The 72,089-nt window shown below is 38.0% G+C and overlaps 2 protein-coding genes and 1 pseudogene across 3 annotated transcripts; all 3 read right to left on the bottom strand.

Moving 5' to 3' along the window:
* Positions 1-15,471: 15,471 nt before the first annotated feature.
* LOC308414391 (carboxy-terminal domain RNA polymerase II polypeptide A small phosphatase 2-like) lies at positions 15,472-16,434 on the bottom strand (the record flags this gene model as incomplete). Its single annotated transcript, XM_080909621.1, has 1 exon — positions 15,472-16,434. The coding sequence occupies one exon, from the start codon at positions 16,432-16,434 to the stop codon at positions 15,622-15,624; it is 813 nt and encodes a 270-aa protein (XP_080765747.1). The 3' UTR covers positions 15,472-15,621.
* Positions 16,435-52,248: 35,814 nt separating this feature from the next.
* LOC308414655 (pescadillo homolog) lies at positions 52,249-53,858 on the bottom strand (annotated as a pseudogene). The gene has a single exon. The product of its transcript is annotated as a pescadillo homolog (transcript).
* Positions 53,859-61,999: 8,141 nt separating this feature from the next.
* Positions 62,000-62,914, bottom strand: RTL4 (retrotransposon Gag like 4; the record flags this gene model as incomplete). Its single annotated transcript, XM_080910670.1, has 1 exon — positions 62,000-62,914. The coding sequence occupies one exon, from the start codon at positions 62,912-62,914 to the stop codon at positions 62,000-62,002; it is 915 nt and encodes a 304-aa protein (XP_080766796.1).
* Positions 62,915-72,089: the final 9,175 nt, after the last annotated feature.

Here is a 72,089-nt window from a genome sequence, read left to right as displayed (position 1 = left end):
CGTGTATTTTTGGTTGGTAGTTTAGTACCTGGGAGCTCTGGATGTGGGGGGAAGATCCAGTTACTTATATTGTTTTTTCTATGGGTCTGCAATTGCCTTCAGCTCCTTCAGTAGTTCTTCTAACCCTTCCCTTGAGTTCCCCATGCTGGGTGTGATGGTTGGCTGTGTGTTGCTCTCATCTTAAACCTCACACATACAATCTTTACTCTTGGATTTCCACCAACACTCTGTTCACCAGAACTCACACATGAATGGCCCAATATTATTTACTTATAGCAGTTTAAAAATATTCCATAATCTGAATGTCCAATGTTTTCACCTTTGTCTTATAAGCAAGCCCCCAAAGCCTATAAACGACAAAGAAGTAAAGTCCTCTGGTATCAAAATTCATTTTCGTTTTGTTTCTAAGCACTGTTGCAATATATCAGCAATATATTAAAGATGGGAATATTTGTTTTGATTAATGAACTTGAACAGATTTTAGTCTATTATGTGAGGAACTCAAACTCGAGCAGCTTAGCTCATGGTGTAAGGATCATACAGTAGCTGATTCTTCTTATATCATTACTGATAAGAAAGCACAAATCAAAAATTAGCACCAAGACAGGTATACCATGTAAAGTCATACTTCTAGTGACCTACCTCTACCAGTCACCCCCATCTCATGATACATTTTTACCTTTATAAACAGTGCAAGAAACTCCAGAACACATGATCTACACATCGGTCTGTAGGAAACATTTCCAATCCAAACTGTAACAAGTACTATTTGCAATTTCTCTTCAGCCAATATTCTAGGCTAGACTAGGAGTTTGACTGGATAGGCCAATGAATAAGTGAAATCTCCACAATAGTGAACACATTATTTTGTTTTTACATATCTATTTTACAAAGTACCAGTTTTACTATGACAATTTTGTACATGCCTATGACATATTTTGAAAATATCGACTCTTTTCTTCTTTTCCCTTGTTCCTTTTCTTTTCTCTCATATTGCCTCTCACACATTTTAATTTTGTGTAGTTCTTTTTAATTACATAAAGATATAGGCAATAATTATGTATCTTAATTTGAATCATTTAACATAATATTTGTCCATTTTTCTGCAAACAATATTTTGTGTCAATATCATGCTGTCTTTCTTAATACTTTCCCCCAGAACGGTTTAAAATCAGGTATTAAGCTACATTCAGCATTGTTATCATCATCCAGGATTGCACTGTTTTTAAGTGCTTTTATATTTCCACATTCACTTTAGAATCGATTTTCTAGTTCTGTGAAGAATGGCATTGCTATTGTAAAGACCTGGCCCTGAACACTTTGCCATTTGTAATGCATTTTCTTACACAAATTGAAACAAGATTATGAAGGAACATAAGATATTTATTTTGATATTATTTGCTAATTCACAATAAGAAGATATAATAGAAAGGTAAAATAAGGAAAAAAAAGGAGTCTGGCCCTGCTAGACATCGTAAGAGATGTAAGCCTAGCAGCACTTGATAGTACATGTAAAAATTAGAAAAGAAACAAAAATTAGCATTCACTCTATATCCTTATAATAGTCTAAGTATATGCATAGTCAAAGGTGTATATGTAGACATTCAACAACTACCTATTGACTGTTTCAGTTGAATTTGAATGAGGCATCTATCTTCAAGCAGTAGCAAATGAAATGACATGGAAACTTCCTTTTTGTGATAAGCAACCTACATATATTTTATCATAAACTTTGTAATAACTTTATAAAATAGGTATAATTTATCTTAGACAAGTCTCTAGTGTGAGTGCCATGACTTGAATCCTGATTTTTTTCTGCTCCACCCCACGTACCTGTGTACTCATGCTATAATATGCAAGAGGATTGCAAAGTCAGGCAGTTGATGTACAGGAAAACAGGAGGAAGACAATATTCTATGATATAGTTCTCAATATTTGAGATTTTGCAAATGTTCACACCTATAAGTTAAACACACACACACACACACACACACACACACACACACACACAGCATGACTAAGGTGATAGAGAACTGCTTAGGTCTTTAAGAAAATTTCTCAAGGAACAGAACAGTCACTTATTAAGTAATTGCATTCACCATTACTTTTGGGATTAGTAACAGATCTTTCTTTTTAAAAATTTTTCATTAGATACACTCTGTATTTATATTTGAAATGTGATCCCCTTTACCCCCTCCGCTCCCATCCCCCCTCTCCCTCTACTTGTCTTTGCAAAGGTACACTAGCTCCCAATCTCCTTCTCCACCTCAGTGCATTGGCTTCTCCTACGTTGGGAAAACATGCCCTTGCTGGACCAAAGGCCTCTTTTCACATTGATGCCAGACACTGATATTCTCCCCTGCATATGCAACTGGAGCCATGGGCCTCTCAATGTGTGTGTGCTCAATGATTGGTTTTCTAATCCATGGGAGCTGTGGAGGATTGGGTTGGTAGACAATGTTGTTCTTCCTATGAAGCCACAACCCTCTTCAGTTCACTCAACCCTCCTCCCAGCACCCTCACTGGGGTCCCCTTGCTCAGTCTGATGGCTAGTTGCAAGCATGCTCAACTGCATAACTCTGGAAGAGCCCATGAAAAGGCACCCCTATCTGTTTCCTGCCAGCAAGTACCTCCCAGCATCAGCAATAGTGCTTGGGCCCAATGGCTGCACATGGGGTGGATTTCCAAGAGAGGCAGCCCCTGAAAGATTTATTCTTCAGACCCTGCTCTTCCACTTGATCCTGTACCTCCTCCCATGAGTGTTTTGTTCCCCCTTCTAAGAAGGACCGAGGCTTCCACATTTTGGTCTTCCTTCTTTTTTGAGATTCACATGGTCTGTAAAGTATTTCTTGGGTATTCAGAGCTTTCTGGGGTTAGTATCCAATTATCACCGACTGTATACCATATGTGTTCTTTTGTGACAAGGTTACAGCACTCAGGATGATATTCTCTAGTTCCATATATTTGTCTAGGAATTTCATAATGTTATTGTTTGTAATAGCTGGATAGTACTCAGTGTGTAGATGTACCATACTTTCTGTATCCATTGCTCTGTTGAAGAATGTTTGGGTTCTTTCCCGGTTCTGGCTATTATAAATGAGGCTACTATGAACATGGTGGAGCATGTGTCCTTATAATATGTTAGAGCATTATTGGGATATATGCCCAGCAGTGGAATAGCTGGGTCCTCAGGTAGTACTATGTCCAGTTTTCCGAGCAACTGCCAGACTGATTTCCAGATTTATTATGCCAGCTTACAACCCCATCTAGAGTGGAGAAGTGTTCCTCTATCTCCACATCATTGCCAGCATCTGCTGTCACCTGAGTTTTTGTTCTTAGCCATTCTTACTGGTGTGAGGTGGAATCTCAGTGCTGTTTTGATTTGCATTACTTGATGGCAAGGGATGGTGAGCATTTCTTTAAGTACTTCTCTGTCATTCAGTTAGAAACAATGACTTATGAAATTCCTCGACAAATAGATGGAAACAGAGAATATTATCCTGAGTGCTGTAACCTAGTCACAAAAGAACACATATGGTATACAGTCACTGATAATTGGATACTAACACCAGAAAGCTCTGAACACCTCAGAAACAACTCACAGAATATATGAAGTTCAAGAAAAAGAAAAAAGAAAATGAAAAATCTTTGTGCTTAATCTTTACACACCAAGAAAACTTTGACTAATGTCAGGTGACACCTTGTTTTACATGTACTTTTTGCTCATTGTAACTGTAAGATCTTAATGCACACTATCAAACCTTTAAAAAAACCAAGTACTGACAAAAATGTATTCATATACTTTTATGCAAAAATGCTTAAAATCTGTACATTTATCTTTGTTTTTTAAAAAGAAAGTTGTTCAATTAAAAAAAGAAATATGTGCATTGTATTTTTGATGCTTCAGACCATATCTTAAGGATAGTGACAACTAAGGGGTTGTAACAACTGTGCTTTAAGTTTAATCCTGTTCAGTGTTTGCATCAATGGTTCTTCACTCCTTTTGTCAGATAGATAATGTATAATGAATGATTATACAATATGCATTATATTGATTTATATGGCGTTTAAACCATATAATTCTCATGACTTAGAGTATCTTCCTAAAACCCATAGAGAAAGTGCCCACACCATTCACTACCTAAACTATCCTAACTCTTCAAACCTATTTCTTGCTAATGACACCTAAGTTTTTCTTACAATCCTGTACTTATCTTCTGTCTTTTTCTCAAATACATTAAACTCCATCTATTTTGTCTCAATAAGATTTCCCTGTATCATCTTTTGCTTTTTTTCTTGAAAATTATCTCAAGGTGTCAGGTTAATTTTAAGTTCTTCTGTATACTTCAAATTAAACCTTATTTCTTGTTTAGTTTGCCTGCCCATCTTTTGATATTGTCTACCTCAGCACACTCTCTCTTTAAGTAAAATCCAATATTAATAAAAATTATTAATCATCTTTTACATAAATATATAATAAGTGTATTTCTAAATTCTCAATTTAGACATAAATCAAATCCTTGTGAGCCCAGTGCTGCCGGTTCGTATATACAGAGACAGAAATATGTTTGCGATTTTACATAAAATACTTGTTAAGTTCATGAACTGCAAATCTCCATGACTTCATTTGTTAGGAAATGTAAAACTGTAGACAAGTTTTTCATCTAATTGTCTTGTTTTCCTCATCCCAAGCTGTGTGTAATTGTGAAATTTAGTTCATTAAAATGAGAATAAAAGAATTAATTCACATGCAAAACATTTAGCATAATGCCTATTATAATGCATAACCTATGATTGTATCTAATATCCATTATTAGCTACATCAACTAAAGAAGATTGTACTATGTGTTAGAAAATGTGAAGTGTTATTAGTTTCAGTAATTTCTAGGCCAGTTAGAATCAGGTACAAACCCCATGTTTTAGAAATACTTATAAATATATATAACTATCTCCATAGATTCAAAGAATTACTATTCCTTTTTTCTGTATACCATTCAAAGTAATTTAGTGATGTACATAATTCCTTTGGATTCATTCTATTCCATTGGCATTCATTCTATAAACATAAAAATTATCCCCATATTTGCACAGAAAAATGTGAATTCATAGACCCAAAACTGTTCTGAGAAGGAAAACAGAGGTAGCAGTGTCATAGTCACTGATTTTCAATTATTTTACAATGAAATTCTAACCAAAAGAATTGTGTTCTGCCATAGTAATGGAGGGAAAAGAAACAGATAATAGGAACACTTTGAGAAGTTCAAAAAATATATAAATAAAAATATGACTTGTGTTGGAACATAATCCAGGAATGGACTTACAAACATCTGAGGAAGTGCTCAACATCCTTAGCCATCAGGGAAATGCAAATCAAAACAACCCTGAGATTCCATCTCACACCAGTCAGATTGGCCAAGATCCAAAAATCAGATGACAGCAGATGCTGGCGAGGCTGTGGAGAAAGAGGAACACTTCTCCACTGTTGGTGGGGTTGCAAACTAATACAACCACTCTGGAAATCAGTCTGGTGATACCTCAGAAAATTGGATATAGTACTACCTGAAGACCCAGCTATTCCACTTCTGGGCATATACCCCAGAGACACTTTAATATACAACAAAGATATATGCACCACAATGTTCATAGCAGCCCTATTTATAATAGCCAGAAGCTGGAAAGAACCCAGATGTCCTTCAGAAGATGAATGGATACAAAAATTGTGGTACATTTACACAATGGAATACTACTCAGCCACCAGAAACAATGACTTAACCAAATTCTTAAGAAAATGGCTGCATCTAGAGAATATCATCCTGAGTGAGATAACTCAGTCACAAAAGAACAGACATAATATGCAGTCACTGATAGTGGGATGCTAACCCCAGAGGCTTGCACTCCCCCAGAAACAACTCACAGAATGTATGAAGTCCAAGAAATAAAGAAAACAAAAAAAAAAATTTACAAAACAAGAAGACTTTGACTATTTCCATGTTGCGTTTTGTTTTGCATGTACTTTACGCTCATTGTAACTATTAGGTTTTCAATGCATATTGTCAAGCCCTTGAAAGAATCAAGTACTGACTAAAAAATGTATTCACATAGTTTTATGTAAAAATTATTTTAATATCTGAAAAAACAGTACTGACAAAAAATGTATAATTTTAAGCAAAAAATGTTTAAAATCTGTACATTTATCTTTGTTTTGTAAAATAAAGTCATTTAAAAAAAGCAAATAAAAAAAGAAACAATTAACAAAAATATTTTTGAAGTTATACAATAGGTAAGTGGTTAGTATACAAAATTTGAAAAAAATCTACACAACTCAATAATACAAAATGAATAATTAAACTTATAAATGCACAAAGGTATCTCTCAAAAGTAGAGAAATATGGCTGGCAAGACAGTATAGTTGGGAAATCAGTTGAAGCCTGTGTTTACATACAAGAAGCCATGTAAAATGCCCAATATAGTAAGTCAAATCTGTAATCCTAGAAATCCAATAGTGAGATAGGAGAAAAACAGGAAAATTTCTTCTAAGATTGCAGTTTGGATATCTGAATACCACAATGAAACAGCAGGAACAAGAGAGATGTTACCTCAGTAAGATGGACAGAGAGAATTGACTCCTGAACAATGTTTTGTGACTGGCAGACAGTACCTGCGGCACATGTTCTTCATCCGGCACTTTGTCTCTCATCACCCACAGAAAATACTAGCAATAAATAAAAAGACACCAAATTGCTAGCCCACATATTAAAACATCCTCAGTGTAACTCATTATTAGGGAAATGCCAAACAAACACCTATGAACTATCCCATTTATCTGCGAGCAGGGATTTATCAACAAGGGAAGACATGAAACATGCACTAAGGAAATAAGAATGTACAAAAGTCGACGGAAGCAGTGTGAATTTTTTCAAAGAAATACAAAAGTACATTACCCAGGATTGCCTCTTTCATCCACATACCCCAAATAAGTGAGTTGACCCTGAAAAGACACCTAACATACTTATTGCATATTATTCACATTAACCAAGATATGAAGGCAACTTAAACATCTGTTTATGGATGGCTGGGTAGACAAATTTATATATGAGATCTACAATTCTAGAATACAACACAAAGAGTATAAATGATACAGTTATTATGTACCTGGCCTTCATGTTTTAGCTGACTATCCTACAAAATTAAAAACTAAATAACACTGGGGTTGGCGGGTCAGTGGTTAAGAGCACTTGAAGACCTAGATTGGGTTTCCAGCACCCACATGCGATCTAACAACAGTCTGTAATTGCAGTTCCAGAAGAAGAGAGTCTGATGCTCTCTTCTGGCTTTCTTGAGCACTGCATGCATGTGATGCATTATTACATACACAGAGGTAAAACATCCAAATATTCATAATAAAATTAACGAATCATTTAAAACGAAACTAAAAATAAACCAATCATTTAAAAGAGAACTAATGTAAGAAGTGAATATATTCTTTTGCTTTCAAATAATAACTATTTTACTATCTATATCTAGCTCCATATTCATATTTTATTTATTTTCCAATAGGGTCTTATATCGTAAATTGGACATGAACTCCCTTAATTCTAATAATCCAGCTTTTGCCTCCCAAGTGCTATGATTACAGTGTACATCACCATGCCAGCTTTAAGTGGTACTAGGAAGAAAAACCCAGGACTTCAGGTAAGTGAGGATAGTACTGTATCAAATAAACTATAACCCAGTCCCAATATATGTGAGTGTGTGTGTGTGTGTGTGTGTGTGTGTGTGTTTATGTGAGTTGTGTACCTGTGTGCTTAATTGCTATAACAAAATAGTTAAAAGTGAGTTACTTCACGATAGCTTATTGTTCAAGTTACAGGAGCTGAAACTCTAAGACTGGGAGTTCTCTCCTCTTTGGCCTTTCCTGAAGAAACCCTTGCCTATGTCACAATATAGCAGAGAAACACATAGGTAAGCAGTTGATTAAAGGAGTTGAATAGATAGCCAGGAATCCAGGATTGAGAAGTTCAGCTTGTCTCTGTAACAATAATTTAGTTACATGAGAAGAAAGTCACCAAGCGAAAGCAGGATTAACATCTTTAGAGGATCACACTTTACCAGTGCTGACCTAATCATTTTATTCCATGCCACTTTTCTTCTTTTCCCCCTCTTTTCCTTGTTTTCTCATTTAGTCACTTTATTTTTGATTTTCAAAAGAAATATTTGTTCCCAGTTATCTTTCTTTCCTCTAACCCTTCTTGATCTTGTTGTCTCTTGCTTCATGGCCTCATTTTCTTTAAATGTTATATATAGTTCGTTTTGTGCTGCATATACTTAGTCCATTTAGTGTCAATTATATTTATATCAGAGATGACTACTTAGAATTGGATAGCCTATGGGAGTCTGGCTTATCCCTGAGGAAAACTATTTCTCCTGCTTCTTTATTGTTTTATTAAAAAATTTATTTTAAAAAACAGATAAATGTACAGATTTTAAAATAATTTTTACATAAGACTATATGAATATATTTTTAGTCAGTACTTGATTTTTTAAAGGTTTGATAGTGTGCATTAAAATCTTACTAGTTACAATGAGCATAAAGTACTCCACATTTTAAAGAGACTCCAACACCTCTCAACAATGCCACACTGAGAGCGAACCTTCCAGTCCAAGAGAGCCTATGGGACAAACATATCGGCTCTGTTAACTATCATCTTTCTAAACTCCATTTATTTTCAGAATAAACTTGCTTCCTATAACACACTTGTACTCACATGTCGAGTCTCTTGTGTTGCATTCTTGTAACAAAATGGGTTTCATAATGTTTTCTTTTCTTCTTGAGATTATAATACAAATATATCCCATTTTATTTCACTTTCTTCCCTCCAGTATACTCCTCCCTGCTATCTTTCAAATGCATGGCTTCTTTTAAAAAAATTAAATTGCTGTTAAATAACATTCTAGCTAACACCACAGTGATAGTGAAGTAATGGCTCTTGGAGGAGAAAATTCAATTACTTTACTAGACGAGCATAATTTAACTGCATTCTAAATATGTGTCCTTATACCTACACTTGAGGAAACTTCTTTTTCCAACCAATGGGGAGCATTACAGAAAACCATAACATGTCAAATTGTGGAGCCCACTCAAAATGGATAAATACATAAAAAATCCAATACCTAAGGTTAACAGGATATTACAGAACAGGGGAAGGAAAGATTGCAAGTACCAGAGGATGAGGAAGTTTGCTGTGCAACTGTCCCTCCTAGTAACATCAAAAGCTACATCAACATGGCTGCCTAAACTTGAGCTGAAAAAAAGATGATGCCAATAGACATGCTAAAGTAGATGGGGGAAGTCCACGAGTCCTTGTTCCTATAGAAAGAATGTTAAGCAACAAATGAATGGTGAGAGTGGAAGAAACAGCACAATTGGTTATTCAATTAGCAAAGATCAGCCCTAAAAATTCATATGACGTTTTTAGATATATAAAGTCGTTTTTAGAAATATATATGTATATGTACATATTTATTATTACAATTTGCTATATTGACAATTCATACACAAATAATGTATTTATATCATTTAAATCCCACCTCTTCCTGTCCAATTCCTCCCATGTTCCACACCAATACCTTTCAAATTCATGACCATATGTGTGTGTGTGTGTGTGTGTGTGTGTGTGATGAATTGAGTCTACTTATTGATGTCTATATGGATATATTTCTTTAGGGACAATCCATATGGATATATTTCTTTAGGGCCATTATTGTATTATCTAGTAGAAGATTATTTGTGGAGAAGATGATCCATCCCTATTTGAATGGACATTAATTGCCTGCTGATCTTATTTATGGGTGGAAACTTGTGAAATTTCCCCCATCCATGTTGGGATGTCAACTAAAAGCTAATTAATCTTTTATCACAATCTGTAACCGGTGTGATTGCCTTTGGTATAACTGTTTGACTACATTGTTGCTAGGTATGACTATATAACTAACTTCATTTTAGTAACTTGGATGTAAATAAAGTAATTGTATTAATTTTCACCCATTTCCTGTAAACATCTCTGCTTTGCATCTTCCTTCTTTCCCTGTTTACTCATTTCTTCATATATTCAGACAGGAACTCCCAAGAAGTGGTGGAAGAATATTTAGTTTAGAAACCATCATAGGAGAAGTTGCACATTAAAACATTTAATTGGACTATATTGTAAAAGAAAACTTAACTTTGTACTGTATTAAATCTCTAACATGTTGAGGTTGGTTTTTTTGGAAAGCAATTAACCTTTAAAAGTGATATAATTATTTAATTTGTGTCTTCAATACTTGGTTCGCTAAAATAGAAAGGAAATCAGCTGAAATTAAAGTATGAAGTTCATTTCAAACCTAGGTTTCTCATTCCAGTTTTGTACAAATTGGCAAAACCAAATAGTTAGGATGAGGGTAGTGAAGCATCCAGGGTAACATCTTTAGCTTTATGACATACTCACTCTTATACTTGTACTTGGCTGCTCCCATGAGTGAAGTATCCACAAAGCAGAGTTCCCCACATGATTTATCAAATTCCTACATCTCAGTGCCGTGATGGCCATATCATACTCTTTTCTGCCTTATGTCCCCATAGCAAAACAATTCTAGGCAGTGTGGGGATAATGGTATGTGTCTGGATGTGTGTGTATGTGTGTGTGTGTGTGTGTGTGTGTGTGTGTGTGTATGCATGTGTGTGTGTGTGTGTGTGTTAGTATAAACAAAAATACAGTCACCAGAGGCTAACACTGAGTATATTCCTCAATTTATCTCCACTTTAGTTTTATTAATTGAGCTATTTCCTCAGGACTAGATCACTTTTAAAATCATTTTTATAGGATATTCTATGTATTCACATTTCAAAGGTTATCCAGTTTCCCGTCTCTCCCCTGCTCCTACCCCTGTTCCCTTGCTTCCATGAAGATGTTCCCAACCAACTACTCTCATCTCAGCTCCCTGGCATTCACCTACACTGGGTAAATGAGCCTTCACTGGAACAAATGCCTTGTGTCCCATTGATGCCAGAAAATTTCATTCTCTGTTCCATATGTGGCTGGAGCCATGGGTCTCTCCATGTGTACTCATTTGTTTGTGTTTTAGTCTCTGGGATCTCTGGGGGGGGGGTTGGTTGGTTAATATTTTAACTCTTCCCATGGGGTTGTAAATCTTTTCAGTTACTTGAGTGATTTCTCTAGCTCCTCCATGGGATCCTAGTGTTCAGTCAGATGGTTAGCTGCAAGCATCCTCCTCTGTATCAGTATGGCTTTGACAGACCCTCTCAAGAGACATTCATATCAGTCCCCAGTCCATAAGCACTTCTGGGCATCAACAATAGTGAATGCGTTTGTTGGATGCATATGTGATTGATCCCCATGCGAGGCAGTCTCTGGATGACCTTTTCTTCAGTCCCTGCTCCACTCTTTCTCCCTGAAATTCCTCCTGTGAGAATTTTTTCTTCCTGCTAAGAAGGACTGAAGCATCTACATTTTGGTCTTCCTTCTTTTTGAGCTTCATATGGTCTGTGAATTGTTTTTTTTTTTTTTTTTTTTTTTTTTGATATTCTGAGCTTTTGGGCTAGTATCCACTTATCAGTGAGTTCATACTATGTGTGTCCTTTTGTAACTGTTACCTTACTCAGGATATTTTCTGGTTCTATCCATTTGCCTAAGAATTTCATGAAGTCATTGTTTTTAACAGCTGAGCAGTACTCCATCCTGTAAATGTACCACATTTTGTGTATCCATTCCTCTGTTGAAGGACATCTGAGTTCTTTTCCTAGAGTGTAGTTTCCCCCCTTGTGATGAATTTTTCCATCTAGTCTCCTTTGTAGGGCTGGATTTGTGGAAATCTATTGTGTAAATTTGGTTTTATCATAGAATATTTTTGGTTTTTCCATCTATGGTAATGGAGAATTTTGCTGAATATAATAACCTGGGCTGGCATTTGTGTTCTCTTAAGATCAGAATGACATCTGTCTAGGATCTTTGGGCTTTCGTAGACTCTGCTGAGTAGTATGGTGTAATTTTGATACTTATGCCTTTATATGTTACTTGACATTTTTCCCTTACTGCTCTTAATATTCTTTGTTTTGTACATTTGATGTTTTAACTATTATGTGGCAGGAGGAATTTCTTTTCTGGTCCAATCTATTTAGAGTTCTGAAGGATTTTGTATGTTCTTGTGTATCTTTTTCTTTAGGTTAGGGGAGTTTTCTATAATTTTGTTGAAAATATTTACTGGGCTTTTAAGTTGGAAATCTTCACTTTCTTCTACACCTATTGTCCTTAGGTTTGGTCTTTTCATTATGTCCTGGATTTCCTAGATGTTTTGTAGTAGGATCTTTTTAATTTTTGCATTTTCTTTGACTATTATGTTAATATTTTCTATGGTATCTTCTGCCCCTGGGATTCTCTTTTGTTTCTTGTATTCTGTTAGTGACTATGACTCCTGATTTCTTTCTTAGGTGTTCTATCTCAAGGGTTGTGCTTCTTTCTGATTTCTTTTTTTTTTCAGGTTTTAAACCAGCCTTTATTAACAACTGTAATACAAATATTCCAAAAATATAAACAGACTCTTAATGGCATCCTACAGTTCAAGTTTTTGAGTAAAACAAATGTATCAAATCATGAAGCAAGGTGGTCTCGGATCCCATAGCCCAGTCACAGTGGGAAGCAGACCCCTCCCCTCAAAATGGCATCTTGGAAATGGGCAGATCTGGGTAATTACAGGTAAGGAGAATCACCTGCTTATAAAGCAGAAATCTGGGAGCTGACCCTGCACTAAAGGATGGGGCAGCTGGCCAGACCTGTGACCTCTCCTCCCCTGAAGAGTATTTAATGTTTTCTAGAAAGAGGGGCTGGGAGTGTGCGCTGGGTGTTGCTCCCAGCACATCATAAACCAACAAGGTGATCACACACACCTGTAATCCCAGCACTCAGGTGGAGGCAGGAGATCAATTCAAGATAATTGGCTAAATGTGAGTTCAAGCCCCTGCTTAGAAATCATGAAACCCCATCTAGGGGTGGGAAGAGGGAGAGCTAAGCTACTTTAAAAAGGGAACTTAAGAGTAGCCATGGTTAAGTAGTTCAAAATGGCAACAGCTTACAGTTCTCATACTTAGCCAGGCTGATACACTGGATGGAGACTGCACAAATGGGCCGCACTGCCAAGAGGCCTCTGAACAGGGCAGGGCATGGACTTGCCCGAGACCCATTTCCCCGGGAATGGCTGCTGTGAGGGTCCCATGCTTTAGTACAAAGCTTTTCCAAGCCACTGTTAACAGAGGGGGTTAAACAACTACACAAAATCTTTGGGAGGTAGGAGGGAGTGAGACAGATTCCTGGTTAAATGAAGGCAAATTCATTCAACTTCTTTAATTAGGGACCCATAGGCCTACAGTGCCTCCTCTACAATGTGCAGAGTGGACACTGTCACCTGGCCCTTTATCAAACTGGTCCTGTGTCCAAAGCTCCCCCTATAAGAGGGACAAGAACACCAGACTTTCGATCTGAAGCCCAATCAAACACACATTGTGTCCCTGAAGAGGCAGGCACCTTGAAGAACTGAACCTGGCAGGGCAGATTCCTGGCATGGCTTTGCATGAATTTGGACACCTGGCCTGTGATCTGACTTCTGAAGACTAGTCTGCACTGGGGTGGCTGGTGGCAGTGTAGTGGCAGACTGGAGGAGGAGCTGGCTCCTCTCAACCTTGAGCTGCTCTCCTCCCTAGCTTCACTTGCTCCTACACCACAGAACCAGCACAGGGTCCATGGTGGACGTTTAGGTTTGGGAAGAGGAGCTGGTGTGGCATCTCTTTAGCAGACTGACGCAGGTGACAAGAGGGATTCTGGTGGCAGACAGGCCTAGAGAGCTGGGTTTTCATGGAGAGACCGCAGGGGCTCCCATGAAGCCTCACTGGGCTTTGGTCACAGGTAAAGCATGGAGAACCAAGAAGCCAGAAAGGGACCTTTAATCCCCTCTGGGGCTCTTACTGCTTAGTCAGGACTAGCTCACCTCCTGCAGTAAGACTGGGGCCTGGAACTGAAGCTCCCATGTTCCTGGCTAGCACCTGGAGCCCTCACCTCGCCTTGGGAGGACCCCACAGACACCTGTAAATGATGCTGGGGAAATGACAGTCTTTGTCACAGAAGTGAAAGACAAGGCTCCACAGCCTCGGGCCAAGGAAGAAGTCTTCATAATGTGGGAAGAGAAGGATGGTAGGCCACACTCAGAACAAGCTCCACCACCAGGCTTTTGCACTGAGGCAGGACCTAGGGTGTGGAAACTAGAGAATATTGTGACTCCTGAGTAGAGGCGACCACACCTGAAATCAACTCACATGTGCTGACCCACCTCCAAGAGAAGCAGAGATGGGGTAGAAACTCTCCCCAACCTCAGAGGGAGGGACAATCCTACCTAACTCTGGGCAGGACTCAGTTAAGGCAGTGATGCTCTAAAGAAACTTCCACTGTGACTCACTTTTAAAGCATTTAAACTGAGAGCTTGGAGGCCCAGAGTGCAGGGCTGTGAGAACGAACAGTCCCATCACCAGAAGCAGGAGGCATTTGGCAAATCAAGTAACAGCGACACCTACAACCTGGTAAAGTTGTTCTCCCAAGGCCCCGGAGAGAAAGAAAAACAGCCAGGAAGGCTAAAGGCCAGAACAGGCAAGAGTTAGCCAGGTCAGGACACTGGGGAAGACACAAAGGAAGAGCCCAGCCATCCCCAGCCTTTGGAGCCAATGTCCTTGCATCAACTAGCACAGAATCCCTGAAGAGCACTTTTGGGATCTACAAGCAAGGAGACAGACATCTTGCATTGAACATTTGAATGTTTCCTGCACCCAGCACTTCCCACACGCATCTCAGGCCCAGGACCACAGCTTGACCAGATACAAACCACTCCATGTTTAGAAAGAGAATTTTAAGAGTTAAAAAGAAATCAGTGATCTGTTCTCTTTCAGGACGGAGAGACGACCTTCTTTCCCATGGGAGTAAGGCTATGGCTTGGGAGTGAGAAGGCTGGCCTGGTGCTGGGGCCTGGGGCCCAGGGCCCGGAAGTGCCCATGGCAGGCAGACAGGCAGGCAGACAGGCAGGCAGGCAGGCAGCTCTGCTGAGTCAGGCACAGCCCACAGAACACAGGACCTGGTGGGTCTGCAAATGTGCTCTCATCTCCAAACATGTCTGCAGCTGCTGGCTAGGTTTGTTTTCTGAAAGGCGTGTGCCTGGGCATCTGAAGGCAGCCTCTGGCCTCTCCTTCCTCCTTGGCACAGGCTGTGTGATGCTGAGGAAAGGCCATGGTTGGCAAGGAGCCTACAATAGTTCTCATGGCTGCAGAGCTCAGGACAGCAGGAAAGGAGACAAAGGACCTGGGCTGGGGCACCAGATGGGCACATGCACACACACACACACACACACATCTGGGAACCACAGGGTCAGAGAGCTCTGGGTCTTGGTCTGATTTCCTGCTCTGTATGTGACCTGCCCTACAGCTTTTGTCTAGCATGCCCTGGCTACTTGCAGACCCGTCAGTCAGGTTGATCACAAAGGCACAGTGTAGCAAATCCCCTGTTGGGATGGCCATTTCTTGGAGCAGGAAGGCTAAGGGGCCCGTAGCTGCCCAAGGCTGGTGTAGACATCATCTGCTCCACTCAGCTCCTCAAAGACTGGGATCAGGTTCAGCAACTCTGTATCTGCCATGTCATCAAACCAGGACTGTACAGGCACTGCATTTTCTGGGTGGAAGATGTAAGATGCAGGGGAGTTGTCCAGAATGACAGTTTTCTTCAGGTCCCTTCCCAAGCGGGTGAGGTCCTTGACATAGCAGCCCTGGTGGAACACACAAGACTCCCGGAACAGGCAGGCCCGGAACATCACACAGCGGTCCAGGAGATCTGTCACAGGGTCAGCATACTTGGCCAAGCTGGCAGTGAAGAGAACACATTCAAAGAGCTCCCCCATTCGTCTCAGGAACTCATCAACGTAAGGCCTCTTGAGCACATATACCTGGTGCGTGGTCCCCTCCATCTCTACAGGCACTATGAAGTCAGCATTGTTGATCGGCTTAAAGGAACTATGTACAAGGGTCTCGTCCAGGTCAATGACCACGCAGATCCTTCCTTGGTCTTGCTCTGTCACCTCTGGGAGCAGGCAGGTCCCAGGGATCTGATAAAACTGGTACTGGAGACACTGGAGCAGATCCGACTTGGCAATGGTGCTGGCCTCCTCCTTGTGTGTGCGTTCAGTGGAAGAGCTTGACTGTCCAACATGCTGTGTATGAAAACAGCACAGGAGGGCCTTGAAGTTACTGCGGTCACAGGGCTTCTTAGGCGAGGACTTGGAGTCTAGGCCTTGCTTGGTGAGCACCAGGGCGTCTTCCCTCCGCGCCTGGGTGATGATGGAGCTGTCTTCCATCCAACAATCCCACAGGCCCGTGAGAGGACTCAAGGGCGGGCTCGCAGGCAGGCTGGGGGGCCTGGGCGGGCCCGTTGGGCTCCAGCTCCGGAGACTCTGACTCCCGCAGTGTTTCACATCCCCCCTCGCGTTTCCTCCCCAGGCCCGGAAGGAAGGAGGCCTGCACAGAGGGCGGGCGGCCCAGGCGGTGGATCCCCCCCCCAGTCCCTCCAGCCCCGATCCCCAGGTGGCAGCTCCGGGCTCCTCAGTTTGGGTCCAACATGGAGAATCCGGAGCGAAAACAAGACTCTGATTTCTTTATTGTTTCTAATTCCATTTTTAGATCCTGGATTGATTTGTTCAATTCCTTCGCCTGTTTGTGTTTTCCTGTAACTCTTTAAGGGATTTTTGTTTTTCCTCTTCAAGGGCTTCTACTTGTTTACTTGTGTTCTAGTGCATTTTTAAGGGGGTTATACATGTACTTCTTAAATTCCTCTAATCATCATCAAGAGATGTAATTTTTAATCCAAATCTTGCTCTGCAGTGTGTTGAGATATCTAGTACTTCCTGTGGTGGGAGATCTGGGATCTGATGATGCCCAGTTGTCTTGGTTTCTGTTGCTTATGTTCCTATGCTTGCCTCTTGCCATCTTGTTATTTGTGATGTTAGTTGGTCTTACCATCTCTGACTGGAACTTGTCCCTCCTGTGGGCATGTGAGCATGTGGGCTTAAGAATGAGAGTGCTCCTGGGAGACCAGCTCTCTGTGAGTAGGTTTTGTGTCCAGATGACAGTGAGATGGCTCCAACTCTGGGCACATATGGGGACTAGAAGGATCCAGTCTCAGGCAGCTCCATAATTTTTGTGCCTTCCTCACTCCTGATGAGTCTCTTTTTGCAATGTCAGTTGGTAGAAAGTGGGGCCCTACCCATGGTCTTAGGAGTGAGAGCACTCCTAGGAGATCAACTCTCTGTGGGCAGGTTTTGGTTCCCGATGTCAGTGGGGATGGTCCTAGCTCTGGGCACAGATGGAGACGGGTTCAGTCCTAGCTAGCCCAGAAATTCCTGTGTCCTGTGTGCTTTTGGCAGGTCTCTTTGGCCAGTCAGTGGTGTGTGGAGTGGGATCTTACCTTTGTGCTCAGGAGTGAGGGTGCTTCTGGGAGGTTAGCTCTCTTTGGGCAGGTTTTATGTCCAGATGACAGTGGTCTAGCCTCAGCTCTGGGTTCAGATGGAGACCAAGAATCTAGACCACTTTTTGTTAGTTTGTTCAGCTAACACTTTTATGCTGCCTAAACCAAGTTAGATGATATCATTGAGCATCAGTTTCCTTTTCTGAAGAAGTGAGTATCTGTTTCTAAACCCTTTGAGAATGGTTGTTCTCTATTTTTCCAACATAACATTTTTATTATTTGGGAATGTTTCACAATACATCTCAATGACACTCACTTCCCATTCTTCCTAGGTACAATCTCACACACTTGTGCTCTCTCCCCCCACACAAAAAATATAACAAGTAGAATATCTCTTTCCTATTTACTTATTAGAACATGGTAAAACTCCCAATGGCCAGCCCCTTAAAGATAACTGAGTTTTTTCTTACCTTATTCCCAACCTTCCCTACCAGAAGCCATCAATGGTGAAGAGCTTCAGTATGTTTATCACAATTTTATGGATTTCCTTGAATGGATTTCTATCTTAACTCTTTCTTTCTTGGGTGGGGGGTGTTGCAGAAGCCTTCAGTGTCTCTCATTCTCTACTATAAACCTAATGTTATCAATATCACCACAAACAGAAGCATCTCTGCCCATCCATTTATTCTCAATGTTGCTGAGGTGAATGAGTTTTATACTTATTCATGCCTTCCACATTCCTTGAGCATATATCATACTTTCTTCTGCATTTTGGCTATCTATAGTCATCTATGTAAGAGATATATGCCTATGGATTTTAAAACTTAAGCTGGTTTAACAAACTTGCTCTGCAGAGAAAAGGAGGTCACCTGTATTCTGGCTCTGCCAATTTCTTCCATCTGGCTAAGTTGAATGACCTCATCTAAACCTTCCATGAAATAATTGTTTTCTGCCATGATTTCTTAGTTGGAATTAACTTACCCCCTTTGCTTTGTCTCACTAGATGTCTCTATCTCAGGGATATATGTTCAATGGTCATGTTTGAGAAAGAACGGGCTTAAGAGACATAATTTTGGGATCTGGTGCTAGGACAAGCATAGGAAACTCAAAAAACCTAGCATTTTTGTATATAGGATGTATCCCTTACACACAGAATACATACATGCTCATTGTACCCCTTGCAAATATATACTCCCTAGGCCTTCAGTAGAGGTAAATTATAGGCTGATTGTTATAAATATCCCTATACTATAGAGTTAGATTCTGTTATAGGAAGACAAAAGCACCTTTACATACACATGAAAAAAAGAAACAATACTAAAGGTATACCAAAGAAAACTTTAGACTTTTGTGTTGTGAACAGTAAGTAGGAAGATGGCAACATAGGAGTCAAGACTGTGTTTGTAGAAGGCTCAAACAATTTAGGCAAAATAGCAGACATGAAAGCAGAATGACCAAACTTAATGATACAGATGTTGCGGTGAGGAACAAAAATTGTTTTCCCAGTCTAAGGCAGAAAGATACTTACTTCCTCTTAGTTACTGCAGAGCTATTCTCTGTTTCTGGTGTGCTGCCAGATAATATAAAGGCCTGTTGATAAGCTTACTGCAGATCTGATCCCTTTATTTTTGTTACGGTGTGAAATAAAATGAAGAAATAAGAAATATAACAGTTTACTTCTAATGTGACCTGTTTTTACATATAGGATATTTGAATCCAAGTCTCATATAATCCACTGAAAAACCCTACTTGAAGGTTCATTTGTAATTTCAGTTTCACAGTGTCTCCAAAAATATTCTCGTTTATTTCCCCTGTAGTCTGATTTTTTAAAAAATTCTATGTTACTAACATTTATATACTTTACTAAATTACTAGTTTCATTATATATAATATATTTTGATCATTAGTCTTCATTATAGCCTAACTCCCACTGTCCTCTTTCCTCTACCTTCAAGCCCTCCCTTTACTTTCATGTCTTATATCTATTGTTCTCTTAATTTCTACACTCCTCCTAGGCCCATAGCTCTTCAGCTGGAGATGGAACCCTATGAGGCCTTTCTCCCGTTTATGTTGGAATTTGTGCCAGCTTAATCTGTGGTGGTCTTTTCTGTGTAGCCACAGCCATTTGGATTCAAATGGCTGTGCACCCAGAAAACAATGTTTTATAGCAGGCGCCTAGCTGGGAAACTATTGATGTCTGCTTGGGGTGGGGGTTAGTAGGAGAGTTTGTTTTTTTTTTTTTTTTTTTTTTTTCATATACAGTCCCTAATACACTATCCATATTCTTTAGCACACCAGAACATAGCAGCAACTTAAACTTAAAATAGTACATATAGTTGGGAGGGAAACTGGGTAGAAATGTATAGGAGGAGTTCGAATGGAAAGAGCTTAGGGAAGATTTGACCAAAACATTATATTTGTGTGTGAAATTCTCAACAAAAATTGAGAAAAATAACAATAAAAATGTAGCTGTGACTAACTGCAGCTTCCTTAAGGGTTTTTCTTAGTTCTACTGTCAGAATTATAGGAAAACAATGAAAAGAAATAGGGATCAAATTAGCAGGTAGGGTATGGAGCCTGTGTTATTTTGTCACGATCCATCACAGTGTGTCGGTTTTTGACCCAAGGAATCAGATAATACTAATCATTTATGGCAAAGTAACATGCTGAAAGCCAGTAATTGGATATCTTGTGGTATCATGCTGTTATCCATATTTCCTGGACCAGGTCTAGATGATGCTAGTGGGAAATAGGAAATATATGTAAATTATACCAGTCTTCCCACTGTTGTTCCTCTTCTTGTTTCCATGGTTACAAGATGCCTAGTTAATGCCAGTTCTTCAAAGCACAAGGACCCCCTCAAGAACACAAAGCCTGGATGAGTCCCCATACTGTTGTTTTGTTGATTGTATTAGACAAGTAAGCTTGATATGCTCAAGTTACTGGGGATTAAGATGGATAGACAGTGCTGGAAGTTAAATATCTGCCTCTAATCTTAGTCAATTCTCTAAGTTGTTTTCTATACCTCCAGTCTTTTTTCCTGTCTTTTTTGTTCCTTCTATTTTCATGTATACTTCTATAAACAGTTGGATTATTTACATCTCCATGGTATACTATCATGATTGACTCACATTATACATATATATACACATATAACTGTTAAATCTACCCATATTCTTCTTACCCTCTTTCCTGTTATCAGAAGTAACATATGTCTAGTATTATACATTTATTGTTCTTATGATTTTCTAATTAACCCCTCTATCAATCTATCAATCAATCAATCTATCTATCTATCTATCTATCTATCCATCTACCTACCTACCTACCTATCCATTCATCCATCCATCCATCCACCCACCATATACAATCTATAGCTCTGTCTGTCTGTCTGTCTATCTATCTATCTATCTATCTATCTGTGGGTGTGTGTTATGTATGGTAGTATACTTTGGCCTTTTACCAAAGCAATTCTTTAAATATCTCTATACCTTACCTATGTCTTCTCTCTCAAAAACAAACAAACAAACAAAACAAAACACAGTGATACTTATCTCAGAGCATTTTTGTGGAGATCATGTGATTTGCTGTATATATAGCATCCGAAGAAACACATAGAATATGAATAAGATTACTAGTGGTAATGAGGCTGGTTGTGGTAGTGAGGGTGCTGATGGTAGTGAGGGTGCTGGTGGTAGCAGGGTGAAGGGTGTAGTGGTAGTGGTGGTGGGATGGGATTTGGGTGGTAATAATGGGGGTGATTGTAGTGGTGGGGTGGGGGTGGAGTAGGGTATGGAGGGGGTAGAAGTGATGGTAGTAATTCTCAGGTCAACCCTTAGCTGTGTTTTCCTTTCTACATGAAATCATAAACATGGAAAGATCTCCCATGCTCATGGATTGGAAAAATCAACCTTGTAAAACTGATCATCTTGCATAAGACAACTTACAAATTCAATGCAATGTCCATCAAAATTCCAACTCAATTCTTCATAGAGTTAGAAAGTTAATTTGCAAATTCATTTAGAATAATAAAAAGCTCAGGATAGCAAAAAACCATTCTCAAGAATTTAAAAAAAAAAAAAAAAAAAAAAAAAAACCTTCTGGGGGAAGCACCATCCCCAACCTCAAGCTATATTACAGATCATTTGTGATAAAATCTGCCTGGTATTGGCACAGAGACAGACAGGTAGACCAATGGATTAAAATCGAAGACCCAGAAATGAACCCACACACCTATGGTCACTTGATCTTTGACAAAGGAGATAAAAACATTCAATGGGCAAAGAGCAGCCTCTTCAACAAACGGAGCTGGTTCAACTGGCAGACAGCATACAGAAAGAAGAATGAAAATAGACCCTTTCTTATTTCCTTGCACAACGCTCAAGTGCAAGTGGATCAAAAACCTCCACATAAAACCAGGCACACTGAAACTAATAGAACAGAAAATGGGGAAGAGCTTAGAACACATAGGGACAGGGCAGAATTTCCTGAACAGAACACCGATGGTTTATTCTCTATGATCAAGAAAAGACAAATGGGACCTCATAAAATTGTAAAGCTTCTGTAAGGCCAAGTACACTGTCAACAGGACAAAATGGCAACTACAGATTGGGAAAAGATATTTACCAATCCTGCATCTCATAAAGGGCTACTATCCAATATATACAAGGAGCTCAAGAAGTTATACCCTAGAGAATCAAAGAATTCTATTAAAAATGGGTACAGAGCTACACAGAAACTTCTCTATGGAGGAATACTGAATGGCAGAGAAGCATCTAAGAAAATGCTCAACATCCCTAGTCATCAGGGAAATGCAAATCAAAACAACCCTGAGATTTCAGTCAGAATGGCTAAGATCAAAAACTCAGGTGGCAGCAGATGTTGGTGAGGATGTAAAGAAAGAGAAACACCCCTCTGCTGTTGGTGGGATTGTAAACTGGTAAAACAATTCTTGAAATAAATCGGGTGGTTCCTCAAAAAAATTGGACATAGTGTTACCTGAGGACCCAGGTATATCACTCCTGGGCATATACCCAAAAGTAGCTCCAATATCTAATAAGGATACCAGCTGAATGATGTTCATAGCAGTCTTATTCATTATAGCCAGAAGATGGAAAGAACCCAGATGTCCCTCAACAAAGTAATGGATTCAGAAATTGTGATCCATATACACAATGGAGTACTGCTCAGCTATTAAAAACAACAAATTGATGAAATTCCTGGGCAAATGGATGGAACTTGAAGCTTTAATCCCAAGTGAGGTAACCCAGTCACAAAAAAACCACTCATGGTATGCACTCACTTATAAGAGGATGCTAACCCCCTCCCCCAATGTGCTCAGAATACCCAAGAAACCATCCACAGAACTTCTGAAGCTCAAAAAGAAGGAAGACCAGAATGTGGATGCCTCAGTCCTTCTTAGAAGGGAGAACAAAACAGGGGAGGAAATACAAGGCCATATAGAGGAGCAGGGATTAAAGAAAAGATCTCCAGAGACTGCCTCACCTGGGGAACCACCCCATATATAGCCCCCAAACCCAAGCACTATTGCTGATGCCAAGAAGTGTTTACTGGAAGGAACCAGACATGGATGTCTCCTCAGAGGCTCTCCCAGAGTCATACAGATACAGAGGAGGATGCTTGCAGCTTAAACATCAGGCTGAACATAGGGACCCCAATGAAAGAGCTAGAGAAAGGACTGAAAGTGTGGAAGGGTTTGTACCCTCATGGGAATAACAACATCAGCAGCAGCCAAGGTACAGAGATGGAGAGGGTGACTGGGAGAGGGAGCACCTTTATGGAAACAAGTTGAGGGGAAGGAAGGAGGGGAGTGGGGGAGAAGGGTATAACATTTGAAATGTAAATACAGAGAATATCCAATAAAATTTTTAAAAAGAAAAAAAAAAAGAAATGAACATCTCCTCTCGGACATGATATTTTCTGTAGGCTTTCCTCCTTTTTAGTTTTCCCTACATTCTCATTACACCTATTCATGCCTCATTCTTACTTGTTTTCATTCTAAAAACAAGTCTGTTTGCTTTTAAAGAAGTGGTTCTCAGTATTAGTGGTCCTTACTATTTTGAGCACACTAAAAACTCCTGGGAACCTTAAAATTTCCAATCTGAGCTCTATGCTATACCAATGGAATCTCAAAGGGTAAGATAGGCATCAGCACTTTTAATGGTCTTGTGATGATTTTTATGCACAGCCCTGCCTAGGCCTTTGTGCAGAAGTTGTGACATTCTGATTGAAAAGTCAAATACAACTGTTTGGTTTTATAAACAAAGTGATACTGGTCAAATTGACTTTATTTATATATGGTTATTTATGTACTATAATATCATATAGTGAGGAACATCAGAGAGACTTCCTCTGGCAGCTACAGGAGCAGATGCAGAGACCCACAGCCACACATTAGGCAGAGAGAGCCCAAATTAGAGACCTCCATCAGGTTTCTCCCCTTAGATCTCAGGGAACTCTGTAGAAGAGGGAGATAAATTATAGGAGCCAGAGAGTTCGAGGAGAACATGGCCCATAGAGTAAACTAAGCTGGGTTCACAGGGTCTCATAGAGACTAAAGCAGTAAACACAGAACATGCATGGGTCTGTGCTAGTCCTTTGCATATATGGTATGGTTGTTTAGTTTGTGGTTTTCAGGGAAATCCTAATAATGAGAATGGGGATATATTTGACTCCTTTGTCTGCTCTTTGGACCCTTTTCCTTCTATTGAGTTTCTTCATCTAGCCTTGATGAAGGTTTATGCCTGTTCTTTATTATATCTTGTGTTCATCAAATGTCCCTGGAAGGCCTGTTTTATTCTTGGGGGAAAGGGGAAATGTATAGGAGTGGATCGACTGAAGAGGGGTAATGAGGGAGACTGGGAGGAGTTGAGGGAGGAGATACTAAATATAGTGTATGAGAGAATAATTTTAAAAATCCAGTGACAGATATTGTATATCAGGCAAAGTGAAATTAGTTGCCTTGGTAATTCCACACACAGAGCAATTTTATCATTGAACCTCAATATCATTTGTTATGTGAAAAACTGTAGGAAACATCATGTGTTAACCCTGATTTTAAAAACTAACCAAGTACAGGATCATGTTGTATACTCATCTTCATTTTTTACCCTTGCCATGTGCTGTGCTTTGCTTACTGTTGTTAAGAAGTTGCCCAAAGAATAGATAGAAATAAAAATTAAAGTGTTTGAAGTTTATTTCTTTGTTTTGGGTTTTTTGGTTTTTTTTTTTTTTTTTTTTTTTTTTTTTTGGTCTTGTTTTTTGTAACTCTGACATTCAGTGGTTTTGGAAGAATTCTAGTCCCCTAACTTGGGAAACAAAGAATAAAGAACACTGGAAATATAAGGTCTGGGATGCTGGGTAACTTTCTTCCCTGTTTTGACTGTGCCAGCTTTCTCACCATGGCCATCTGGAATACTGCTGTTTTAGTATCTTTAATTGGCTTTCCTCATGAACTGTTTAATTTGAAAAATGAACTGAGTGACTTTTGGAGATCTCTCACACATTTTACATTCATATGGGAACCTGCCTCTTCTTCCTTAGTAGTTTTATGTTCCAGTTGTTTCTGTCAGTACCAGAAATGTCCAAGAGAAATATTTGAGTTGGAAGGAAGATTGATTTCAGCTCAAGATTTCAGTGGGATCAGTTCATCAGCATTGTTTTGGAGATGTGGTGAGACAGAAGATTTTTAGCAAGGTATAGTCAAGCAAAGGTGCCCAGGTTATGATAGCTCTGGAAAGGACAAGGAGAAGGGGGGGGGGGATACAGAAGGTATGGAGAAAGACAGAGACATAGAAAATGATAGGGAAAATGAGAAAACATTATTCTTATTTTCACTACTTTTAAATAATACTATCAAATTATCAATGTACAAATGCATTAATTCAGTGATGATTCAGTCAGTTCATAAGAAGCCCACATCTGAACACAACTGCATTGGGAGCAAGTGAGCTTTTTGCAGGATGCTTCATAAGAAAAATATTACTTTTCAAAAGTTGAAAATATTTTATACAATGTATTCTGATTATAGTTTCTCATGCTTATCTCCTTTCAGATATTCCCTATATCCTCACCTATCCAACTCCATGCCTTCCTTCTTCTACACTGTAGAAAACAGGCCAAAAAACCTAGAATAGAATTAAAAACCGAGCAAAATAGAAACAGACACACACAAACACAGAAACATACCCCATAAAAACACCAATCCAGAAGCCATAATATACAAGCAAAATACCATTAAAATAAATATGGGACAAAATATTGGCCTTCTACTGCTAGGAAATCTGAATATGAATTCTGGCATTGTAGTCATAACATTTACCCTCTGTTTCTACAGTTTCAAAATGGTCACATTAGTATATAATAAAGAAAGAAGATTTTAGACAGCACAAAAGAGATAATTCCAGCAAAGTACTAAGCACAGTGCTGTAGTTATCTGTAGATAAAATTACTCAAAGAGAATCTTGAAGAGAATCAGGAATGTTAATCTCTCAGGGGTGTCTCCTCCATGGACGAGATAAGGTCAAATAGGTGATTCCTATCCAGAAAGCTGGAAGTGGATTTTATTAATGACCTGATGAACTTTTATGGTATTTGTAAAGACAGACCACACCCAAATTGTCTAGAATTGTTATCTTAGTCTCTTACCATGCTAAGACCCATTATTAGGAAAAATGTCACATGTTCTTTATAGCCTGTTGACCTCTATGCTATCTTGGTTAGAGACCACACTAGATTTAATCTTTCTAGCTATATGACCCTTTATGCTCACATGAACTTTTTAAAAGAGTTTCTATGTAACTACACCTTAAGCTTTATTGTGTGCACCTACAATGAAATGACTGTTACCTGGGAACCTTTTTTTTTTTAAATTTCACTGTGTTTTAAATATGTTGACAATGAACAGAACTCCCTGAAGTCTGATCCAGGATGACACAGTCAATCTGCAGTGCATTTTCATTCTTACCTCTTCACAGATCACTGCCTGCATTTGACACCTGCAGAGATTCTACTAACCGACCACTTATGTAAGCAGTCCTTTCCTGTGTCATACAAAGCAACTTACAAGATACAGTAATTCTTTGAAACGCATCATCTTAAATAAAGTAGAAGATATTGATGTCAAGCTCCACCTTGCCTTGCACCCTCCACTGCCTGTATCAAAGTTTCTGAATGTTAATTAAGGTCAAATATCAACAAGAGACATTGATGTATAACATGTGTACCAGCTTTGGGGGTATGAAAAATTAATCATGTACACTGTCCAATTCATAAATAACTATTAAAATCTCAACTTGTACAGTTATATAATGTGTATATTTTTATGGAGAAAGGAATTCTTACTAGGGTGGAACTTAAAAGGTGTCTTAACAGTTCTACATTTCTAAAAATTGTAATCAAACTTACATTCTGAGAAAAGAACAAAAAAGGCATTCTACAGCTAGAAACCGTTTTTTTTTTTTGTTTGTTTTTTTTTTTTTTTTTTTTTTTTTCTGATTCATTGTTGGATTGGGCTGACAAACTGCTATGTAGCCTGGGAATAATGAAGTATGTTTTGGAAATGTAATTGTTTATATTTATAAAACACCACTGCAAGGGACTTTCAACATGTCTGGACAAGGCCACTTTCACTGATTTATTTAACACTCTCCTCAAGAGGATAAATGAAATAGGCACTTCTACCAGTGAGATACAGCTGTGGGGCAAGATAAAACCCAGTTCAACAGCAATCAGCACAAAATCTGAGATCCTGATTAAAGGTTAGGTTTCTGAGTACACAAGGCAGATAGCAAAACTTGAAAATTTGCTTTCCTTAAATTCTACTTGCTCTTTGCATAGCTACTTTTGCCTGGCCACTACCCAATTCAACAATAGGGAATGCATTTCTTTTTGAGCATGTTGTTATATTAAATTGATATTTGATTAACAATTATATACTATAAAAATGAATGCCTTAGAAATCTTATTGGGATGGGGTCTTAGCATATAGGTAGAGTGCTTGCCTAGCATGCACATGATCCTGAGTTTAACATTCAGCACTACATAACAACAACAACATAAAACCAAAGCCTAGATTTACTGAGATATACCTCACATTCAAATCTCATTGTTTAGCAATGCAATTTCTGCATATGCATACACCTTTTGAAAAGATTGTCACAGTTGTTGTAATAAACACACACATCATTCAAGTACCTGTATATGTGACATAGTCCCTCTTAGAAAATTTTGTCATGCACATAATAGTCATATGGGCTTAATTAGTGACAATTCATAATATGGACCATTACCTAAAAGCGCTCATTAAACTCCAACTATTTTGAGAATTGGGGCTGGGGCAACAAGACAAGTAATCTGTGAAGAGAGTCTTCTTTGATTGCTGTGCTATTTTCTCTTGTTACAGAATGTCATGAGATTCTGTGAGTATCAGTGCTTTTAAGGCAAACCAATTAAATAAAACTAAGAACTTTCAGGAGATTCAAAGAAAGCACTTGCCATATGCTGATATTTCAGGGGCTCCTACTCCAATTTATAACACTGGGGAGTAAAAGTGAGTATGGATAAAAGTGTCCTTATACAATTTTTGTGAAGGAAAAGAAATCCTGGATGTGGATGAGAAGACTTTTGCTAGCAGTTGAATGCAGACACCCACTGGATATGTGACAAGTAAGGCTGTTTTTGTCACATACAACCAATTATTTTTCTGTTCCCTGGTGCTCTATTTTACCTGGACTCTCCTCCATACCTTTATTTATTGACTATTATGTCTGTTAATCTTATTGGGAAATTATTGGCAAAGGCACAAGGAGACTCAAGAACACATGTTTTTCTTAGAGAAAAGCTTGTCAATCTGAGATGGACTCTTCATGCAATTATTGACAGGTGATTTGGTGGAGGTTAGCCTATAATTTTCCTCAGTGAGGAACCTAACTCTATTCACTGTAGAAAAATTCCACTGTTTGTAAGTGTTACCCTTCACAGTGGATCAAGATGGCAGCCCTCTGGAGAGAGATTGATTATGTTTGTCCTTAGATGGGGCATATTAGTATAAGGGATATCTCTCAGGGATGGATTCCTAAGAACTGGTGAAAGTTTACACTCACATGATGTTTAGGGATACATAGCCTTAAATAGCAAAGAAAAATATAAACCTGGGAAAGGACTTCAGTATAAGGTAAAGGCAGAGTATAAGCAGTTTCTCTATTCCCCCTCCAAAACAGCTAATTAGAGTGAAGCAGGTAGACTAACTGGAGATTTTCAGTTTCTCTCCTCTCTCCCAAATACAATCTACCAGTCTCATCCCAGCAATATAGAAGAACACCTAATATTGTCAAACCTCCCTCTCTCCCAGCCTCCATCTCCAGTGAATCATAATGATCTTCTCCTATAACCTTCTTTCCCAGTGCAGCCCACTGTCATAGCCCTGAATGGAAGCAGGCATCCCCTGGTAACCAACCCACGTACAAAGCCTGCCTGACATGCAAGAAAGCCAGCAAAGCAGGTAGTACAGTTTTAGATCTTTACCACTCTGTCCTCTTCTTTAAATTCAATTCTGGAGTATCATCTTCAGCAATTTAGCAGACTACTTGTAGGAGAAGAATGGCCTCTGCTCACTCTCTATCTCATTCTGAGTAAACTAATCATATCCTGGTGGACTCAGACTCTGTAGAGAGATTTTAATCCAGCAACATGGCTACACTGGCAAGGGATCAAATCTAAAGTCTTTCTAGGTGTGTAAGATCTGCCTGGAATGACAGAATCCTTTGGCTAGAATACAAACATGTCCTTAGAACACACCTTTAATCCCAAACAATGAAGGTAAAGTTAGTTTGTAGAAGGAAGCTGCCATATTTGAAACTGATGTCTAATTGAGGGACAAAATGAAAACCAGAGAAAGATTTGACAGAATGAGTCAGAGATGGGATACACTCCACTCCTAAGAGACACACAGGAGAGGCTACTTAAGAGCACCACATAGAGAAGGTCAGGTCAGTTCAGGTCAGGTCAGGTCAGGGCAGTTCAGTGAAATTGTGTTGAGTTGAACTGAGTTGTGTTCAGTCAGTTGAGGCAGTTGAATTGAATTCAGTGAGTGGGTTTGTGCAGTTCAGTGCAGGTCTTCAGAAGCAGTTGAAGCCAATGAATAAGGAGGAGTCAGAAGACTAGAACAAATTGCCAGAGTATTTTGAGGCCAAGCAGAACAATTTACTGGGAAGCCAGTTTGAATCAGTCAGCTTGGTGAGGAGTTTGAGCCAGAACAGTCGAGTTGAACCAGCCATCCAGAGTTCAGAAAGAATGAGAAAGGGTGAGTTTATTCATCAGTAAGCCTCTAAGAAGACAATTATGGCTGGTGAATAAAAGTTATTTACATCCCTTCTTCTAGCTTATAGCTTATTTCCATTTCTAAGATTCTGTTTCCAATACCTAGAAAAACACCCTACTTGATGCTCCAAGTGAACAAACATGGTAGTATCCCAGAAGAACATTCTACCAGGCTACCTACAGCTAATATACTCTCCTTAAGAACCGAGAGGGTAATAGAAACCAATAACAAAGCATCTACCCAACAAAGATAAGACCAGATATTAGAACATAAAATATTTTTCTTAAAGCTACATACCTAGATGCAATTAGAAAAATAAAATCAGTAACAGCCAAGACAATGCACCTCCACTAGGGCTTAACAACCTTACCAAGTATGTTCTGAGTAGTAGACAAAAATCATGTTATCACCTTAACAGACATAGAATGGGCCTTTGTCAAAATCCATGATCAAAGTCTTGAAGCAACTAGGGACAGAAGAAAGATATCTGAGTAGGTTGAAGGTTATGTATGACAAAGTGATATTCAGTATTACGCTAAATGGAGAAAATGTAGAAACATTTCCATTAAGATAAGGAAGAGGTGTAGAACAGGGCTCAGACCATCCGCCACCTGGACCAGCGGAGCCCCAGAGATAAAGGCCTGGTGAGAAGGTGATCCGAGTAGCCAGGGGGCGAAGAGATCTCTGCTGAGCAAACACAGAAAGCACGCCCCTGCACTGCGTGACCCAGGGACAAGGAACCCAGCATTGTGACCTCTGTTCCCACACACCAGCTTTGGGACACAGAACAGGCCTAGGACCATCCGCCACCTGGACCAGAGGAGATCCAGGGACACAGGCCAAATAGAAGGGAAAGGCAATAACCTATCACTGACAACAAGATGGCAAGAGGAAAGCGAAAGAGAATATCCCAGGGAAACCAAGGCAACCTGGCAAAACTAGAACCCAGCTCTCCCATCACAGCAAACAGCAGAATGCAAAACACTCCAGAAAAAGAATACTCAGACATGAAATCCTGCCTCAAGATGATAATGGAGATGCTTAAATAAGTACAGCATGAAAAGAATAAAGAATTAGAAGCTTTTAAAGAAGAAACAAGAAAAACACTCAAAGAACTAGAAGAAAACAGAAGCAAATAGATGAAGGTATGGAAGAAAGAATTTAAAACAATAATGGAAGCAATAAAGAAAACACTAATAAACACAATCCAAGAAGTAGAAATCCTAAAAAAGAAATCAGGAGTCACAGATGCAAGCATTTCTAACAGACTACAAGGGATAGAGGAGAGTAGCTCCGGAGCCAAAGAAAACATTGAAAACATAGACAAAACCAAAACAGTCAGAGAAGATGCAAAAACCAAAAAGCTCCTAACCCAAAATGTCCAGGAGATCCAGGACACAATGAGAAGACCAAACCTAAGTATAATAGGAATAGAAGAGGGAGAAGAATATCAACTAAGAGGCACAGTAAATATCTTCAACAAAATTGTAGAAGAAAACTTACTTACCCTTAAGAATGAGATGACCACGAGCATAAAAGAAGCCTTCAGAACTCCAAATAGGTTGGACCAGAAAAGAAATTCTTCCCGACACATAAGAGTCAAAACACCAAGTGCCCGAAGCAAAGAAAGAATACGAAAAGCAGTAAGGGGAAAAGGTAATGTAACATATAAAGGCAGACCAATCAGAATCACTCTGATTTCTTAACAGAGACTATGAAAGCTAGAAGAGCCTGGACGGACATGATGCAGACCCTAAGAGAGCTCAAGTGCCAGCCCAAGCTGCTATACCCAGCAAAACTATCAATCACCATAGATGGAGAGATGAAGATAATTAAGACAAATCTAAATTTACACAATATCTGACCACAAAAACAGCACTACAACAAATTAGAGGTGGAAAAACCAATACAATGAGGGGAACTACATCCTAGTAAAAACAAGAAATCCCCTAAGCAAGAAAACCAAAAGAAGAAAGAGACACAGACACAATTCAACCTACAAAAGCAATAATAGCAGGAAACAGCAACCGCTATTCCTTGATATCTATTAAAATAAATAAACTCAACTCCCCAATAAAAAGACATAGGCTATCAAACTGGATACATAAACAAAATCCAGCATTTTGCTGCATACAGGAAACTCATCTCAGAGACAAAGACAGACACTATCTCAGAATAAAGGTTGGGAAAAAAAAACTTCCAAGCAAAGAGCTCCAAGAAGCAAGCTGGAGTGGCTATTCTAATATCTAATAAAGTAAATTTCCAACCAAAAGTTATCAAAAAAGATAAGGAGGGACACTTTTTACTCATTACAGGGGAAATCTGTCAGGAGGAACTCTCAATCCTTAACATATATGCTTCAAATACAAAAACACCCATATTCATAAAAGAAAGCCTACAAAAGCTCAAAAAATACATTTTACACCACACAATAATAGTGGGGGACTTCAATACCCCACGGTAACAAAAGGACAGATCATGGAAACAGAAACTGAACAAGGACACTGTAAAACTAACAGAGACTATGAACCAACTGGAATTACAAGATATCTATAGAATATATCATTCTAAAACTAAAAAATACACCTTCTTTTCAGCACCCCAAGGCACCGTCTCAAAAATTGACAACAAAATTGGACACAGAACAAGCCTCAATTCATATGAGAAGATTGAAATACTCCCATGAATCCTCTAAGATCACCATGGTCTAAGACTAGTCTTTAAAAACAACAAAGACAACAAAAAGCCAACATACACATGGAAACTAAACAATGCTCTTTTAAATGATAGAAGGGTCAAAGAAGAAATAAAGAAAGAAATTAAGGATTTTCTAGAATTCAATGAAAACAAAAACACAACATACCAAAACCTATGGGATGCAATGAAAGCAGTAATGAGAGGAAATCCCATAGCTCTGAGCACTTCTAAAAAGAAACTGGAGAGCTTACATCAGCAACTTGACAGCACAGCTGAAAGCCCTAGGACAGAAGGAAGCAGATACACCCAAAAGATGTAGATAGCAAGAAATAATCAAACTTAGGGCAGAAATAGAACAAATAGAAACAAAGACAACCATGGAAAGAATCAACAAAACCAAGAGCTGGTTCGTTGAGAAAATCAACAAGATTGATAAACCCCTAGCCAGACTAAATAGAGGGCAAAGAGAGAGTATCCAAATTAACAAAATCAGAAAGGAAAGTGGAGACATAACAACTGAAACTGAGGAAATTCAAGAAATCATCAGATCCTACCACAAAAGCCTATACTTCACAAAGTTGGAGAATTTGGAGGAAATTGATGAATTCCTATACACATACAAGATCCTAAAGTAAAACCTGGACCAGGTACATCTAAAGAATCCCATAACACCTAAAGTAATAGAAGAAATCATCAAAAGCCTCCTAACCAAAAAAAGGCCAGGTACAGACAGGTTCAGTGCAGAATTTTATCAGACATTTATTGGGGATATAACACCAATATTCGCCAAACTATTCCAAAGATAGAATCAGATGGAATATTACACAACTCATTTTTTGAGGCTACAATAACCCTTGTTCCTAAACCACACAAAGACCCTGCAAGGAAAGAGAACTTCAGACCAATCTCACTTATGAACATTGATGCAAAAATACTCAACAAAATCCTTGCAAACAGAATCCAAAACACATCAAAACAATCATTCACCATGACCAAGTAGGCTTCATCCCTGGAATGCAGGGATGGTTTAATATAAGGATAGCCATCAATGTAATCCACCATATAAACAAACTCAAAAACAAAATCACATGGTCTTCTCACTAGATGCTGAGATAGCATTTGACAAAATTCAACACCACTTCATGTTAAAAGTCTTGGAAAGAACAGGAATCCAAGGTCCATACCTAAGCATAATAAAAGCAATATACAGCAAACCAATAGCCAACATCAAACTTAACAGTGGAAAACTTGAAGCAATCCCACTAAAATCTCAGGGACTCGACAAGGCTGCCCACTCTCCCCCTATCTATTCAACATAGTACTGGAAGTCCTGGCTGGAGCAATTAGACAGCAATAGGAAATCAAAGGAATAAAATTAGAAGGGAAGATGTAAAAACATCACTTTTTGCTGATAACATGATAGTGTACTTAAGTGACCCCAAAAATTCCATCAGAGAATACCTACATCTGATAATCAAATTCAGCAATGTGGCTGGATATAAAATTAACTCAAACAAATCAGTAACCTTCCTATATTCCAAGGACAAACATGTGGAGAAAGAAATTAGGGAAAAGATAGCATTCACAATAGTCACAAAAACTATGAAATACCTTGTTGTGACTCTAACTAAGCACATGAAGGACCTGTAGGACAAGAACTTCAAACTTGTAAAGAAGGAAATCGAGGAAGATCTCAGAAAATGGAAAGATCTCCCATGTTCATGGATTGGAAGGATCAATATTTTAAAAATGGCCATCTTACCAAAAGTAATCTACAGATTCAATGCAATCCCCATCAAAATTCCAACCCAGGTCTTCATTGAGTTGGAAAGAGCAATGTGCAATTTCATCTGGAATAACAAAAGACCTAGAATAGCGAAATCCATCCTCAAAAACAGGAAAACATCTGTGGGAATCAATATCCCTGACCTCAAGCTATATTAAAAGGCAATTGTGCTGAAAACTGCATGGTACTGGTACAGAAATAGGCATGTGGATCAATGGAATAGAATAGAAGATCCAGAAATCAGCCCTCATGTATATGGTCACCTGATTTTTTGACAAAGGACCTGAAAACATCCAATGGAAAAAGGACAGCCTATTCAACAAATGGTGCTGGTCCAACTGGCACTCAGCATACAAAAGAATGAAAATAGACCCTTTCTTATCTCCTTGTACAAAGCTCAAGTGTAAGTGGATCAAAGATCTCCACATTAGATCAGATACACTGAAACTATTAAATGAGAAAGTAGGGAAAACCTTAGAACACATAGGCACAGTAGAAAATTTTCTGAACAAATCATCAATGTCTCAAGCTCTAAGGTCAAAGATTAACAAATGGAACTTAATGAGATTGCAAAGTTTCTGTAAGGCTAAGGACATTGTCAAGAAAACAAAACGGCAGCCAACAGAATGGGAAAAGATTTTTACCAACACCACATCAGATAGAGGCCTAATATCCAAGGTATACAAAGAACTCAAAAAGCTAGACACCAGAGAATCAAACAACCCTATTAAAAAATGGGTACAGAGCTAAACAAAACCTTCTCAATTGATGAATATGGAATGGCTGAGAAACATCTAAGGAAGTGCTCAACATTCTTAGCCATCAGGGAAATGCAAATCAAAACAACCCTGAGATTCCATCTCACACCAGTCAGATTGGCCAAGATCCAGAACTCAGATGCCCGCAGATGCTGGCAATGTTGTGGAGAAAGAGGAACACTTCTCCACTGCTGGTGGGGTTGTAAACTGATACAACCACTCTTGGAAATCAGTCTGGTGATTCCTCAGAAAATTAGACATAGTACTACCTGAAGATCCAGCTATTCTACTTCTGGGCATATACCCCAGAGACACTCCAATATACAACAAAGATACATGCACCACAATGTTCATTGCAGCTCTATTTATAATAGCCAGAAGCTGGAAAGAACCCAGATGTCCTTCAGTAGATGAATGGATACAAAAATTGTGGTACATTTACACAATGGAGTACTACTCAGCTATCAGAAACAATGACTTAACCAAATTTTCAAGAAAATGGTTTCACATAGAGAATATCATCCTGAGTGAGATAACCCAGTCACAAAAGAACAGACATAATATGCAGTCACTGATAGAGGGATGCTAACCCCAGAGGCTTGGATTTCCCCAGAAACAACTCACAAACTGTGTGAAATTCAAGTAAAATAAACATTAGGCTCAGTCCTTATACACTAAGAAAACGTTGACTAATTCCGTGTTACATCTTGATTTGCATGTACTTTTTGCTCATTGTTACTAGTAAGATCTTAATGCAGAGTATCAAACCTTTAAAAAATGCTTAAAAATTTGTACATTTATCTTTGTTTTTTTTAAAAATAAAGTTCTTCATTAAAAAAGAATGTAAATAATAGAAATTAAGAAACTTATGACTTGTTTTTATTACAAATTAAAACAAAGATAAGGAAGAATACATTTCTCTTTACTTGCTCTATGTTTACTCAATATAGTGCTTAGCATTTTAGGTGAAGCATTAACACCAAAGAAAAACTTAAATATTATACAAAGAGGCAAGGAATAGTTGAAAATATCTTCATTTTTAAAGACATGAAAGCAGTGGTTCTCAACTTGTTGGTGGCAACTTTTTGGAGGTCACATATCAGCTATTCTGAATATTAGCTATTTACATTATGATTCCTAACAGTAGCAAATTTCCAGTTATGAAGTAGTAACTAATAATTTTATCGTTCTACCACATGAAAAACTGTATTGAAAGGTTCCAACATTAGGAAGATTAAGAACTGCTGCTAAACAATCACTCCTAAGGAAAACACTTAGAACTGATAAACACATTCAGCAAAGTAGTAGAATACAAAACTAACTTACAGGCTGGAAAGATTACTTATTATTTAAGATCACTGGCTGCTCTTCAAGAGGACCTATGGTTTAGTCCCTGTATCTACATACACATCACAACCATGTGTAATTCCAGTCGAAATTGGTCTTTTGTGCTCTTTTGGCCTCTATGAACACTGCATACAACATAACGCATAGATATGCAAACAGACAAAACATCCATACACATAAAATTAAGGCAATTATTTAAAATGAAACAAAATTAACATGCAACATATTGTGACCTTTCTAGGTACCAATGACAGTCATACTGAGAAAGAAATCAGAGAAACAAGCTTATCCACAACTGTCTCAAAACTTCTTTGGATAAATTTAATGAAAGAAGCAAAAGGCCCCTAGATTGAAATCTTTAAACACTAAAGAAACAATTTGAGGAGGACAATAGACATCAATTGATAAAGATTATGGGTTAGAAGAATTATTATTTTGAAAATGTCCACATAATCAAATGCAATATACAGATTTAATCCAATTTTAGTAATAATTTAAAAAATTAAACCTCAATACTGTTCTTCAGAAAAATAGAAAAGCATGCTAAAATTATTATGGAAACACGAAGGACCTGGTATAGCAATAGAAATTCTATGCAGAAACAATAAAGTTGGAGGTATTACTGCACCTAACAAAAAGTTACACTACAAACAAATGGTAGCAAATGCAGTGTGTATTACTAGTAGGAAAACATAAACATAATTCAGTGGAACTGGAACAAAAACTCAGAAACTCATGCAGCTTCAGAAAACAAAAATGCACACCGGAAAAAGTCAGCTCCTTTTAAGAAATGGGGTTAGCAACATGGGATATCTGTCTGTAAGAGAATGAAATCAGATGCCAATCTCATTCTGTATAAAAATAATAATTCTAAATGAACCACAGATCTCAATGAAGGACTCCAGTTGCTTAGAATATAAAGCTAATATTTCACAAATGTATGTTCATGAAACCAAAAAGACAACAACCAATGGAGTGAGAAATCAGCCTTCAAAATGTAAGCAAACCATTGCCAGGATACATCCAACAGATGATTAATACCTAAAATAGAAAAAGAAAATTTAAAATCAAAACATAATGAGGTTAAAAACCAACTCAACAAATAAGATCATAAAATAAAGTAACAGTTTTCAGAAGAAGAAACACAATGCTATAGTCTTGGTTAGGGCTATTATTACTATGATGAAACACCCTGACTGTAAGTACCTTGAGGTAAAAAAGAGACCACGTCACACTCACAGTTTTATATAACAGTTCAACATCAAAAGAAATAAGGGCAGAAATTGAAGCAGGACAGGAAACTGGAGAACTGCTGTTTCCTGGATTGCTCAGCCCCCCTTTTTATAGAATACAGCACCACCAAATCAGGGATAGCACCACCCACCATGGACTGCCCCAACTCCCATTAATCACTAATTTAAAAGATGTTCTACAGGCTTGCTTACAGCCCAATCTTATGGAGATATTTTCTCAGTTGAGGTTTCTACCTGTCAGATGACTCTGGCCTGTGTTAAGTTAACTTAAGAATAGAGAGTACTATTTACTCCTTGTCAACTTGACACATAACACCTTTTAAGACATAACATTTTCTTAATGTGCTGAGTCCTCAAGATCTCAGATTAATAAGCACCAGAAACATAGAAGATATTATAATGTCAAAGTCCCACAGTCTTTACCAGTTAAAGCCATTTTATAGTTTGGTCTTTGTAAAAAAAAAAAAGAAAAAGAAAAAAGAAAAAAGAAAAAAAGAAAGAAAGAAAGAAAGAAAAAACTCCTGAATTTCATTTAAAATCCCAAATATCTTTTAATAATTCAAATTCTTTCAACTGTGGGCTCCTATAATAAGTCAAATATTGTATTACTTCAAGGAGGAGGAACCAAGACAGTCATGATCTAAACAAATCAAAATCATACTCCAACACTATTAATAATTCAATGTCTAATGCATGGCATTTACAATTTACAATATTTTTTGTCTCCTCTAGGTGCGTTGGGTCACTTCTCCAGCTCTCTCCTGTGCAGCACACACAGCTTGTCTTCTAAACTTTGGAAGGTTCCACTATACAGGTGCTGCTGTTCTTAGGACTCATTCCATGGTACTGGCATTTCTAAAATTTTGGGTCTTGTACTGCAACTGGGCTGTGCTTCCACCAATATCCTCCCATGGGCTTTTTTATGTTGCAAACTCTCAACTTTTCTCCATGACCTCTTAAATTCATGAGTATTCTCAATGCACCTTCACCAATGGCCTCTGCTGGCTTCTCCTAATGATCAGTCACAGTTGTTCTGCACAACACCTTCATCCCTTCAGAACCAGCTCCACATCGGTACCATATTTGGCTGACAGCTTGAGGTAAAGCATTGGCTACCTAGGAATATAGATTGCATGTTCTGTCTTTGAGGAAATACTTCCCAGAAGTGTTCACCTCTGAAGAAGTTGCTGGCCTCTTACTTTTCAATCACAGCTAAATTTGAAGCTACAGCTACCCAGCATCAATTGTCCCAACAAAGCAAAGATTTTACTTTAGTGATTCTGGTTTTCTAATGATCATTGCTGATTCTTCAGGTCCATAACTGAAGTATACCATATGCATTCACTATAGGTTCTTCACACAAATATACTAATAATATTTGCTTCACCTTGAAACTTCAATCACCAGGCCTTCTTATCTGCATTGTTTCCAATACTCTTAACTTCCAAGCTCCCACAGAACAACTCTTTAAGCTCTCAAAACTCAATGGCTTTTCTAACCAAAGTTCCAAAGTTCTTCTGCAACCCTTCCCAAAACATGATCAAATATTTCACCACGATATCTCATGAACCTGGTAGCAATTTGTTTTTGTTAGGGTTGAAATTGCTACAATCGAATATGATCAAAAGCAACTCAGCAGAAATGGGTTTACTTCACTCACAGTTCCATTTAACAGACCATTATCAAAGGCAGTAAAGGTCTGAACTTAAGCAGGGCAGGAATCTGAAGGAACTAGTAAGTTTGCTCCCTGTGGCTTGCTCAGCCTGCTTTCTTATAAGAAGAACCCAGAACTACCAGACCAGGGATGGCTCCACCTAACATGGGCTGGCCACTCTCCCATCAGTCACTACTTCATAAAATGCTTTATAGGCTTGCTTACAGCCCAATTTTGTGGAGGCATTTTCTCAACTGGAGAACCTCTTCTCAAATGACTATAGACAGTGTTGAGTTAACATAAATTTAATGAGCACAGTCATTAAACACACAAAAATGTCTAATTTCACTGTTTTTCACAGAAATTGAAAGCAAGACATTGAGATTCCCTTCCTTTGCTATCAGGAAGTCAGTTGTTACAAAGAATCCTAAAGGCAAGCCAAAATGGGGTGGGGGTATATATTAGAAACTACTAATTAAATAAACCTATGGAAGCTGCTTTAATATATCAGATAATGTGTGTCTAAGGCTATTTATTGAATAAAAAACAGAGGAATCAATTAATAAAGAATACATGTTAATACCAAACTAAATTTAACCAAGTGAGACATTTTCCAAGAAATTGAATATGTTTGAGGAAAAGAGGTGTTTTTCCCAAAGGACAAAGTAGTTGAGAACATCCCTTTCCATGGTTGACAACAGGACAAAGTGAGAAGAAACCTATTTGGATAGTACTATTAAGAGAAATGTTACGGTATTATGACACACAGTACATAAAGGATAATTAAAATTTATAAACAGAATGTTTAAAAACTAACCACATACTGGATCTTAAATCAAATATTTCCATTGTCAACGAGTTGATCTACTGCTTATTAATAATATCTGTACCATAAAGAGTTGCTATTGTTTTTAACATCCATGTTATGGTAAAATAAACTTTTGTCAGATTTAAAAATCAATCAATCAATTTTCCCTCCAAAAATACAGATAACAGCAAATGATAGCAAGGATATCCATGGAATGGTAGCTTTTATTCCAATAGTGGAAAAGTAGACATACTGTGGAGGTCATGATGGAAATTTTTTTCCAAATGACAGAGAGATCTTCATATGATACAACCATAAGATTCTTATTTATCTTAAGGCTCTAAGTGAACAGATAATGGAGACAGGGTGCAGAATCTAAATTATAGAACCAATGTAGATGTCCACAAGAAGTGAACGGATAATAATAATGTGGCAATCTACAGAAAAGTGCAGTTTTTAGCCTTGAAGTACATAGTGTGTTCTCTTTTGTTCTCCGATCAGGGAACTACCCTTGTGTAGAAAAGATTTTTGGGAAAAGGCATTTCTTCTATAGTATAGAACAAAAACCTACCTCTCATATTTATATGCATAGCTTTTGAAATAATGAGGGGGATACATAATATATCCCCATTCGTGAAAGAAGAAACTATTAGGTTTGATCTTAGTATTGTGTCCAATCAGTATTTCTTCTACAGCAGTCTTAATGAGCAATATAAAAGGTCACAAAAGTGGGAATTTGACAAATCAACCTATGTTGTATTTCAATTAAAAATTTTTTAATATCCAATTATTAAATTCTTTATATATGGGATAAATAAAACTAAATATTGGAGAATAAATATATACTGCATATATTATTAAAATATATAACATTTATATATAAACTATAAGGTATTTTATATTATAAATTTATGTTTATATATAATATAAATATATTAGAAATATAGTGTAGGGGAATGCCAAAGCATTGAGGTTGGAATGGGTGTGTAGAAGTAGGAGCATCTTCATAGCATAGAAGCAGGATAGTAGGGATAAAAAGGGAGGGAAGAGATAACATTTGAAATGTAAATACATAAAATATCTAATAAAAAGAAATATAACTATAAATTGTTATTTTTATTATGTGTTACAAAGGATAAGACCATCAGTGGTGTATCAATCATCCTCTGTATATAAGAATAAAAGTTATTTTTAGTACCTTCTCTGCCATTTACAAATACTTCTAAGTATTTAGTTATTGTATGTATGGGACAATTTTAAAAGGTGTTGATCACTTTATTTAGTCTTTACAACAATGGCTATACATTATGGAAAACCAAGGCATGGATTGTGTAAGAAACTGTGACAGAGGATAATGGAGGTTATATAGTCAGCTTTTAAATCCAAGTGAATCCAACTCCAACATTTCCTACCTTTAGTTCTTATTGTCTAATATTTCACCATGTACTTGGAAAAAAAGCAGTCACTGAGGGTTTTTGAAAAAAGATTCTGATGGTCTTGGGTGTTGGATTAGTAATTAAAAGTTATTGTTGCTCTTCAAATAAACCCTGATTTGTTTCCCAGCACCCAAATGGAGGCTCATATGCATCTGTAATTCCACTTTCAGAAGAACCAAAAGCCATCTTATGACCTCTGTGGGCACTGTACACACACGGTGCACAGTCATGTACATAGGCAAAATACTAAACACAGAAAATAAAAATAAGTATTTTTTAAAAATAAGTTGAACCACAGTCTTTCCTTGAAATCCAAGATGACATTTGTCTTTCAGGTAAGGTCAGGGTCTGTACCATAAACCTGTAATCCTGTTTTGCTAGGTGATTAGGCTATACAGGATCAGCCTGTAATAGCTCATTGTCAAACAAAACCTCAGGGATTCACAAAAATATATGGTTTCCTTGCTGGAAAGACAGACATGTCTTTAGCAGAGTTAAGTGTGGGAGAAGATGCTTATGACTGATATTGCTTTCTCAATACCATCACTAGAACGTGCAGACGTTCTTACTGTTACCAAGCAACTAAAAACTATTTGCTGTCGCTTCCTGTTGAAAAAGAAAAAAAAAGTGGATGGTCTAAATATAGTGCAGTTTCAATTGAGAAAAATCATTGTATCAGGAGCTTTTGAGTTGCAAAAAAAGAGAACTGAACAATCTGCCTTCCTAAAAGAATCATAGTAGCTCATATGGTTAATGATGTACAGGCAGGTCCTGATTCAGTGATTCATTATGACAGCACCAGGATTTGTTTTCTTGTTTGGTAGGTTGTTTTTTATTCCAACCTACCTGATCCTTTTAGGTCTGCTTTTCTGATTCTGCAGTATGTTTTAAGCAATAAATTTTCTTCCTTTCATCAAAAGGTCACTGATTGCTGCAGACAGGTACAACCTTCTACATCCTATGATATGGATTGGGGAGGAGAGTATCTTTAAAGCATCCTCAGGGATATTTGTAAAATATACATATGCATAAATTTTGGATATAAGCTTGACTCCTGGGAAAGGCACAGAGATTCTTCTCAAGATGGCTGATAATATATTAAAATCTGGTTTCCAGGGCTAGGGTGGAATGCTACCCAAGAAAGTAGACTGAAGAAAGAAAGAAAGAAGGATGATTGCCACATAACATTAACCTCTATTGCCAGAAGAGAATGATTGCCAGGAAGGCAACAACAAATGCCTGATAGAGTTTATCTTTCTGGTCTCTTACTTTGATAACAAAAATATGTATGCCAATATGGAGGGGTAAATTTAACAAACCCCATCCTAGATGAAAAGCTACAGGCAACTCATCACTTCAAAGAGGGAAAATCAGTCTTTTCTGGGGATGAGCCTCCTGATGAATTATTCAACTCAAAGTGTTCAGTCCTAAACACATATACATATGAAACATTAAGTACACACACACACACACACACACACACACACACACACACACACACACACACATGGGAGCTGGTAGAAGGAGAGAAGAAGGAATAAAATGGACATAGAGTACTTAAATATGAAATTCTCAAAGGAATTTTAATTTACAAAAAAGTATTTTACACAGAAACAAAATACAGAGATTTGTTTTCTGTAGAAAAGTGTTACAGGATAAAGAAATAATGCTTGAATAAAAAAAAACCAGAGAAATTAAATTAATGTTTAAACTACCAAAATATTTGAGATAGGCTGCTATACAGACAATAACCAATTACATAATTTCAGCATATATGTTGAACTAATAGAGAAGCAGATAACAAAGAAGTGTAGAAATTGAACCATGTATAATGAGAAGACTAAACAATGGGTAGTGTCTATAATTTGCCTTCATTGTTTTGACTCAGAGGGAGGGGGTGTACCTAGCACTGCCTGTAGAGACCTGATATGCCAGGGTGGAGGGATACCCAGGGGTGCCTCCAACCTCCCAGAACAGAAGGGGAGGTGATGTAGGGTGAAAAAGACGGAGGGAAATGATCAGGATCTTAAGTGAATTTAAAAAGTGTAAACTATGAAGTCAGACTCTGGAAGTTTTGGCACAATGCCTTCAAAAATGAAAGAATAAAAAAATAATAAGGTAAATAATTGTAGATATATATGATGACTATGAATAATACAATGTTTTGTTTTTGATTTTTTTCTCACAAAATAGTTATTTAATGTGTTCTTGCCATATGTAAAAGACAACTATCTGGAACAGAGCTCAGCCCATCTGCCACATGGACCAGCGGGTCCCAAAGGTTTAAAGGCTGGTAAGAAGGGGATCTGAGTAGCCAGGGAGCAGAGAGATCTCTGCTGAGGGCGCACAGAAAGCATGCCCCTGCCCTGCCTGATCCAGGGACCAGGAACCCAGTATTGGGATTTCTGTTCCCATCTGGCAGGTTTGGGGCCCAAAACAGGGCTCAGACCATCTGCCACCTGGACCAGGGGAGATCCAGGGACATGGACCAGGTACAAGGAAAAGGCAAGAACATATTACTGACAACAAGATGGCAAGAGGAAAGCGAAAGAGCATATCCCAAGGAAACCAAGACAACCTGGCAACACCAGAATGCAGCTCTCCCATCACAGCAAACAGCAGAATGCAAAACACTCCAGAAAAAGAATATGCAAACATAAAATCATACCTCAAGACTCTGATAGAGATACTTAAACAAGAACTGGAGGAAAAGCAAAAAGAATCAAGCTTTTAAAGAGAATACAAGAAAAACACTCAAGGAACTCAAAGAGCTAGAAGAAAACAGAGCCAAAGAGATGAAGGAATGGAAGAAGGAATTTAAAACGGAAATTGACACAACAAAGAAAACACTAAAAGAGATAACCCTAGAGGTAGAATACTTAAAAAAGAAATCAGGAGTCACAGATGCAAGCATTTCCAATAGACTACAAGAGATGGAAGAGAGAATCTCGGGAGCTGAAGACAACATTGTAAACATAGACAAAACAGCCAGAGAAGATGCAAAAACCCAAAAAGCTCATAACCCAAAATGTCCAGGAGATCCAGGACACAATGAGAAGACCAAACCTAAGTATAATAGGAATAGAAGAGGGAGAAGAGTATCAACTAAGAGGCACAGTAAACATCTTCAACAAAACTGTAGAAGAAAACTTCCCTACCCTTAAGAATGAGATGAGCAGGAGCATAAAAGAAGCCTTCAGAACTCCAAATAGGTTGGATCAGAAAAGAAATTCTGCCCAATACATAATAGTTAAAAAAACATCAAGTGTCCAAAGCAAAGAAAGAATACTAAAAGCAGTAAGGGAAAAAGTTAATGTAACATATAAAGGCAGACCAATCAGAAACACAACCGATTTCTCAACAGAGACTATGAAAGCTAGAAGAGCCTGGACAGACATCATGCAGACCCTAATTGAGAACAAGTGCCAGGCCAAGCTGCTATACCCAGCAAAACTATCAATCACCATAGATGGAGAGATGAAGATATTTCAAGACAAATTTAAATTTACACAATATCTGACCACAAACCCAGCACTACAACGAATTTTAGGTGGAAAACCCAATATAATGAGGGGACCCATTTCATAGTAAAAACAAGAAAACTTCTAAGCAAGAAAACCAAAACAAGAAAGACAAACAGGCACAATTCAACCTACAAAAGTAACAATAGCAGGAAACAGCAACCACTATTGCTTGATATCTATTAACATAAATGGACTCAACTCCCCAACAAAGAGACATAGGCTATCAGACTGGATACATAAACAAAATCCAGCATTTTGCTGCATACAGGAAACTCGTCTCAGAGACAAAGACAGACAGTATCTCAGAGTAAAAGATTGGGAAAAAAACTTCCAAGCAAACAGCCCCAAGAAGCAAGTTGGAGTGGATATTCTAATATCAAATAAAGTAAATTTCCAACCAAAAGTTATCAAAAAAGATAAGGAAAGACACTTTTTACTCATTACTGGGGAAATCTGTCAGGAGAATCTCTCAATCCTTAACATATATGCTCCAAATACAAAAGCGCCCACATTCATAAAAGAAGCCCTACTAAAGCTCAAAAAATACATTTCACCCCACACAATAATAGTGGGAGACTTTAATACCCCACTCTCACCAATGGACAGATCATGGAAACAGAAACTGAACAAGGACACTGTAAAACTAACAGAGACCATGAACCAACTGGAATTTATAGATATCTATAGAACATATCATCCTAAATAAAAGAATACAACTTCTTCTCAGCACCCCATGGCACCTTCTCGAAAATTGAACACATAATTGGACACAGAACGAGGCTCAATCTATATAAGAAGATTGAAATACTCCCATGCATCCTCTCTGATCACCATGGTCTAAGGCTGGTCTTTAATAACAACAATGACAACAAAAAGCCCACATACACATGGAAACTAAACAATGCTCTGTTAAAAGATAGCAGGGTCAAAGAAGAAATAAAGAAAGAAATTAAGGATTTTCTAGAATTCAATGAAAACAAAAACACAACATACCCAAACCTATGGGATGCAATGAAAGCAGTACTGAGAGGAAAACTCATATCACTGAGTGCTTCCAAAAAGAAACTGGAGAGTGCATACACTAGAAACTTAACAGCACAGCTAAACGTTCTAGAACAAAAGGAAGCAGATACACCCAAGAGGAGTAGACAGCAAGAAATACTAAAACTTAGGGCAGAAATAGACCAAATAGAAACAAAAAGAACAATGGAAAAATCAACAAAACCAAGAGCTGGTTCTTTGAGAAAATGAACAAAATTGATAAACCCCTAGCTAGACTAACTAGAGGACAAAGAGAGAGTATACAAATTAACAAAATCAGAAAGGAAAGTGTAGACATAACAACTGAAACTGAGGAAATTCAAGAAATCATCAGATCCTACTACAAAAGTCTATACTCCACAAAGTTTGAAAATCTGGAAGAAATGGATGAATTTCTAGAGAGATACAAGATTCTAAAGTTAAACCAGGACCAGGTAAACCATCTAAATAATTCCATAACACCTAAAGAAATAGAAGTTATTAAAAGCCTCCCAACCAAAAAAATCCCAGATCCAGGGGTGTTCAGTGCAGAATTTTATCAGACATTTATTGCGGACACAACACCAATACTCTCCAACCTATTCCACAAGATATAATCAGATGGAATACTACCTAACTCATTTTTTGAGGCTACAATAACCCTTGTTCCTAAACCACACAAAGACCTTCCAAGGAAAGAGAATGTCAGACCAATGTCACTTATGAACATTGATGCAAAATACTCAACAAAACCTTTGCAAACCCAATTCAAGAACAAATCAAAAGGATCATTCATCATGATCAAGTAGGCTTCATCCTTGGACAGCAAAAAGAGATCAAGGGGATAGAAATTGGAAAGGAAGAAGTAAAACATCACTCTTTGCAGATGACATGATAGTGTAGTTAAGTGACCCCACAAATTCCACCAGAGAAATCCTACAGCTGATAAACAAGTTCAGCAAATAGAAGATCCAGAAATGAGCCCTCACATATATGTTCACCTGAAATCAAAACGGCAGCCAACAGAATGGGAAAAGATCTTTACCAACTCCATATCAGATAGAGGCCTAATATCCAAGGTATACAAAGAATTCAAAAAGCTAGACACCAGAGAATCAAACAACCCTATTAAAAATGGGGTACAGAGCTAAACAAAACGTTCTCAATTGAGGAATATTGAATGGCTGAGAAACATCTAAAGAAGTGCTCGACATCCTTATACATCAGGGAAATGCAAATAAAAACAACCCTCTGAGATTCCACCTCACACCAGTTAGAGTGGCCAAAATCCAAAACTCAGATGCCAGCAGATGTTGGTGAGGTTGCAGAGAAAGAACACTTCTCCACTGTTGGTAGGGTTGTAAACTGATACAACCACTCTGGAAATCAGTCTGGTTATTCCTCAGAAAATTGGACATAGTACTACCTGAAGTTCCAGCTATTCTACTTCTGGGCATATACCCCAGAGACACTTTAATACACAACAAAGATACATTCACTACAATGTTTATAGCAGTTCTATTTATAATAGCCAGAAGCTGGAAAGAACCCAGATATCCTTCAGTAGATGAATGGATACAAAAATTGTGGTACATTTACACAATGGAGTACTACTCAGCTATCAGAAACAATGACTTAACCAAATTTTTAAGAAAATGGTTGCATCTAGAGATTATCATCCTGAGTGAGATAACCCAGTCACAAAAGAACAGACATAATATGCAGGCACTGATAGTGGGATGCTAACCCCAGAGTCCCGGACTGCCCCAGAAACAACTCACAGACTGTGTGAAGTTCAAGAACTATCTGAATTGATAGTTATGTAAACTAATGTGGCTTAGACATTTTGCAATGTGTACCTTTTTATTATCATCATGTTATACTTCATAGCAGTTTTTACCATGGGCAGTGGAAATGCTCTTCAGTAAAGATGCTATAGATAAGCTGTCCATCTTTCTATAAATATGCCCTCATTTATGCTCCTAAAAGCAACTTTATATAAACTCCCTGATTCATAACAACAAATAATATGAAAAACAGCAAAAGAATTTCTTTTTCACTACTGATCATCAGTCTTTTTTAAGTTGCTTATGTAATCTTGATGTAACTTTGGCATGTGGTATGTATTGAAAAAATTATCCATTTCTATAGATTGTCCTGAAGCTGTTCGTATTTGAATGTTAATTCCACTTCCCCAAGAAGGGCTGGCTAGCCACATGACTCCAACTGAACCTTCCCATTTTAATTAGTGAAATAAGGAAAGCCAGTGACTGGGCAGAGCAAGGGAAGTAGAGAGGGCAGTCAGGGCGGAAGAGGTCAGAGGATGGGGTTAGAAGTTGTGGCAACATGAAGCTTCCCAAGGACCAGTTGTAGCCAGATGGGAGTTAATGGAGTAAAAAAGCTATGAGCATTAAAAATTTTACCAGTCTAATATCTCATATAGAAAGTCAGTTTGTATCTTTGTCTATTTGATGCATTCTTGTTATGCAGAGGGTTTGTGGAATGAGAATTGAATATATAAACATGTATGAAAAGCAAAAAGAAAAAAAATTTGAAAAACAGCAAAAGAACTACTTGAGGAAAAAAGAAGGCAGTCAGTAGTGGGGATGGGTAATAAGGATGAATATGACTGAAATAAATCATGTATATATATATGCAGCCGACATAATGATATCCACTATCATATATGACAAGCATGATAAGATAGGATTCATTAACAGGAAGCAATTGCAGGTTAGGGTGTGATTGAATATATACCTGATAGACTCAGGCACTTGTACATTTGTTCCTCAGTTGATGATGCTGGTTTAAGGATATTATGAAGTTTCAGCCTTTCTGCAGTAAATATGCCAATGTGGGTAGCCATTGAGTGTCCAAAGCACAAGTTCACTGCCAATTAATTCTCAGCTTTGTCATTGCAGCTCAAAAGCTGTACCTCAGCTTCTTGCTCTGGGTACTTAGTGCCATGCTGTCTCCAAAACTGTAGACTCTACCTCTCTGAAACTGTAAGCCAAAATAAACCCATTCTTATATAAATTGTCTTAGTTGTGTTTTGGGTGTGTGTGCTTTATTTTATTTATTTTTTATCACAGGAACAGAAAGGTAACTAAGGCAGAAAAAGCTAGGCTGCTGCTGTGAAAAATCTGAACATATGGGATTTTGAGGATCATGGAAGATCTTTGGATTTGGGACCTTCTGGGACTTTATATTAGAAAAGTGGTTGATAATGGGATGGGGGTTTGCAGAAGGCAAACCAGAAAGGGGGATAACATTTGAAATGTAAATAACTAAAACATCCAGTTTAAAAACAACAAAAAATGAAAAGTGGTTGATAGCTAACTTCATGGGGAAACATAGCAGGAATTTGAAAGACAGCAATGGTCAGAGATAAGTGGACTGTGGTTTAAGATGTTTAAGAGGCAAACACTATAAGCAACTGGATGAGAGGCCAATCCTGTGATATTTTGTCAAAGTATCTAGCTGCCTTTCATATTGGTCCTAAGAACTTGCCTGAGGAAAAGTTGAAAAGCATCAGACTATTCTCTTTGGAAAGAGGAAATGTCAAGACAGCAGAAAACTGAATCTGTTGTTGTTATTATTAATAATGCTTATGTGGGTGTACAATGAAAAAGAGCAAGTGGAGCAGAAAGAAATACTAAATATACAGTTTGGAGAAAGAAAAGTACTAGGAAGCTTAATGTTGTAGCCAAGGCAACTAAAAGAGGGGTGATAATTATTAAGGAGACTAGCACAGGTGAGGCGGGAGCTCCTGTTCTTCACTAGAATAGGAAAGATGCCTCTCAGGCAGGACCCCATGCATCTTGTGTAAAGCAAAATGCCTAAAGAGATATTGGTTGTAGAAAAAAATCATAAAACACCTTCTGCTTATTTTCTTTTTTAGGGGTGGGGACGGGAAGCTCATCCTAAGCTGGCAACCAAACTTGTTTGTTGTCCAAATAATAGTAATTTAAAGGTTGAAAAATCCAAGGGTAGGTTTATGAATTCTTCCTCTGTGATTTCAGATAGCTTCTGAGCCCAATCAATGTGTGGTAGGGAATTTTGTATGAAACTGTGAAAGTGAAGCCAGGGTTGTGGTAGAGAACTGAAGAGGTTGTGGATTCCAGCATTGTAAAACATCTACCAAGCTACAAACAAGGAGTAGATCCAGCCCAAGAACGAGTTATATAGAAATATATTTTAGGGAGTAGAACTGGGGACTGAGCCATTCAATCCTTAAAATGAAGTCCTAGGGATTGGATATGGAGCTACAGAATTTGGATTTTAATCCATTGAGATTTTTGTCTTACTTTGGCACAGTATTTTCTTACTGTGCCTGTTGCCTCCCTTTAGGATGTAACATTCTGTGTCATTTTATGTTAGAACTCTGCGATTTGTTTTTTGAGTTTAGGAAGAGCTACCATTAAGAGATTGTTTCAAATTTTAGAAGAGACATTGGACTTTTAAGTAGAGTATTGGGGCTATAAAAGTTATGAGGACTTTTAAAGTTAGACAAAATTCATTATGTATTATGATGATAGCCACAAATTTATGGGAGCCATGGAGTGGAATATGTTAGTTTGAAAGAGAAATGTACCTCACAGTCTAAGGCACTTGAACACTTGGTGGTACTGGTTTGGGAAAAATGTGGAGATTTTCAGCTTTGATAAAGGCAGTATGCCACTGTAGGCAGGTTTTGACAGTTCAAAGCCTCCTCTGAGATCTAATTCATTCTCTCTTGGTTGTTCCTGGTTGAAGGCATGGTCTCTCAGCTTTCTGTTCTGTCTGCCTGCTGCTACTCTGCCCTCAATATGATGTACTCTATTCCTATGGAGCTGCAAGTCCGAATAAACTTATTTCTACATGTTTCATTCCTCAGTGTATTTGATCACAGTGACAGAAACTCACCTAATGCAAGGAGTCAGGAGACATTTTATAAAAATGGGTAAAATAATAAATAATTTGTTTTATTGGGCTGTGCCTATAACAGCATGAAAGCAGTCATAGATAATATACAAAAGATTGAGCATGATTGGATTACAGGAAATTTTATTTTATAATCCCAACTGTTGGCTGAATTTACCTTGTTGGTTATGTTGTAGATGGAAACCAATATGAAATGTACAAGTATAAAAATGTAATTACATTGAGACCTGCTAATATTACCAGTAGCCTTGATGCCTACTGAGCATCTCCTTTTATTTTTATTAGATACTATCTGTATTTAAACTTCAAATGTTAACCTCCTCCCCTCTCATCTCCCCTCCTCTTCCAATTGTCTCTATCAAGATGCACTGTCTCCCAATCACCCTCTCCATCTCGGTGCCTTGGCATTCCCCTAACATGGGAAAACTCACCCTCACTGGACTAAAGGCCTCTCCTCCCATTAATGCCAGACACTGCTATCTTCTGCTACATGTCCAACTGGAGCCATGGGTCTCTCCATGTGTCCAAACATCTCCTTAACTAGTATAAACCTTAGTGTTTGCATCTGCATAATAAGGACAATAGTTACATATATCTAGAGGGCTATTGTAAGAATTAAGAGAAAATGTGGCATAAATAAAAGGGCACATATAGAAAATTGTCAGTAAAACTTGGGTGCAGTTATAATAATTATTAAGCAAAGTAGTGAGAATTCTGTTGGAAAATAGTGATTGTTAAGGTTAAAGAATATAGAATCACCTGGAAGACAAACCTCAAGGCATGTCTCAGACGTTAGCCTCTAGACATGAAAGATTGCCAAGATTAGGTTATTTGGGGTTATAATATCTATTTTTTTTCCAATTGGCTGCAAAGATCCAACCATTTAATAACCAAAGCTCCCCACCCTTACTCCACCACAGCATCCTGAGCACAGGATGGGTGCAGCTATGTAGGGAGTTGTGGAAAGCCGAGGAAAATAATGTCAGATGGACTCTTGGATCAAGAACTGGGTTGGGTAGAGGCCTCTTTGCCCAGACACTGGTATGAACCACACAGGTGGCTGGGGCTGGCCTCACAACGCCAAAAGGCCTAGAGTGCTGGCTGGTGTGTGTTTCACTGCTGCTTCCGCCAAGTCCAAATCTCAGTGAGGGACGACTGGAACTCACACAGGCCTTGTCCTCTTGGCTTTCTTCTCAGACCTCACAGCGTCATCATGGGCTTTCCTCTTCTCTGCGAGCTTGTTGGCCTCTCAGATTTTGCACCGTTTGCCAAACATGATCTTTTGGTAAAGGTACTTCTCTCGCTTCTTCATCATCATGATAGCCAGGCGCTTGGCCTCCCTCTCTTCCTCCTGGGCCAGCCGCTGCTTGTCTTTCAGCTTCAGAGTTCCGTCAACGTCCTCATCCTCCTCTTCCTCTTCCAAGTTTCCTGGATCTTCTCCCCGCTGCAGAGCCAGGAGCTTCAGCTTCTCAGGTGGAATGTAATCTCCTTCCTTCTCAGATACGAAGGGTGAAAGATGTGGGGGTAGCTGCACCCCAGGGAAGTTCTCTGCCACAGGGAGGAGGAGCCGGGCATTCGCACAGTCAAACACCCACTGGGGCTGTACCTGCCAATGATGGGGGTTTGCTGCCCCGGCCGGTCAACAATCTGGTGGGTGATGCAAGAGTCTGTGATGTCATAGGTGGCTCTGATGCACAAAGACTTGTCCCAGGATACATCCTCACCAAAACTCCTGATGATGAAAGCCAATGCTTCACGGGGCACCTCTCGGTTCAGAAAGAACTTCAGGCCTTCAAAGAGTTTCTTGTGCTTTTCCTGTGCTTCCAGCTCTTTCCTTCGACCTTCCTCCTGTGCTGTCACCTCCCTGTCGCTAGGAAACTCATCAAGCTCAGCTTCCTCTATAGCAGGCACCACCACTCGGGCCGGCCAGGCACTGAGGGCAGCCAGTTTCTCCACAGAGCTCTCAGAGTCCAATGCATATGTGTCCTCGCTGACCTTAGTCTCTGCTTGGGCTTGACCTTCAAGCTTGGGTGGGTAGTGAAGGTTGAGTGACTGGTAGAGTTGAAAGTTGACGAAGCCCAGGAGAGTGGTATAGAACTCAGTGAAGGTGGCCATGACCCTGTAGTCCACATCTGTTGAATGATCGTGGGAGAAAGCACAGGGTGCAATCCATACGATGGGCTGACCCAGCACCTCAGCCTGATAGTAAATGCCTTTAATGGACAGGAAGACCTTGCGCAGGCCTCGGGCAGCGATGACGTAGTGCAGGAACTTCGCAGTGAGCCGGCGGCACAGCTGAATGGTCTGCACGTGGCACTTGCCCGTCCGAGGGAAGGTAGAGAAGAGGAAGCATATTGACAGGGCATCATCGGGGTCCCGCAACGCATCGATAAATGTGGGGTACCGCTCCTTGACAATGTGGTCAAGTTTGTAGAAGGGCTTATTGTCCTCCAGGCGCTCCACAGCATGCCATTCGCTCTTCCCAGAGGCTTTGCGGAGCTTCCGGACAAACACCTTGTACTCTCGGAACTTGTTGACAATGGGTTCATGGAGAAGGAAGTTAATATCTTTGGTAAGGTAAAATGTTCAGGCTGCTGCAGAAGCCTTGTTAACTTTCTTCTTATGCTTGGGTTCATGAGGATAAATACCTTTCAGGATGCACAGCCGCCTGAAATCAGGCAGGCTCAGCTGCAGCTTCTTCCGGGCTTTGTTTCGGGTGATATAATTGGTGGCAGAGCCTCGTTCGTACTTCTTCTTCTCCAGACCTCCCATAGCTCCATGTTAAGAAAATCCTGAAGGCAGTGCGGAAAGGCCTATAATATCTATATTAGATGTATTCAGCAACATCTAAATGAGTGAGACACTGGATTGAATAAAAACAAGGAAACAGGTTAGCACCAGCATTTATTTGCCTTTGCTTACTAATTGGAAATGCAGCTTCGGCTGCCCTGCATTTTCATCATGATAGACTGTGACTTTGACTTATGAGCCCAAATGAAGCCTTTTCTTCCTTGCATTGCTATGTTATGTTTTTGTCGTGCCAATGTGTAAAGTAACTAACATGGAAAATATGTATCATGAAATGGTGCTCTTGTTGAGATAAACCTGTCTGTGCTACTAGGCTTTAAGTACTAGTTTATTAAAGTAATATGGAAATATTTGGCACTTGGAACTAAAAAGGTCCTTGAATACTGTAAGCACAGATAAATTGGGCAGTTTTGATGAGATCTTGGAAGAGCAGGATACAGAAAGATACATGGAAAATAGAGGTCTGGCTAGTGAGGTTTTAAGGGGGAACAGATACTCTATCAGGAATTAGATGCCTATGCTTTAAAGGGCATTATTTAAAGCAGCCTCAATCATCATCAACACGGCTCATATTTTGAAATTATTGAATTGGGAGAGTATTACCTCTATATTATATAGAAGTTGAACTTAAAGCAAGTAAAGGGGAGTATGATTTAAATGACAGGAATGTAAGTCTATGATCTGCCTTATATCTTTAGACATCTGTTCCAAATTGAAAGCAAGTGAATCTAATAATGAATTAATGGATGTAAGAATAAAAGAGAATCCACTGTTGGAGTTGTAAGCTGGCACAACCACTCTGAAAATCAATTTGGTGGTTCCTCAGAAAATTGAACATAGTACTACCTGAAAACCAGCTATTTTACTCCTGGGTATATATCCCAAAGATGCTCCAACATATAACAAGGACACATGCTCCACCATGTTTCTATTTATAATAGCCAGAAGCTGGAAAGAACCCAGATGTCCATCAACAGATGAATGGATACTGAAAGTGTGGTGCATTTACACAATGGAGTACTACTCAGCTATTAGAAGCAATGATTTTATGAAATTCACAGGCAAATGGATGGAAGTAGAGACTATCATCCTGAGTGAGGTAACCCAGTCACAAAAGAAAACACATGGTATGCACTTACTGATAAGTGGATACTAGCCCCCAAAAGCTCTGAATACCGAATACTCAAGAAACTATTCACAGACATTATGAAGCTCAAAAAGAAGAAAGGCCAAAATAGGGATGTCTCAATCCTTCTTAGAAAAGAAAACAAAACTCCCATGGGAGGAAATGCAAGGTCAAATAGAGGAACAGGGGTTGAAGAAAAGATCACTCAGAAGCTGCCTCATCTGGGGCTCCACCATATATGCAGTCACCAAATTCAAGCACTATAGCTGATCCCAGAAAGTACTTACTGGCAGGAACCAGACAGAGATGCCTCCTCAGGGACTAGGCTAGAGTCATATAGATACAGCTGATCATGCTTGCACATAACCATCGGTCTGAACACAGGGATCCCAACGAGTTTGCTAAAGAAAGGACCTAAGGTTTAATGTCTGAAAAAACAGTACTGACAAAAATGTATAATTTTAAGCAAAAAATGTTTAAAATCTGTACATTTATCTTTGTTTTGTAAAATAAAGTCATTAAAAAAAAAAAAAAGAAAGGACCTAAGGAGTTGAAAGGAGTTGCAACCTAACGAGAAGACAACAACATTATCAACCAACCAAACCCTCCAAAACTCCCATGGAGTAAAAAACCAACCTTTGTGTGCTCTTTAAGAGACCTATTGATCCAGTTGCATATGTAGCTGAAGATAGCAGTGTCTGGCATCAATGTGAGAATAGGCTTTTGTTTCAGAGAGGGCACATTTTCTCAATGTAGGGGAATGACAAGGCAATGGGGTGGAGAGGGAGATCAGAAGGGAGTGTACCTTTGTGAAGGCAACTGGAGGGGAAGGGGGATGGGAGCAGGGTTGGGTAAAGGGATAACATCTCAAATGTAAATAGAATATCTAATAAAAAAAGAGAAAAAAAAAGAATAAAAGAGAAACATAGTACTTGATACTTGCTGTGAAACATGGGGTTAATATACAAAAGAACAAGTTTGTCTTACCACAAATTCCCCTATGAGTCAATTTGTTGGATTGGATATTCCCTGAGGCTGATACATTAAAGCACTTCTCAAGTGTAAATAGCTAACTGACATCTGAATTAATCAAAACAGATTTTAACCTTGAGTTTTATCTGATGAGGGTATATAATCACCATCAGAAGACAATAAACTTGTCCTCATCTCCTGGTGCAATTAAATAACTACAAACAACAATGTTCACAAAGACTCAATAGCTTTAAGTAAAGAGCTAGAGAAGTATGAAGGCCTTTTGTTAGTTAGAAACTCTTGTTAAAATCCTGAATCAACAAACAAGCACCTACCCAGTCAGATAATGTAGATGCAGTGTATTTTTAGATATGTCAAGTAATTTTTCCCCAACTCATTAGAAACACAAATGAAATTTCAAAGTCCTAGAAGGAGCTGATTTGTGCTGTGTTTCCTTTATAGACTGCTGTCTAGAAAATGAGTTTCAACCAGTTCCTATGTGAGAACGAGTTATTGGAGGCTGCTGTGTATGGAGCCGGTGGGAGGTGTAATTAAGTCAGCTAGGCTAATCAGGAGGGGTGTGACTAAAGCATATTTCCCTTCTGTCTCAAATAGCACAAAGCTGTAGCAACAGATAGATGTGCTTTGGGGATCATGATGTGGCTCAGTGGTAGAGTGCTTCTTTTGCATGTGTGAGACCCTTGGATAAATCTCAGCAGTAGAGCAAAAACAAATGTAAAGAGAAAGGAAAAGATAAGCTATTTTTTACATTTATCTCAGTAATAAACTGCATCACTGGTGCAGATGAGTTAGCGGCTCTAAATCTTTACATGAATTTATAACACCCACTTCCTCAATATACAATGAGCATGAAATGTTTTGAATAGATATTCCATCTTTAATAATATGAGCCTTAACTGTGGAACATTAATAAATCATAGTTCTAGTTACAGTGTCTTGTATAAAGGTGTTAGCCAACAACTAATTTCCCATTTTTGAAATAGCCACAGAGACAGATTTTATAGCCAAGTGGATGAAAGAGTACATGGTAAATGAAAAACATCATTATGTGAATCAAAGGCTGTATAGTCCTCTATTGTGTTACTATGAAATAAATGGGATAAGTGACTATAGTCGTAACTGGCTTCTCACTGAGATGCCTAGATAGAATACACAGAGCCATTTAATCTATGTGCTAAAAATCAATAACTAGAGAAAGTAGTTCAAGCAAGCCCAATAATAAAAGTCATTTATTAGGAAGCAACACTAATAAGTTAGTTTTTGGGTCTATGAACTGTAGTTGTAATCAAAGACTAGACAGCATGAGACAGGTACTAAAAGTCATTTGCCAAAATTGTTCTATTGACTCCACTAATTAGTCAAACTCATTTATGGAATGTTTACGTTTAAACGTTGACACTGATTTTTAGAGCATGAGGCTACTGAAGATCCATAAATCAAGATTTCATGGGAAGCATTTTTTTTCTGACCAAGTAGTAACTGAACCTTCATAAAAAGCTGTTGAAACAGGACACTGCAGAGGGCTCTTCATATGTAACACAAGTTCCCACACTCACCCTAAGTTTGTGGTGGTTGATTTTACCAACCTTCTGGTAGAAATTCTCCATATTGTTAAAGCTCAGTGTTTCTTCAGAGAATATTACTGTCTTAATAAAATAGAGGTTCTGAATGATGACACCCCAGTCTTCTAGAAAGGGTGGTTTATTACATCATCATGAATAAAAACAAAAGGAGTGTCACTGCTCTAGTATTTTGTAATTTGAACTAAATGGAGGTGGTGATGAGGGGAAGGTCAATCATATACTTCTCCCTCCCTATACTGTTGTTCAGTGGCTAATGGCTAGTTATGTCTTCATCCATAGGAGTATGCTCAGATAGACAGAACTAGAATTCAAGAGTACCGAAGAAAAAAGCAATTACTTATTTCATGTACCATGCTTTTGGTTATGCTTGGGGGCAGATTAGCTTTTTCAGTGTACTGAGAGGTGATGAGGATAGAAAGGGTTAATGCTAGTAATCCCCTCAGAAAACTTCAGTGTAAGCTAAGCAGTAATGTATTCATTGCCACTAAGAAGTAGCCATCAAGTAGGCTAAAAGATGTTACCAGCAAAAAAAAAAAAAAAAAAAAAAAAAAAAAAAAAAAAAAAAAATCTGAAACGAAATTTCAATAGAAAATCAGTACAACCAGCTTACATAATGACCACAAATGAAGAAAGTGGTTAATATCACAACATCTTATAATACAAATTTTATTTCAGGAACAGATCTATCAAATGATATGGAGGCCAGAATTCTCCTGCAGAGATTAAGGATATCAATGCTCTATGTTTATTTCATTCTCTTTCTAGACTTTTTTACAAACCATTCTGTTGTTAATTTCTTCCTCTGACTTATGAGAACCTACCTTGCTGGATAGCATCAATGATATAACAAATTTATCTCCCTGATACATTTTTGGTTAGACCAAGGAATGTCTAAAGCCTTTTATAGTACCTTTGAGTATGTTATGTATTATTTTCGTTGTCTATGGATTCTAATTATTTCCCCTAAGTCCAATTTTAATTTCTGAGGAAATCTTTTATGACTTTCTTATACTTCATCTGTCAGTAAGAAGTACAGAATTATTAAAAATCTCAATTCTTTGCTCTGTAATGCTACTTAGTTGACTGACATAATGTAAAAGAGGTCATTTATTGAGGATAATTTATCAAGAGACTTCCAGAAGTGAAAACTGAACTGAACAGTTTGACCCTGAATTGAATACCTTCTCTTAGACACTGCGAAGTCCAAAGATATTTTATTCCTGCAGGATTTTTTTTTGAAATGGAAATAAAATTACAAATATTGAAAAGAGGGACCTCAGTGATAAATAGCTGTACTTATATTAAAGAAGGTATGGCAATAAAATTATGTACTGAATGTTATTATTGACATTCAAAACCATGTTTTATGGTCATGAAAAAATTGACTAAATGGCCATGTGAGTTGAAAACAGTGGTTCAGCCTTTTGGTTTTAGTTTCCATAAAGCCTAATTGATATTAAATACTTTAAAAATGTGCTGTTCATTTACCACTTCATGTACCACTTTGCTGACAGGAAATTGGGATGTCTTGTTATTATTAAGTGTTAAAACATCTTTATATTCTGGATGAAAGTTTATTATCCAACTCTCTCCCTCCCTTCCTTCAGTTCTTTATTTGATTCTACCTCAATGTGTCCTAGACTAGCGTCCCCCAAACTATCTGTCTACCGGTCTTATCCTCACAAGTACTTAAATTACAGTGTGTGCCAATAGCTTTCATTTTCATAATGTTTATGAAAACATTCTCCAGTTTTATAAAGCATAATTTATCTTTTTTTCTTTTATGGCTTGTGCTTTGGTATCACATATAGATGTATTCTATGTGACCAAAGGTCATAAAATGTTTTCCATCTTAGCTTTCATTAGATATCAGTGATCCATTCTGAGGTGAGGTTTTTCAACAGTTATTAGTGCAATTATTTGTTTGAAAGATTTTTTTCCTGATTGAGAAGTTGGGCAGTTTTATTAAAACTCAATTGATATCAAACACAAGGTTAATTTGTATGAATAAATCTGCTCCACTACTCCTAATGCCTAGACTAGTGAAACTTTCGCATTATTTTGATATAGTGCATTTCTATTTAGATTTTATGAATAACTTGTCAAGTTCAAAAAAAAGTCTTTGCTTCTTCTAATCTGTGAGCATGAATTGCCCCTTTGTTCATGGAAATGTTCTTTTATTACTTCCATCAATGTATTGTGTTTTTCATTTTACAAGTCTTAAATTCTTTATATTAAATTATGGTCACAATACTGAATCTGCTTTACTTTATAAATGGATTTTGTTACGTTTAAATTTCGGAATGTTTGTTGCTAGTTTACCCAAATATATTTAAGCTTTCTATATTGATTTTTCAACCTGTGACTTTACAAGTTTTTTAGTAATTTTGCCTTTGGGTATTATTTTCATGTTCTTTAAGAATCTCTACACTGAAGACGATGTCACGTAAGATGTGTTTATTTCTTCCTTCTTCTACCACTCCCAAGAAAATAAAAGAAGAAAAATAACATGACTATGGGTCATTTGGATTAGTCCTTTATTATAGAATTAGAAGAGATAGATCAGGATAATTTATGAAAATCCTAGACTCACTCAATACTCAAATAACTCTACTTGATAAATTTTCTCATACAATCCCAGTAATGAAGTGGATATTTCTTAGCACAGTTGGAATATGTGCATTTACATCTTCTTATTATGGCCATTTATGAAGTACTGTGAATATATAGCAAGCTACCTACAAAGGAACAAACTGCTTGTGAATGTAAGTAGGGACTGGCACAGTGGTTAGTGAGGCACTGATGGATGAAGAGATATTTCTTGGTGCTACAAGATGAGAGCAGTAAGGCCCCATCTGGGATTAAGTATTGAAAAAAAAGCACAATTCTCCAGGAACAAGACCAAAGCGCAACAGCACTTTATGTTCTGAGTGGCTATTAAGAAATATGCAATGATTGATTTCAGCAAATTCATTATGAGGAAATACACCAGCACCAAGAAGCAATGAACAAAGAACTGGTAACTGCCAACAAATACCGAGCAACAGTAGATGTTAACATTTCTAAGAAGTTGTGCCTTTCTAGCACATCATTCCATATTGTTTTCTTGCAGAAGCATCACCTACATCATCTATTTATACATCGAGCAGATGTGTGCCAAGAGTACAAGACAAGCAAAAGAACACTCCAGTTCTTGAGTTTTGTGCACAGATGGTATTAATATATGTGTACCAGATGAGTTGGTTCCAAAAGTCCTATGTCATCTCATTTCTCTCCAAGGTCCTCAATTAGATAATAGTAGCCAAAGGTGATCCATAGGAGTATAGCTTGGTGGCATTTGGCAGTGATTTTAAATGGTGAGGCCTAGGAAGTCACAAACTACTGCAGGCTGGAAAGTCAGTCCTTAGTCGAGATTGGTCACTGTTCAGGCATCAAGAACCTGTGGCTGTTACAGTATTTATGATGGGATACCTTAAACAGATGTCTTTAAATACCTTACTTGGTCATTATCCTAAACCAGTAGACTTAGCCATAAATATGTTTGAACCTAAAATAGGAGCATTAGTGTAGATATGACTAAGCTTGGATTGGCAGGATCAAAGGATGTTAACTGCCAGATAGACTATGCCTCAAAGTAAGACATCAACAATTAATCAGTACTCAGTTCCAATGACCATATAATTTGGTTTGACAATAGGTGAGACATTCAGTATGTTCTGTAAGATGGAGTCTTCAGATGGCAACAAAATATACAGCTGTATAAAAGCATAGCAGAGATTTACTTCCAGGATGATTGGCATGTGTTGGCACTAGAATCTTACTAATAGGTAAACCGGAATACAGATTCTGGTCTCTCAATGACAAGGATATTGTTAGATACGGTGATGCCACTATGATTACAAACAAAAGACCTAAACAAACAAGTCACTAAGAAACAGATCAATAAAGATGAGGAAAAAAGCTTTGGGCTCAGTCATAGGCACATCAGCTATAGGATTTGGTCCAACTTCATCCTTTGGTAGGGATATGAATCTCAGTACACTGTACAAAGTTTTTTCTTTGTTTGTTTGTTCTTGTTTTGGTTTTTGGCTCAGACTCTAGAGTGTCTTGTCTGCAAACATTTAGAACTCTTGAAGTGATTGGTCCCAACTAATAAAGTTTCTGTTAATTATCTTCATCATTGTTGTTAGAACAAGTTTTGAGAGGGGCTATCTTTCAGTCAAAACGTTCTGGTTGTCCAAATTCTTAGGGATGTAAATATTCTTGGCTGCTTTTTAATGTGATGCCACAGCAACTTATTTGTATTTTGAAGTTTGTGAAAGTTTATAAATCACTAAGGCCAATGGTGAATGGGTATGAGTTTACAAAGTGATTTTTCTATCCTCCTCTTACCAGTAAGCTAGCTACATTTTTTTTCTTGCTGGAGTTCTAGAACGTTTAGCAAGGCAATCTCTTGTGAAGTGACCAGCCTGGTTGCAGTAGAGACATAACTGAGTTTCTTGCTGGCGGGCTCTTTTGGCAGGAGTGACAGGTAGGTGGGCTCCTTGTGATTGTTTTGGGCCATCCTTTGGTAGTGGATGGATGGGTCTGAGGAAGGACTTGTAATGGTTTGTGGAAACAAACTTTGGATCATGACTTTCTGACTGTAAGAGCTCTGGCCTGTCTTTGTTTTTTTTGTCTAGCTGAATGCACTGAGTGATTAAATCTGGTAGGTTGTCTATTATATCTGTGATTTCTTCATTATGAGTGGTGTCAGCTTGTCCTTTTTGGAACTGGTCGCTCTGATTGGTCTCACTAGAACTCAAATTTGGAGCATGAACTTGGAAAGTAGTTGCATCCTGTGGAGAGATGTCACTTTTGTCAACAATAACATTCATTGGAGGAGTTGATTCTTGTGTCATTGGTTCACCAAATGACTGCTGGAACTCCAGAACAAAGTTCTCATATTGTTTCCATAGATTACTCTGTGTGGACTCAGATATGACATCAGAATTTTGCATCTGCTGTGACAGGTAGTCAAAAAAGTGCTTGACTCTGGCATCATCTGCAGGATTCGAAATCCCCAGAGCCGTCAAATAGGTTGTCACCTGAGCAAAAAACGCTGTGACACTGGCTGGGTTACCATGAAACTGAGGGAGATGGTCACCTGAGTAAGGCCCAGATATTGCTGGGGTGTTCAGGGCAGGTACAATTTGCCCAGTTAAAGGAGGTTTCTCATCAGTTGCATGTTGTACTTGTGGCTGCAGAATCAGATTACCTCCTCTCAAAAAGGAAGTATCTGCATTTAAGTTTGGTGGAGATTCCGTGCACTTCTCCATTGTGTCTCTTGAAATTCTACTGAATAGAATTTCAGTGCCAATACCCAAGTCCAAGGGACAGGGAGTGGTTGGTTTGGGATCTAAAAGGACAGTGTTGTGTACAAGCAGAAAACAGCTATTCACCATCAATAGAGAATGCTAAGAGTTGAGCTGAAGAGTTGCCACAAAAAAGCATTATCTTCTATACATCACTGCATCTTCTTCGTGGCGACTATCAGTGTTTTGCACATTCTGAAGACAAGCATCACCTTAGGATACATGGAGGAGAGGATTTGAATTAAGAAAATACATATAATAGACACAGTAATTTTCTTGTCCTCTTTCTTTATACACACTAACCCATTATTCTAAAATGTTTTTATAGTCACTGTCAAAGAATTTTAGATTAAAGTCCAAAATAATCTTGGTGATCATCCAAACTAACAAGATTTACAATTTCACAGATTAAAAACAGAGACTTGGAGAACCAAAAATGTTTGTCCAAGGTCACCTAGCTCATTAATATCAGATTTAGGTTGCTCATCATGGAAACAATCCAAACAGCGCTTTCTCTAGCTATTCATATTCTCCTTGAGTATGATGATATTTTATGATCGTGGCAACTCAAAACCTGATCTGGGAGCAAGAACACTGATTTTACCAGAGACATTTTAAAGAATACAGAAAACCAAGTTCCAGCAAGGGCCCACTGAATAACTTCTTTTCCTCCTTTTTCTTATTGGATAGTTCATGTATTTACATTTCAAATGTTTCTTGTTTCCTCTCTCTCCCATGCTACCTCCCCATGCTTCTATGAGGATGCTTAGAATGTGTATTGTCGCTTGAGAATTACCTAGTCTGAAATGGAATAATCACTTACCATAGTCCACACTCAGTACTTTAAGTTTCTATTGCTACCTGATATCATAATGATATGTTGTTAGTTAATCTATTTTTTTCTACCATTTCCTTGTCTAGGGTCACATTTTTGTTGCCAGGGAAATAATTAGGACATCACAGGAAGATGAATACATAAGATTGAGGACTTTACAAATAAGAATTGAATGTTCTTAAAAGCATAAAGATCAAATTGTTTAACAGTCCTCCAAGCATTGATAAGAAGAAGAAGTAACCAATAAAAATTTAAAATAATCCACAAACATGTGACATATCAATTTGTTTGAAATATTCTTATTTCGGTTCTTTTGACTATCCTTCCTTACGAAAGACACAATTTCATTGGGCTTCAGTGGGTTACTAGTGTTAAAAAACATTATCAAAGATTCTTTCAAAACATAAGTCTCTCACTAGATAGGCCATGGAACTAGGTATAAACAAAAATCTATTGTTCTGCTATAGAGATATAAAAATAAAATATTTATTATTAACATAATTAGTGTGACATTTTGTTATATTCATGGATTTGTGTCTTTTTCAGCCATCATCAGAGAACCTTCTTCTTCCTAAAGTGGATAGAAACTAGTACATATATAAAACTGGACAATGTGCAGAGAGTGAGAGACCTTGGAACATCATTCTTAAATGGGATCTCTTTATCAAACTCCTCTCAAGGAATTGGGGAGCTATGGTAGAAGAGGAGGCAAAACAATTATAAGAGCCAGGGAGAAAACCAAGGAAACAAAGGAAACTTTGACTTTCAGATACAGCAGAACTGTGGCTGCATTGCACAGGGTCTGCATGAGTTCAAGTCAAATAGAGTCCTAGTGTTGGGAGAGCAAAATGGACAACAGCTCGTATCCTAACTAGAAAGCAATCTCTAACTAAAATCTACTTACAAAGGAAAAAAATTTCATTTTTACCAATATAGTCTCACTGTGTATATTGACCACACTTAAGGGTTGGCACATGCCCAGCAGTTATTGGTAAATACAGAATGGACTCAGTGGCATAATTTCCTATGTTGTTTTGTCACAGTTTGCTTTGGAGATTGTTGTCTTACTGACTTTTTACATGTATGTGATTTCTTATTTTGGTGTGTGTGTGTGTGTGTGTGTGTGTGTGTGTGTTTCTTTTGGAGATGTATATGCATCAGTCCTCTAGAAACAAAATGACCTGGGCCAAATTCTGGATCAGACAAAAGCTATAAGACTGAACAATTTTTAAAATCTCTCTAAGATTTTAAAATCTTAGAAATCTTTAGTAAAGTATTACTCATAGCCTATAAGCAGAGCATTTCTCTCTGTGCATATATATGTTAATATATACATGTACAGATGTGTTTATGTATATGCATACATTCATATATGTGAATGAATCACAGCACTTTTCCTAAGGCACTGTTCATGTTCTATGCATTCCAGGCAGTATTGTATAGCTTCTGCCCTAAGTCAAGAATGAGTTTTAAATTATAGTATGTCTCTCGCCTTAACAGTTCTGAATTCTGCTACCAGAGTATAATGTTTCTCATATGCACCAAGATTGTTTTCACAGTAAAATAAACAAATATATTCATAAAAAGAAATGCTTATAAAACATACCTCATAGATTTTGATGGTTAGCTGAAATAAAAGGAGACTGGCACAGCTTCCTGTCGGTGGCAAAGGCCCCACAATTGCTAGCAGTCATTTCTCTGGGTCCATAGTTGTAGCATCTGTGTTTTATAATTCAAATTTCACCTTTTTAGATTCTTGCAAGGTAACACAGCGCATTAAGGTTTATTATATAACATTTCCTGCAGTATCTGGCGAAACATCCCATAATTAAGCCATTAAAATTTCAGCACGAAAACAATGTCTGAATATTCATACTCAATTGGTTATAGATGAAATTCGTGTCAAATAAGGTCAAGTTTTGCTGCCAACTGGGTTTTAGCAACAAATTAATGAAAAAGTGACTTATATCTCATAGACCTCTTTGGTTTCAGAACTGAGGTAAGAACAAACTGTGGACCTCTAGTAAACTTTTTTTAATTGGAAGGGTATGATTAGAACTTTTACTTTATGTCTCTGCCTTTTGCCCTTTCCTTTTCCCCTCAGCAATTTCATATCTTTGGGAGAGCACCTAATTCTATCCAGAATTATGTATTCAAGGTGACTTAGCATTTCATTTTCTTAATTATGTAGCAAAGGTGAAACACTTGCTAAAATTAACAGCCTTAGTCTACATACAAATCATACAATGCTATTGTTGTCGATGGCGAATACACAATTCTTCAGAGAAAATCTACCTGATTATTTCATTTGAGAAATTACTTTTTCCTGAGGTCAGTGACTTTCCATTTGATTGTCCATAAAAGACGCTGTTGAAAAGACTGCCAGTCTGAAAGAGCTAGCCTTAAAGAGACAAAGCAGAAAGTTCAAACACATAGGATTTGGATTATCAAACCCATCCCATGTGTCTGGACTAGATCATCTAGGGACTTCATATATACAAGCTTTTGCTTAATATGTGCATGTTTCAGCAGTAAAGACAGTAACAACAAATGCTTCTTTGTGAATTTTCTAAATGAGACATTTGGTTCATTGTCACTTAGCCCAAAAACCATACGTAATAGTTCCTCTGAACACAAAACTCTTTGAGATGACATTTGAAGAACTCTCATTGTATGGATTATTAGATCTGGGAAGTTCACAAAAAGAACATGCCTTATGATTTGGTTTCAGGTTGGCTCAAGTAGAAGGTGATGGAACCGTTAAGGAGTAGTGCTTGATAAAAGGGCACAGGTCATTGACCTACATTTTCAAGGAGAACACTGGGTTCAGGGTCCATTCTTTATGTCTCTCATTTTACTTTCTGGACTCTATGAAAATGTGCTTTTTCCCTACCCCAAATCCCATATCACCAGGGTTAACTACAGAGCAAAACCCCCAAAACAGTGAGCAAAAATGAATATGTTTCTTCCTTAAGCTGACTAGCTCAGGACAGCAGTAGTGTATTTTGTATAAGAGACCTTTGTAACCTTAGAGTGTCTTAATTTTTAATTATTTTATCTGTAATCATGAAACTACAAAGAGAAACTAAAATTCTATCTTGAGCTTTAGAATTTCTAAGGAAGTTGGTGGTCACAGGTATTAAATTGAAGCATCAATCCCTCTCATAAGGGTGAGCAGGGGGATATATGTTTGGACTGTCCAATAGTTATCCATGTGTACTTACTTCTATTCTTCTACCATGCAGAAGAATAAATAACCTTGAGCAAGCTATTTTTTATCTCTCAATCTACATACCTTTATCTGTATTCTAAAGAATATTGGGCTTCTTATATTTTAGCATAGTCCAGAAATTCCAATTCAAAATCTTTGTGAACATGGGCATATTTTTATAAGGATTTCAGTTAATATTGATAGAAATTGTCCTCAGATTTAATCATAGAAATATTGGAGAATAACTGCACACACACACACACACACACACACACACACACACACAAAGAAAGAGAAGTGGGAGGGAGGAAAGAAAGGACAGAGAGAGATAAGGAGAGAGAGAGAGAGAGAGAGAGAGAGAGAGAGAGAGAGAGAGAGAGAGAGAGAGAGAGAGAGAGAGAGAGGGAGAGAGAGAGAGAGAGGTAGAGAGAGAGAATCTCCTGAGATTTTAACATACAGATTTTTTTTTTTCATTTCATCTACGGAGAGTATGAAACATTTTCTCTTGGATAAGACCTAGAAATATGAATATTAAATAAGCTCTACATGTGATGTTGATGCAGAAATTTCAACAAATACTTTTGAAAACCTTTGCTTTGAGAGCTGTCCAAGGGTCCTGTTGATTTTAGCACTACAGACACTTTTGGATGGAGGGTAGAGACAAGCTTTTACTCTTTAACCTTGATTGGATGAGATGTACGCTGTAGCTAGGGTTGGCCTCAAATGCATTGTTTTCCTGAGTTATCAAAGTTAAGTGCCAAGATTAGAGGTATGTACCTCAATAACCAGTTGGGGTCATTTTTGGAAGTAAAAATGTATCTCCCAAAGCAGCTCCAAAGTAGTATATGGTATGTTGATTGGTTTCTTGTAAGATTCCATGACTTCCTTAAACAGTGTTCCAGTGTAGATCAGGTCGAGGTAAGTAACATTTGTTTGGTTTGGAGATGGAAGCATAGGAAACAATCAAGCTGACCCTGTTTTGGGGACATTATGGTTTCCTTCCTAAGCCACACAGCACTCTACTCCTCTTTATGAATATATAAGAGAACAGTTATCTACATATCCCCATATCATAAATACAGCAATTCAGCTGGTATGACTTATGTCCTTTGGAGCACTGTGGTGAATAAAATCTTAGTGTTTCCTTTTATTTTCAACCTTTCTCCATCTTCAGCTGGACTCATACCTTAGCTTTTTATGAGGTCATAAGTATCATGAATATTCTGTCCCATTTCCTTAGTTTTTCTTTATAATGGGACTTAAGTCCATCAAGGAGCCACACTTGTGACATAAGGATTCCTACTGCATAGGTTTTGCGGTCTACATGCACTAATATTTGTATCTCTCAATAACAAATTTCATGTTCATTACCTCATTTCCTGTCTGCTACTGAGATGATAAGTCTAAGTTGGGAGGCAAGGTAAGAGTTTGAGTCATGAGCAGTATTTTTCAAATGACTCTCATGTAGACTACTTTATTCTCTGAGACAAGAAAAAAAAGCTATTTAAAGATAAAATTGAGCAAGGGGGGAATAGAGATGGGTGGCTCTCTCTGTGAGATAAGTTCTGACTTCTTTATCATTAGAATAGAGACTCTAAGAATCATAAAACAGTGAGGCATCATAAAAGTGATCATGTTCTTTTAAACCCATACATAATATATCTTGCTTGAACACAGAGATTGACCATGAGAAAATGGCTGTTGAATGATATACAATCTAGAATCTTACCTGCATATCTACCACTCAACCCAAACTTTACCCACTGTGCACCCATACTACAGCTCCCATTCCAGGAGGAGACATAGTGGCTAAGATATATAAATCTTTGTTACCAATCTGAACTCTTCATTTGCTTTCTTTGTCTGTTCCCTGTGCTCCCATCATTTCAAAGAGTACATGCTGTTTCAAGTAAACAATTAGGGAAAGAGAGGGAAAATTGTAATCTACAGATTGCAAATCCTCATAAAATGAGCCCTTTAAATTTGAAATGAAAGGTCTTCTTCTGCTTTCATACTCCCTGCTGTCTCTTTCATCTTTAATTCATTAAGTGCAATTCACTTAGTGCTGCACACCACTTGCAGCTGATGAGCTAACAGAGACTAGCCCACTCAGATTTAAACTCCATTTGCATTTGCAGGTCCCTATGGTGTTGGGTTACCTGCTGCTCTTTTCCAGGTAGAGAAGACTTAATATATGCAACTTAGTATATGTCATGTTTTTTGATCATAGAAAGTTTTCTAAAAGGTCCAGTTTGGTTGGTCATGGTTCTCAACCTGTGGATTGTGACCCCTTTAGAGGTCAAAGAACCCTTTCATAGGGGTCACATATCAGCTATCCTACATATCAGACATTTATACTTCAATTCATAACAGTAGCACAATTACAGTTATGAAGTTGAGAAAAGAATGATTTTATGGTTGGGGGGTCACACCAACTGGAGGATATGTATTAAAGAGGTTGTAGCATTAGGAGGGTTGAGAATCACTGGATTTGAGAAACTTTACTGATGAAGAATGTGAGGTTCAAGGAACAAAATTAGTTTGAGTCATATTTTGAGGCCACTATACTATGGTCTAATCCTGAACCCTTCCTAGTTAGCCTTTTTTTCCTCATAAAGAATAGACTATGAATAAGCAATACAGAGATTCTATGTTCCATGCGACTTAAGAACTAGTACCCCATGATTCTGGAGCTAGTAACAACTCATACATAGGCAGATTATTTTATGTGATCTAACTATGCTCCTATTATTAAATATATATTTTTATACGCTGTGAAGTAGGTAAAGCATGACTTCTGCATTCAGTATTATTAGGTAAACAAGGGAGAAGATAACATTTGTGGGAAATGAAGGGAGGATTTTTATAGGAGTTGGATGGATAGCAAGGGGTAGATATGATTAAAATAAAATGATTACATGCATAAAATTTTCAAGTAAGAATTAAAAGAGAAAAGTTGTTTAAAGATTTACAGTGATTTGATGTTCAATTTGAAAGTAAATTTCTCCACATATGTGTCGAATACAATTATGCCATTTGATCCAGCTTTAAATAATGGTTTTTTTTTTTTTTAAATATCTGGAAGTTTGAAATAAAATATTTTGAATCAAACCCCAATCTTTCTTAACATAGGATAAGAGACCTTGGGCAAGTAATATCTGTGACATCTATGTTGCAGAGAGAACTGTATGTATTCACATATAATAGAGGCAATAACATGTCCAGCTACTGGCATAACAGTTTTCAACCTTAATAACCATTTATAGCATCATATTGTCTGGAGACCCTGGAAAGTATCTATCCAAATGTCTTTGATACCAGCATCTGTTTCCTTTTCTTTTTATAGATATTCTCTGTATTTACATTTCAGATGTTATCCCCAAACCCAGCCAATTTCCATTCACATTAGCTCTATAAAGGTGCTCCCTCTCCCAACCATCCTCCCCCAAACACCTTGGCATTCCCCTACACTGGGAAAACAAGGCTTCTCTGGAACAAAGGCCTCTCATTCCACTAATGCCAGAGAATGCTGCCCTCTTCTGCATATACACCTGTAGCCAAGAGTCTCTCCATGCAAACTTATTGGTTGGTGTTTTAGTCCCTGGGAGCTGTGGTCGGTTTGGTTAGTTAATAATTTTGTTCTTCCCATGGGGTTGCAAACCCTTTCAGCCCCTACAGTTTTTGTTCTAGCTCCTACATTTGGGTCTCCGTGTTTAGTCCGATGGTGAGCTGCAAACATCCTCCTCTGTATCAGAATGGCTCTGGCAGTGCCTCTGAGGTGGCATCCATATCAGATTCCTGCCAGTAAGCACTATTTGGTATCTGCAATAATTCTTGGGTTTAGTGCCTGCATATGGGGTGGATTCTCTGGTCAGGCAATCTCTGAATGTTCTTTTCTCCAATCCTTGCTCCTCTATTTATCCCATTATGTCCTCCTATGAGTGTTTGTTTCTCACTTCTAAGAATAACTGAGGCATTCACCTTCTGCCCTTCTTCTGTTTGAACTTCATGTTTGCTGTGAATTGTTTCATGAGTATCCTGAGCCTTTTGGGCTAGTATCCGTTTATCACTGAGTAAATACAATGAGTGTTCTTTTGTGACTGGGTTACCTTACTCACGAAGATAGCTTCAAGTTCCATCAGTTTTCCTAGGAAATTCATGAGGTCATTGTTTTTAATAGTTGAGTAGTACTCCACTGTGTATAGGTACCACAATTTCTGTATCCAGTCTTCTGTTGAAGGACATCTGGGTTCTTTCCAGCTTCTGGATATTATAAATAAGGCTGATACGAACATGGTGGAACATTTGTTCTTGTTAGATGTTGGAGCTTCTTTTGAGTATATGCCCAGGAGGGGAATAGCTGGGTACTCAGGTAGTACTATGTTCAATTTTCTGAGGAACCGCCAGACTGATTTCCAGAGTGGTTGTACAATTTTACAACCCCACCAACAGTGGAGAAGTGTTCCTCTTTCTCCTCATCCTTGCCAGCATCTGCTGTCACCTGAGTTTTTGATCTTAGCCATCATGACAGATATGAGGTGTAATCTTAGCGTTCTTTTGATTTGCAGTTTCCTGATGACTAGGGATGTTGAGCATTTCTTTTAAGTGCTTTGAGACATTCAATATTCTTCAGTTGAGAATTCTTTGTTTAGCTTTCTACCCCATTTTTAAAAAAGATTATTTGATTCTCTAGAGTCTAACTTCTTGAGTTATTTGTATATATTGGATATTAGCCCTCAATCAGATGTAGGATTGGTAAACATCTTTTTTACAAGCTGTTGGCTGCCATTTAGGCCTTTTGACAGTGTCCTTTGCCTTATAGAACCTTTGCAATTTCATGAGGTCCCATTTGTCTATTTTTGAACTTACAGCATAAGCCATTGGTGTTCTTTTCAGCAAGTTTACCCCTCTGCCTATATATTCTAAGATCTTCCCCACTTTCTGTTATATTAGTTTCAGTGTACCTGAAATATGAGGAGGTCGATGATCCACTTGGACTTGAGCTTTGTACAAGGACATAAATCATTGATTTTCATTCTTCTGCATGCTGACTACCAGTTAAAATAGCACCATTTGTTGAAGATGCTGTCCCT

Source organism: Micromys minutus, assembly GCF_963924665.1.
Source record: "Micromys minutus genome assembly, chromosome: X".
Classification (NCBI taxonomy): domain Eukaryota; kingdom Metazoa; phylum Chordata; class Mammalia; order Rodentia; family Muridae; genus Micromys; species Micromys minutus.
The sequence above is the reverse complement of the archived record's forward strand: the minus strand, read 5'-3'. Positions and strand labels throughout refer to the sequence as shown.